Source organism: Lactuca saligna, chromosome 6 (assembly GCF_052625555.1).
Source record: "Lactuca saligna cultivar CGN05327 chromosome 6, ASM5262555v1, whole genome shotgun sequence".
Classification (NCBI taxonomy): Eukaryota; Viridiplantae; Streptophyta; class Magnoliopsida; order Asterales; family Asteraceae; genus Lactuca; species Lactuca saligna.
This window is the reverse complement of record NC_136422.1, coordinates 70250415-70322503: the sequence shown is the minus strand read 5'-3', so window position 1 is coordinate 70322503 and position 72089 is coordinate 70250415. Positions and strand designations below refer to the sequence as shown.

Genomic DNA, 72089 nt, shown 5'->3' with positions numbered 1-72089 from the left:
CAGTGATAGGATGGGAGGTTCCAAAGTCTTCATCTGAGATCCAAATTTTCCTTGTTCTAGCAGTTTACTATCGAAGATTCATTCATGATTTTTTTAAGATAGTGGTTTATTTGACTCGGTTGATGAAGAAGACTACCACATTCCGTTGGGGGCCTGAGCAACATGCAACTTTTGAGACCTTGAGGCAGAAATTGTGTGAGGGGCCGATTTTGACCCTGCCTGAGGGTGTTGAGGATTTTATAGTTTGTTGTGGTGCATCGATCATACGTTTTGGTGCAGTTCTGATGCAGAGGGGTCGCATTATTGCTTACGCTTCGAGGCAGTTGGAGCCTCATGAGGCAAACTATCCTACACATTATTTGGAGTTAGGAACTGTGGTGTGTTCCCTTAAGATTTGGTGGTATTACTTCTATGTGGTTGTTTTTACTATTTACATAGATCACAAGAGCCTAAGGTATTTTGTGGATCAATTGAATCTGAACATGAGGTATCATAGGTGTTTTGATGTGGTGAAGGATTATAATTGTGAGATCCTTTATCACCCAAGGAAGGCCAATTTGGTGGCCGACGCCCTCAGCCGCAAGGTGTTCATGGCTCCGATCAGAGATATATGTTTGAGGATGACCATGGTTACTCAAGTTTTGGAGCGGATTCGTGAGGTTCAGGAAGAGGCTATGAAGGAAGAGCACCATAAGAGTGAGCGCATTGTGGGTTAGGTGGCTTCCTTTGATTATGACAACCCTCAATTATTGACTCTACATCAGCGAGTTTGGGTTCCTTATTGGGGCGGTGTGCGCCAGGTTCTTATCGAGGAGGCCCATAAGTTGAGGTTCTCCATTCATCTCGGGGCGACAAAGATGTATATGGATCTTCAACCTAATTATTGGTAGCCATGCATGAAGCAGGATGTGGCATGGTATGTTGAGTGATGCCTAACTTGCAGGAAATTCAAGGTCAAGCAACCACATCCTCATGAAAAGATGCAACTGTTGGAAATTCAAGCCGGTCGTAGCTCTAATTAGGGATGTGTGCTTGAGGATGACAATGATTACTCCACTCTTGGTGTAGATCCAAGAGGCTCAGATTGAGGCTATGAAGGAAGAACAACAAAAGACTGAGTGCATTGCGGGTCAGGTGGCTTCCTTCGATTATGATAGCCGGGAGTTATTGAACCTTCATCGGAGGGTGCAGGTTCCATATTGGGGTAGTGCGTGATAGGTTTTAATGCAAGATGCGCATTAATCGAGGTTCTCTATTTACCCCAGAGCGATAAAGATGTATAGAGATCTCTGTCCTAATTATTGGTGACCATGTATGAAGCGGGATGTAGCTTCGTATGTAGATAGATGCTTGACTTGCAGTTAGTGGTCTCACGACAAGATGAAATAGTTAGACATTTCTATTTGGAAATAGGAAGAAATTACCATGGATTTCATCACGAAGTTGCCTCGGACAACACACAAAGTGGAATCGATTTGGGTCATCATGGATCGATTAACCAAGAGCATACATTTATTCCTATTTAGAAGAGTATCTCTATAGAGAAGTTGGCCGACATATACATCAAGGAGATTGTGGCATGACCTCCTTTTGAGATGCCCCATGGGAGGAAGTGCAAGACCTTGATATGTTGGGATGATATTGGTTAGCAAGTCACGGGGAGTACTTAAGTGGTACTTAAGACCACCGAGTTGATTAAATAGTTTTGGAGTAGATTTAAGACATCACAGAGTTAGTAGAAGAGCGATGCGAACAAACGTCGATTAGATATAGATTTACAAGTTAGGGATATGGTTCTCCTGAAGGCGTCACCTTGGAAAGGTGTCATCCAATTTTGGAAGATGGGAAAGTTGGGTCCCAAGTACATCAGTTCTTTCTGGATTTTGTCCTAGGTGGGCCGAGTTTCTTATCGCTTGGATCTTCCTGAGGAACTTAGCCAGATCTATAGTATGTTTCATATCTCTCAGTTGCGGAAATGTTTGGTTGATGATTCTTCAAGGGGTTCTACTGGAGGATATTCAGGTGGATGATTGCCTGAATTTATCGAGAGACCGATGGTGATCCTTGATCAAAAGACGAAGACCTTGAGGAATAAGGTTGTTGAGTTGGTGAAAGTACAATGACAACACTGCAAGGTTTTAGAATGGATTTAGGATCCTGAGGACGAGATGAGGGAGCATTGCCTAGATTTATTTGCAGCAACGAAATTCAAGGACGAAGTTTGATTGAAGTGGGGGAGATTTATTACAATTTATTTATAGGTTTTCCCTTTAAGCCCTTGTTATATAAAAATCTTTTTAAAATTGGTCCTTAGCCGAGTACGTTGATGGTCACAGAGGCACCGACGTACACTAGGCGTACGTAGGGCATATGCTTGGTAGGGAAGCCCTAGTTTTCAGGGTTTGTACCCTATTTAAACACCTTAATTTTCCTTTAGGGTTTCTTATGACCAACCTCCATCTCTAAAAACCCTAAGGATGAACCCTATCCCTCATTGAGTGTTTGTGAGCCTTTGTTGTCATTTTTAGGTATTTTTGGATCCTTTTAAGGAAGTGAAGCTTGGTGGTGAAGCTTTGGTAGATTTGGAGCTTAAAGATCCAGAATCACCATCAACTTTGAAAGCTATTTGAGGATATATATATATATATATATATATATATATATATATATATATACTAAATTGATGGTTCCTTATGATAGATCTATCTTAGGGCTTGTATGTATGCTTTTTATGGTCCTTTAAGCCATGATTGAGATTATAAGCTACCCCAGAAGCTAGGACTAGTATATCTTGGCATTTTTGAGATCACTTGTTCATAAAAATGAAATATTGATGAGTTATCTTGGCCCAAGCATGAGTTAGAGTTAATCTTATGGTTCTTTTTGAGTTTTGGGCCACATTAAGTCATGATAAAGTGTAAAGTTGCCAACTTAATGTATTAAGACACCATTTGGGATCAGATATGAGAGTTTGGCTTAGTGGCTTAATCTATTAATTGATTAATGGATGGGGTTGGTTGTATATGGAGTACGCTGGGCATACCCAGCTCGTATGTTGCATGTATTGACCCCATAGGGAGTACGCTAGGCATAAGTCTGAGTACACCGGGCGTACTCAACAACTTGACTTTTATTGACTTTCCCATTTTGGGTTATATTTGAAGTTTTAGGTTTGGTCCTTGTTGGGCCCAAAGTCTTTTTACCTTTGGGCTATTATCAAGCTTTGGGTCTTCTTAGATTAGGCCCATAAAGGGCTTTGGGTGCCATTTAGGATTTTGGGCTATATTAGGTCTTTGGAGCTATTGAGTTAGGGGCTGTTTGGCAAGATCTGAATTCTTAAGATCTGAAAAATTAAGAGGTCTGAATTTCTAAGAGGGTCTGAATACTTATGATCTGAATTTTTAAAAGTTGTTTGGTTAGATCCTCTGAATTACAGATCTGAATGATAAAAATGACAATTTTACGCTTTTATATTATCTTTTTGTTGAATTCAATGTTTTTTATTTATAAAATAAATGAATGAACTTCTTGAAGAATAAAAATATATATAAACCATATAGAATTCAAATTAAACATAAATAAAAAATTAGCACATAACATCAAAAATTAACACATAACATCAAAAATCAGCACATAAACAACACAAATCATCACAAATTAGCACATAACAACACGTATCATCACATAAACATCACAAATCAACACAAATAAAAAATCAGCAACATATTTCAGCAAATAAACTAGAAATCAGCAACATATTTAAGCAAATGAACTAGAAATCAGCAACATATTTTAGCACATAACAACAAATCATCACAAAATCACATCATATTTTAGAAATCAACTAATATATTTCAGAAATCAACATAATTTTAGAATATTTGATTAAAATCCTTGCGTTTGTTTTGAACCTTAGCTCATAGTACTATAATCATGTTAAAATCTACTCAGATTTTATACAATTAAATCAATTCCTTGCTTTTAAAATCATCTAGAAGTACATCATTTTAGAAGGTTAAATAATTAGCCATTGAAATTTATTCATTCACATGAGGTAACATCCCAAACAAAACACCAATTGTTCTTCTTCTTTCTTGTCGAGTTAAAAATAGCTAGAGGCTGTTCGAACAACCCATGAACACCTATTCACGATGAACACATCAAAACCAAACATTCCATGCCCTCCTTTGATTTTTGTCAAAACAAACAAAAAAATGAAGCTAGTCGTTACTTACCTTGCCCAATCAAAGACTTCTTTTTGGCCTGCCTTCGTTTACCCTTCACGACTGGCCAAATACCGGAGACCCCCTTCCCTTCGTTTTCTTTCTCTGTTGATCATATTTTAGACAACAGGGAGCATCTTCTACACTTGAAGAATGTGATTTGAAACAACATCAGAAAAAAACGAGAAAAAAAATGATAAAAGAAAAGAAAAATGAACGAACTTGATGTCAATTTTGTTGGAGTCGGCAACGGTGAGGGTTGCGAGGACAGGATATGGCGCTTGGGAGGGCAACAACGACGATAGAGGACAAGGGAAGGAAGGTCTTCGGTGGCAAGAATATAAAAGAGAGGATGAAAGCGAGAGAAGCAAGTGAATAGAGAAAGGGTTAGGGCGCCTTTTTTTTCTTTTCAGATAGGCTTCCAAGTCTGATTCGGTAAGTGATAAAATTCAGATTAAGACCACAAAATAAGAGGTAAACAAATGGTCTGAATCCTATAGATTCAGATCTACCCCTTATTAAGTGGTATTAAGATGTAAACAAATGGGGCCTTAGGCTTTAGTTATTAGGCCAAGAGAGGAAAGAGTGAAATGGTCTTTATCTTGGGAGTTGGACAATTAAATGAGATTCATAGTTTTGGTTTATGAACCAATTTATTAATTGGGTTTATTTGATTGGTTAGCACATGGATTTTCCGAATTATCAGCCTGATGTTTTATCTGAGACATTTAGCAGCTTGAGGTGATTCTCCTCACTATGCTTGGCGGGCCGAAGGTACCAATGTCAGTCCATGATTTATTATGGTTAGGATGCTAGTTGTATGTGTGACCCTTGCATACGCTATATCTGATATGTATACCGAGTGGGGCTCGATGCCAAGCAGGGCCTGATGAGTGTATTGTATGTTATTTGTCTTAGTGATTATTGCATGTGTTTATGTGTCTATATGTATACCGGTCAGGGCTCGATGCTAGGCGGGTCCTGATGAATATGATGAGGTTAGGCCCATCTCATATTATTGACAGATCTATTCCGAGTGGGACCCAATGGTTTTTGGGAATGGCCCATTGTATATTTAATATGTATGGTATCAAGTGTTTTAGGGAACTCACTAAGCTTCATGCTTACAGTTTTCAGTTTATGTTTCAGGTACTTCCAGATCAAACGGGAAGAACTCGGGATGATCGCATCGCACACACCACATTTTTTCGCATTTTATTTGACTCTGATGCAAGTGGATGATTATTGATATAATGTGATTTCATAATGGTTTTTATGAAACATTTTAGATGACAATTTTATTATTATAAAAATGAAATTTTTGGTCTTAAATTTTGGAACGTTACAAACTCAGATGGTTAGTTAGTAAAAACTAACTACCACCAGCATCAAAGCTTCATTTGATTCTCTTGATCCATATTCTTTGCCCAAGGCCTATTCATACAACATATCAAGATCCTTAGAACATGTCTTAGCCTATTAAGAGTTTAATCACTATCTATATCAAATGATCATTCAGTTGATCATAATTTTAACATTTCTCTTTCTATCTCAAAATCTATTATACCCCATGAATTAAGCATCCCATTCTACCAAATTCATTATGCTCTAAACTCTATTGCATCAGTTCATCCATCTCATTAATTAGGGTTTAAAATCCTAACTATCCACATATGGACTTCACCATGGAAACCATATACAAAGATTGTTTAAAGCTTCTAAACACTCCCAATAACATACTTATTCAGTTAAAATTCTATTAAATCAAGTAATCTAACTAAACTAACAATTTCACCATTGAAACAAAAAGCTTCATTAAAAAGGAGAAATCGTTACCTTAATACAGAATGATGTAAATCCTTGCAATCCTCCATCTGTAGCTCATCTTATATCCTTCTTGGCCTCAAAATCGACAACTTGGAGCTCTCAATCGATTTGGGGAGAAATTAGTTTGAGAATTAACCCTTAAAATTTGTTAATCTATTTTATGATCTGTGAAACTGTGTCCTGATATGTCTATCGCTCTGTGATACGCCTTGTTAGGCTGTGGTCTCCCTTTAACCGATTCACTATGAATTTCTCTTATAGCATCCTAGTTTCGAAACCACGTCGTGGTAACCCATATTACCATGCCACGGTGCAAATTACATTTCCCTCTACTCATGATGAGAATTTCTTCAATTTTACCGCTTTGCCCATCGTGTCATGGTAAAGCCCTTACCGTGCTGTGGGGCCTATATTTCACAGCTCCTTAGTTGATTCCATTCTAGTTTTGGGACAATTTTTCATCGAACTTCAAAAACTCATAAATTCTTTGTTTTTAACTCATTTTTAGTGATCTTTATATATATTCAAAAGTTAGGATGAGTTCTACAAATCCATCAAGCTACTTCAGACTAAGAGCTTGTCGGTCTTAATCTATTAAGTCATAAACTTGGACTAAAAGCATAAAATTCCCATTTTACCCTTTATGGCCTAAATAGACAATCTCTTGTATTTATTCTCTTGAACCCACTTATCTAATCTTATAAAAGTTACTTAGACTTATATTGACTTATTTCATGAAGTTACTGATGGGTTTTGAGCATTCTAACACTTCCTAAGTGTACATGCAACCCTAATAACCTTGGATCTATGTTTGTCTAATTATCATGAAAAGTTGGATTCCAAGGTTATATTCCTATCTAGCATACACGGGGAACAATTTTTAACTTGAATGGAAGATAAAATAACTTACCTTGTTGTTGATTATGATCCTTGAAACCTTGTGAGCCTAGCACCCCAAGTGTGATGCCTCAAATGCTTCATACAACACCAAATGCAAAGGAGTAAACTTTGAAAGAATCTTACACTTGCAAAAATCGGCCTAGCCCTCACTTGTTCATGTGTAGCCGATTTTAGTGGAGAATCGGTTCCTTATATAGTGTTAACACATCTAGGGTTACACCATGTAAACCCTAATGTGTCATGACTCTTCATTTCCATGACCCATGGGTTTGTAACCCCTATGGAGCATCCATGAAGCATCCTATGGGTGGAAACTATCTTGATAATCCATGGAGCCTCTTAGCCCACTATACAAGTTATGTATGATTTACATTATCTTCTGATCACTTAATTAATTCTAAATTAATTCTTGATCAAACTAATTAAATAATATTATCAATATATTAGAACTTATAATATATTAATAATCCACAAGTGTTATTTCTCTCATTTAGTCTATCCAATTACATGGTGCCATGCAACCCAAATGGACCATGATGGGTCGGTTCAAGTACATACCAGAAATAGTTATGGACTTAGACACCTTATCCAACAGTCTCCTACTTGGATAAGTCTAATAACTATAACTGCAAGTATGACTGCAGGAACCGATCAATAATCGTAGCTCTTTCAAGGTTTCTCAGAACTGAGAAGATGATGATACGTCATTTAAGATAAGTGATCATATAATCCTCTGTTCGAGATATCAGCCAGACAAATACATGGAACAATGTCTTACTTATTGTCCAGCAGTTTGTTTCCCGATTTCCGATTTGTTTGACAAAGAAGTTAATTGAACACACAACTTAGTTCTGACCGGGCCCGGTACATAGGTCAAAACAAAATCATCTAGGGGCCCATATATCAACTTCTAATCCAAGAAGGAATAGATAAACTTCGACTCATATGTTTGTTCTACCACTCATTGAATTATACACAAGAGCACGTTTTATAACATCGAGTTACCAATGCGTTTTCATACAATCAATGCATAACCAACTCATAAGTAACAAATCACATCTCTAGGTTTGAAGACTTATATAATATTACTGTCTCATGATCACTTGAGATAAATTCCATGATGTGATTCTAGTGAGTGTGGGTTAAGTCCAATTGTCATACCTTATGAGCACTCATGATTGTTGTATCCATGTCCAACACCTTAGACCTCTACAACCAATCATGACAATCTTGATTCATACCTACTTCTGACATATGACCGACTGTGGAAGTTCGAATAATATGATATACCAAATATAATTATTCTGGAAGTCAAAACATGCAAAAGAAATATAGTAAACGATTGACAAGAGATAGCAACACTTTACTCATAAATAAAACACCTTTTATTCATCATCTAATGTCAATTACACTTTACAAATTTCAAGGTTATCTAACTACTAAATCTAATATCATCCTTCAGCCCTATGCTCCGAGCATGCTGGAGATGCTTAACCCGAGTCAGTCCCTTCGTGAGGGGATCTGTTGGATTCTCATCTGATGATACCCTCTTCGCCATGAGGAGTCCTTCTTCTATTCGATGTCTGATGATATGGTATTTTCTGTTGATGTGTCTGGATCTCCCGTGATCCCTTGGTTCCTTGGCTAAGGCAACAACACTTTCACTATCACATAAAATTTCCATTGGCTCCTTAATAGCTGGTACGACTCCAAGGTCTCCAATGAAGTTCTTCAGCCATATCGCCTCCTTTGCTGCCTCGCTAGCTGCTATATACTCTGATTCGCAAGTTGAATCAGCCATTGTCTCTTGCTTGGAACTCTTCCAAGAAATTACTCCTCCACTTAGGGTAAAGACCTAGCCTGACTGAGAGCGGAAATTATCCCTATCAGTCTGAAAGCTAGCATCACTATACCCTACAAATCTCAAGTCTCCACTCCCACCGAGGGTAAGGACCCAGTCCTTAGTCCTCCTTAGGTACTTGAGGATATTCTTTACCGTAATCCAGTGTGCCTTGCCTGCTAACCATGTTTAAGGCAAAGGCTACATCAGGTCGAGTACACGTCATAGCATACATGATCGATCCTACAACCGAAGCATAAGGTATTCGACTCATTTCTGCTATCTTAGCCTCAGTACTAGGGCTTTCTGTCCTACTCAATCTGGCATTACTCTGGATGGGTAACTCTCTTTTCTTGGAGTCCTGCATGCTGAATCTCTTCAGCACCTTATCCAAGTAGGTACTCTAACTAAGTCCAATTAGTCGTTTACTCCGGTCTCTCAATATCTTTATCCCTAGAATATAGGTAGCTTCTCCTAGGTTCGTCATAGAGAAACACTTTCCAAGCCAGGACTGAACTTCCTGTAGAGTTGGGATGTCATTTCCTATGAGTAGTATGTCATCCAAAACAATACAAAAAAGCTAACTATACCCCCACTAGCCTTGACATATACACAAGATTCATCTTCACTCCTAGAAAAGCCAAACTCTTTGAATTTCTCATCAAAGCAAAGATTCCATCTGCGTGGTGCTTGCTTTAATCCATAAATGGATTTCTCAAGCTTACACACTCTATTAGGGTACTCTATATTGACAAAACCCTCTGGCTGACTCATGTAAGCATCCTCAGCCAACTTTCCATTAAGGAAAGCAGTTTTGACATCCATTTTCCAAATTTCATAGTCATGAAATGCAGCTATGGCTAACAGAACCCTAATGGACTTAATCTTGGCCACTGGAGAAAAGGTCTCATCATAATCAACTCCCAGAGTTTGTGAGAAACCGTTTATAAGTATGTACATTACCATCCATGTCGATCTTCTTCTTGAAGATCCATTTGCACCCTACAGTCTTACGACTTGGTACATTCTCAACCTAGTTCCAAACTTGATTGTCATACATCGATTGTATCTCGCTGTCCATTGCCTCTTTCCATTTGGCTGACTCAGGGCCTGCCATGGCTTGCGCATAACTGTTAGGTTCATCCAGACCTATCAGTGTCTCATCACTGATAAGTGTATCACCTTCCGCAGTAATATGGAATCCATAGTAATGCTCAGGTGCATTCGTAACCCTTTTGGATTGCCTCAGAGGTACAGAGTTTTCAATTGGCTCAACAGGAGTTTCCTCCTCAAGTTGAGTGCTAGGGTTTGAAGTTCCTTCACCGCTTGACTCTTGAATTTCTTCAAGGTCAACTTGCCTCCTACTGTTTCCTTGGCTTATGAACTCTCTCTCTCTCTCTCTCTCTCAAGAACGCCCTCCTAGCTACAAAGACCACATTCTCACTAAGTCTGTAGAAGAGGTAACCAAAGGATTGCTGTGGGTAGCTAATGAAAATACCCCTCTCACTTCGAGGTTCGAGCTTATCATGAGTCTCGTGTCTCACGAAAGCCTCGTAACCCCAAATCTTGATGTGGTCTAGTTTGGGTACTTTACCAGTCCACATCTCATGAGGTGTTTTGGCAACTTTCTTTGTAGGGACCAGATTAAGGATATGGGTGGCAGTCTCTAAGGCATACCCCCAAAATGAGATTGGTAGCGAAGCTTGACTCATCATGGAACGAACCATGTCAAACAAGGTCCGATTACGTCTCTCAGCCACACCATTCAACTGCGGTGTCCTGGGAGGTGTCAATTGTGAGACAATCCCACATTCCCTAAGATAGTCGAAGAACTCTAAACTAAGATACTCACTACCTCAATCGGATCGAAGCATCTTAATGTTCCTGCCCAATTGATTCTCAACTTTCTGTTTAAACTCTTTAAACCTTTCGAAAGTCTCTGACTTATGCTTGATTAAGTAGACATATCCATATCTACTATAATCATCAGTAAAAGTCAAATAATAACAATTAGCATCCCTTGTGGCATGTTTGAAGGGCCCACACACATCCGTGTGTACAAGATCCAACAAACCTTCACCCCTCTCACAAGAACCTGTGAAGGGTGACTTTGTCATTTTTTAAAGTAAGCATGATTCGCAACTATCATCTGACTTTAGGTCAAATGACTCCAAGACTCCATCCTTTTGGAGTTGGCCTATGCGTTTCTTGCTTATATGTCCAAGACGACACTGCCATAATGATGCTTTATCCAAGTTATTATCATTAACAGAATCAATACACAAAACATTATTTCCTAAGTTATCAACCACATATATAGTTTCATACACACCATCACAGGGTAATGCTTTAAAATAAAGAACATTATTAAAGAAAGCATTAATCGAACCAACTTCATTATCAAATGAAAAGGTGAAACCTTGTTTATACAATGCATGAAAGGAAATAATATTTCTTGCCATTTCTGGAGAATAACAACATTTATTCAAATCTAAATTAAACCCACTACTTAGCGATAAAGTATAAACTCCAATCTTGGTGACATGTAAAGCTTTCCTATTCCCCATGATTAAGTTTATTCTTCCTTGCTCCACATTCTCACTTCTTCTTAGTCCCTGCAAATCAGAACAAATATGAATACCACAACCGGTATCAAGCACCCAAGAGTTAGAATGGGGTGAGTTATTAGACAAGATAGTGTAAATACCTGCATGGTTAGGTTTAACTTTCCCATCCTTCACATCTTACTGGTACTTTGGACAGTTCCGCTTCCAATGTGACTTTTCATGGTAATAGAAGCATTCAGCCTCTTTTGGGTCAGAAGAAGGAGTGATGAAACCTTTCTTGGTTCCACTTGAAGAGGAGTCATCAAGGGTCCTAGCCTTGGTACCCTTCAAAGAGCTCTTCCTTTTCTTCCCTCGACTGTTCCCGATTGCCAAAACTGGGACGGAGTTTGGAGTAGGAGTGTTAACAACCGACATCCCCTTAAGACCTGTTTCTATGGTCTTGAGAAGTCCCAGAAGTTTGCTGAGTGTGACCTCTTCCTTATTCATGTGATATGTCATGAATAATTGATCATAGCACGATGGTAAGGAGTGAAAAATGATATCTATTGCAAGCTCTTCAGGGAAGTTCACATTAAGCTTCAGCAACTGATCCACATACCTTTGCATTTTCTACATGTGGCTCGTGACGGACTCTCCGTCCTTCATCAAGGTTGTTATCATGGAGCAGATGATTTCATACCTCTCTTGTCGTGCACTTTGATGGTATCTTTCCATCAGATCTTGGTGCATTTCAAAAGGGTAAAATTCCTCATAGGAATTTTGGAGTTCAACTGTCATGGTGACCATCATGATGCATGCTACTTTGGTAGCATCCATTTCATGTGCCTGGAAGTCAGCGATCTCCTGAGGAGTTGCAGTGGTCTCATTAATCTCCTTAAGCTCCTTATCAAGGACATATTCTTTGTCCTCGTAGCGGGTAATCATCCTGATGTTTCTGATCCATTCATTGAAGTTGGATCCATTAAAAGTGACTTTCCCACACAAGTTCATAAGGGTAAAGGAGCTATTAAGATTAGATCTAGAAGCAGTGTTGTTTGAAGACATTTGAATGAAGAGAACAAGATTAGTTTATATATTAAGAGAGTCCTTAATAAAACACCCAAATGTAATATTAAGGGTAGGATCCAATCACTATATATTATAACTTAGAAGAGGTATGCCGTAATCCAAGCCATAACATATTTCAAAGGTAGGTGGATGACTATTCACCAATTTCCAGCATGAAAAACGAAATATTGATATTAGGTTTTTAATTGGTTATTAGAAATTCCTAGATTCTTTGAGATTCATTGAACTTTTCAATGGTATGTTTCAATCTCGAGTGTGCCCTCCAGGTTTTGTGACTGGGAAACCGAGGATCACAAAACGAGGTGTGAAGTAACCATGCAAATCACTTGGTACCCTTAAATTTTATCACTCAATCGATGTGCTGGTAAACCACACACGCTCCATCGATACTATGATAAACCTTAAGTCACCCTTTACCTACCTTGTTAAGTCCAAGTTAGTGTGCCGGTTAACCACACACGCTCCACCAACGACTTAAAAAGAGTGTAAAGTGTAATTTCATGGATTAGCACCTTATTCACATTTTTTCCTAAAGTAACTAAGATTGGGAATTTAATAAAACATTTAGTTACTTTATAGTATTCATCATACTTTTAATGAGAATTTATAAGTCCTTGTCTTACCCGTTCAGCTAACGACCCTCCACCAATCAAGGAAGCGGTAAGTGAGAGTGGACACCCATTAAGTTGCCATTTTATAGGCAACAACCTTATACCCCCCTTATAGACCGGCTTCGTGAATGAGGTGTACTAGCGGTAAGACGACTTGATCTTATACATACATATATATATATATATATATATATATATATATATATATATATATATATATTATTAACTTATAATATTATAAAGTATAAGGGTTGAATTTTAACTTCTAAAATTCTAAGGGTTGGAACTAAAGTTTTAATTAAGACTTTACTTGTTCCAAAACTTGAGGGCAAGTTTTGTAAACTTTTAAAACTTTTCATTTCTTATAACTTATGAATTAATTGAGTCATAAAAATGAAGACTCTTCATTTTTTATAACTCTTCTCTTCTTTTAATGGCTTTAATAAAAGTGTGACTTTTTGTTTTCCATAACTTGAGGACAAGTTATGGACTCCATTAAAACACATTATGATCATGAATTAAACTACCATGAAGGTTACAAGCAATTTCTATGATCATCTAATCTTCATAAGTTCAAGAACATGAATATGAACATTTCAAGAATCAAAAATTACACTTAAAAACTTGTAATTTTGATAATTGTCATTGCAAATGGATTAGCATAAACATTACACCATCTAAAACAAGTTTTCAAGTACCAAAACAGTTTAGGGTAATGTTTCTAGTCCATTTCCAGCAACAAAAGTCGAAAATATGCATTTTGAGGCTCCTACTCGTCAAGTGCACGAACCTACTCGGCGAGTAGAATGAACTTACACATGAACTCGTCAAGTCCCCCCATGGACTCGGCGAGTTCAGCAGGCAGATAACACAAGATCGACTTTTTTTTTTCAATAGTTTTGCACAAATAACAAACAAACAAGCGTAGGCTCTGATACCACTGATGGGTTTTGAGCATTCTAACACTTCCTAAGTGTACATGCAACCCTAATAACCTTGGATCTATGTTTGTCTAATTATCATGCAAAGTTGGATTCCAAGGTTATATTCCTATCTAGCATACACGGGGAACAATTTTTAACTTGAATGGAAGATAGAATAACTTACCTTGTTGTTGCTTATGATCCTTGAAACCTTGTGAGCCTAGCACCCCAAGTGTGATGCCTCAAATGCTTCACACAACACCAAATACAAAGGAGTAAACTTTGAAAGATTCTTACACTTGCAAAATTCGGTGTAGCCCTCACTTGTTCATGTGTAGCCGATTTTGGTGGAGAATAGGTTCCTTATATAGTGTTGACACATCTAGGGCTACACTATGTAAACCTTAATGTGTCATGACTCTTCATTTCCATGACCCATGGGTTTGTAACTCCCATGGAGCATCCATGGTGCATCCTATGGGTGGAACCCATCTTGATAATCCATGGAGCCTCTTAGCCCACTATACAAGTTATGGATGATTTACATAATCAACCCATATATTTAATTAGTTATGTTTTGATCACTTAATTAATTCTAAATTAATTCTTGATCAAACTAATTAAATAATATTATTAATATATTAGAACTTATAATATATTAATAATCCACAAGTGTTATTTCTCTCATTTAGTCTATCCAATTGCATGGTGCCATGCAACCCAAATGGACCATGCCGGGTCGAGTCAAGTACATACCAGAAATAGTTATGGACTTAGATACCTTATTTAATAGTTACCTCTTCTTAATTATTGAAATTCCTCTAAACAACCAAATTTCCATTTTGGTCACTTCTTCAGGCAAAGTCAAATCTTTCTAATTTTTGGGTTCTTGCAATCTCCCCACCTTAAAGAAATCTCATCCTCAAAATATTTCCATAACTTCTACATAAATTCTCTCACTCTACGGTTCTGTACTATGGATGCTTTCTTTTTTAATTCCTATTTCAGAAAATGGCAATCTACTTGCCATTTCTTGCATTCTCAGTGCACTTACTAAACCTTCAACTATTAATATTGGTTGAATTGAGACATCTATTACCATATCTACTCTTATGCAAACACATTTCTTAGATAACACTATCTTTCATATTTTGTTCCACTTCACACAACTATAAGCATGCACATATATTTTTCATTCCTTTTCATACAAGTGTAGTTACAGACCAACATAGTCTTGACCATCCATTCTTAGATAGGTTATAAACCTACTTGGCTTCCATTGTGCAACTCTGACTCCATAGGTGGCTACACTACCACTTTTCTAACTTATTTAAATTCTTTTGTGCAGTATCATATCTGTTCACTTCACATTCATTCTAATCTATCACATCTAACAATGACTCTTTTTCTCAGTAATCTCTTAGTGTCCATACACCAAACCTTCACATCTACACTTGTACCATTCATGAGACCCAAAGTCTCAATCCATACATGGAAAATTCTTCCTGAATACCATGCTAGCATTTCTCATCTCAACTACTCAATCCTTATGTATCATGTGCATGTAGTGATATATGCCCATAATACTGCATGTACACAATACTTATATAGTTTCAATATATCCACTCCATTCCCTGATTCACATGTTTTCTAATCTCTTTTATCACAACCAAATCCTTTGCATGATTTTTTTTTTGGAATTCTTTTCCATTGACTTTCAACTGCTTATCATCCAACTTCTATCACTTTCACACTTCTACTTAAAAATATATGATTGATACATCAAACTATATATTTTAACATACATACTTATCTTTCACATCGGGAAATCCATACACTCCTAATATTTCGAACTTCTTATTTCTCTACGACACTCAGTTGTCACGTTCTCTACTGGAGTTCTACTCCAGTTGTTGACTCTTATCACGATTTTACTAACTTTTGACCCTTCTATGCAACTTTACAATATTTCTTTAACTACCCCTTATTACACATAAGGTTCAATCTCTTATTTTTCTAATTGTTCCACATAGCGATCTGTCACCTTACATACACATATCTTAATAATCTCACGGGTCCAACATTTCTCACACTAGGAGTTACATCTCCAATTCTTTTTCTTTACACATGTTTAAATCTTTCTTTTATGGACACATTATTAATATATGTCCTCTCACTTTTTACGCATTACATCTTACTTCCATAGAAGTCTTGACTCATTTTCTCACTTCCCTACGTTCCCAAAAAGTAACATTGGAACATTCTCACTAAACTTTCTCTTCTTTTCTCTTTTTTTCTCTTTCCCTTTCTCTACTATTTTCTTTCTCTGTGCATACCAACTCTCTTAATCCCTTTACTCATTATGTTCCTTCCTTTCTACTCTTTCTATACTCTATATACTCTTTCTATTCTCTATTTTTACCCTTCTTTATCTCTATCTCCACATCTTTATCTCTATCTCTTTCTATATTTCGATCTCTTTTCATTCTCTTTACATTTATAACTCAATCCCCATATCTCTATCTCTATCTCACTTCATATCTCTATCTTTATGTCTCAATTTCTTTGTCTTTTTTTCTACGTCCACTCCTATTATCCCTTTATCTCTAGCTCTTCTCTTCCTCTATGTCTCTACCTTTTCACATCCATGTATCTTGATCTCTATCTCTATTATCTCTTTCTTTTAGGGACACATGCCCTAACTATGGTCCACTTACTAGGATGCATCATCTGTAATACATCTCTTTATCATGACAACCATGATATCAGTCTTTTTACACACAAAACATCTCTTTACATAGAGAGAGCCATTTGTTATGTCATTTCGAAAATGAATGGCCATTCATTCCTTCTTCTTGACATACTTGACCCAAACCCTCGTGGTTGGTCTGGCTACTAAATCAAACTCTTTGATTCTTTATCTACACATAAGTATAGATGTGTACCTAAAATCTCATAACATGGTTTATTAAGAACCAATTCATACTATATCTATTAGTCGTGTACAATAACACCGACTATAAACATAAAGGGCCTTGATATTCATCACTAATTGTGGTCATAAACACTCCAATTCTTCGAATTTCCCACAATAAAAGTCTATATCTGGAGATCCTGAACTAAATTCGCTCAAACTATGGCTATAATACCAAATGTAATATCCCGATTTTTCTCAACTAATATTATGGATGGTTTATCATATTTTTCTATAAAAATGCGGAATTCTAAATCTCAAATACATTTTACATCCCACGATATTATTGGGTTTACAATAACTCATAACCAGAATTTAAAGCAACAAAGAGAAACCAAACATAAAACTTACTTCTAGTCCAAGTTATTGGTGCTTCTATCTCCTCTCGTACAATGGCTACTACTTGAACCTGCAACACTTGAAAATGTACAACATCATACCACAAATCTGGTAAGTTATACTTTAATCTGTTCTCAGTTATTCAAACTCTAATACTATGTTCTCTTCTTCTCATACTCTACCATTCTTTTATTATCGTCTCATACTCTTTAACTCTAATGTTATATCTTATCATCTCATCTAATCTCTTCTCATCTCTTCTCGTCTCTTCCACTCTATTCTCAACTCTTCTTATATCATCTACTCTATTCACATCCATTCTCATCTCATCTAATTTATTCTTATCTCTTCTCATCTCATCTACCATATTCTCATCTCTTCTCGACTTATCTACTCAATTGTCATATCTTCTCTTCTCAGCTCATCTACTCTGCTCATCTCATATCTTTACCCTTTTCATACTCTTCCCATCCTCTATTCTTATCTCTTCCCACCTTCTACCTCTCCATTCTCATCCACTCATGCTTTTCCATTCTACTCTCATTTAGACCCAAACAGTCTAATCACAAATGATAACTTCAACTTCCATTTAGGGTGACAAAATACTTTGATCTTACCGGTGTACAATCATCTAGACTTAGTCACCTCACTTTGATCCCTTACGAATCCTTTGGGAGCTTTTCTTTTCATGCATCCCTCGTGGATTACAATAATCACATATGAATTCTCTATACATAATCCCTTGCAAATTGCATATCAAGGTTCTTTAAAGAAACCTCTTACTTTGTTCCACTCTTGGAAACCTTTCTGAATATTCCCTAACCACACATAATCTCATTCTTTAAAAAATCATAAACTTATTGACAATGAATCTTAATCATACCCCTGAAGAAATCATCATCTCATTCGATCTGTCTACATTCTCATAATCATTCATGTGAAAGCTATGATCTTCCCATAGTCTTACATAACAACGTCACATAACATTCTATCTCATCATTTCATCAATAAATCTTCGGGGGTGTTCCTTTTTAACCTAGTGTACTTAATATGGATAAAACTTAATATGTTAAGATATATATAGGTGTTTCTTTTTTACTTAATTGATAAATGAAGATTTAGAATGGAAAGTGGGGTTGGGGAGGGTCTATAGGTTTAAACATGACATTTTCCACAGTTGCTCTCATATTCTAGAAAATCAAATCACGTTACCAGGAAAATTAGATTTCACCTTCTCCTTTTTACTTTTCTTAAATCTTATGAAATCTCAGTTATTTCTCCAACTTTCACCCTTACACTTTTTCCCCAAAATCGGTGAGCGAATGAGTTAGATGTGCTTTGAATGTTTCAGATACGTATTCTTGATCTTCGCATGCATGGGTGTGTATAGTTGCATTTTTCTACAATTTCGACGACACGGAGGAGGGGGAATCAAAGTTGCTATTCACCAAAAGTGAAGACACAGAATCGGTCCAACAAGTTGATGTTTGGAAAAAGAAGAGATAAAAACTAATGAGTCTCTTCACATTTTTTGTTTGTTTCTTGTCGCTGATGAGAGAAGAAAGATACTTTGGCTATGCATGTTTCATCTTATGTACTATTTACATAGAAAACAAACCCAAGAACTATAACTTTTCGTTAACAACACACAAATTACATCTGACTTCTCTTTTCTTTTTCTTTAAGGGATTTTTCTATGTACCCTCAATGATTCCTCAATGTACCCCCTTTTTTGCCTTTTTTTCTTTTTATTTTTTGTGTTTTCTTTGTTTTTTTGTCTTTTTTTTTTGTTTTTTATATTTTTTGTTTTTTTGTCTTTTTTTTTTGTTGTTTTTACATACTATTAAACAAATAAAAATATTGTCTTTTTTGTCTTTTTCCTTTTAAATTGTTTTGATGATACTCCTTTTATCGAATTAAAAAATAAGTTTTTTAACGACATTAAATAAATGATTTTAATGGTACCTTTTTGTCAATTTAGGAGTTTCATCATATGGATCATGTCTATTAAAGATTAAATTTATTTTTTAATTAATAGAGAATTAGATATGATTACAAATACTAAAACAAAATTTATAATTTATAATTTTATCCTTTAAAAAAGGAGAATTTTCTAAAGATTGTCACCACAACATTATTATTAAACATACAATGTTATTATTAAACAAATTAATATTAAACATTGAATAAATTAAAATTTTACAGTCGATTGAGCGTGATACAACTTGAGCATACACCGTTATTATCAAACAATTTTTTTTACATTTTACTAATTATCTGATACCTTAACTCTTCCAGGACGATGATTATTGTATGGTCTATGTGGTGGAACGTAAACATTCAATCGAGCATGATACAATGTGTGCCATCCAGTAGAGCATGTTGATTTGTGCATATTCCATATCCAACAAATATTAGCCTTTGGATGACCCTTTTGTAAATCAACCTTAACATAATCAAATCGTTGAAGGGGGGGATATTTATAATTGGATGATTTGGGAAATCTTGTGGACCACACCAAAGTAGGAAAGACGTTGAAGATTTAAGTTTTCTTAAGAAATGAACAATATCACCATAGTTAATAGCAATTAGAATACCACTGTCAGGCATAATCATCTAATATTTTCGATTCGTGGGTGTTCCATAGAAATTCAATGCTTCACTAATGGTATTTATGTCATTTGCAAAAACCACTCTGTAATCATCAATGTGCATCAATAACTCTTTGTATAAGTCCGTCTAAATTTGATGCCTAAAGTCTTCACTATAACTAAGAGCAACAGCTACTTCCCGGAATCCACAATGTCCATCTCCTTCCCATTTTGTATGTTTGACATATATGCTTGAAATTCACTTGAAATATCATCCATAAGTGCATGGTCGAAGTATGATCCTTAATACATTGGTTCCTGGTTGAGCATTGAAGATTCTCCAAATGAATACGTATTGTGCCTCTCCAGTTCTGGTTGTTGGTTTAAATTAAACATATTAGACCCCAAATAATATGGTGCATACGTAGAAAAACTAGAGGATCTTGAGTTGGCGGAACCGGAGGTTTTGCTTGTGATGGTTTTGTACTCGCTCGTGGACATCCACATGTATTTGTACGAATAGCAGGCTTAAAAGCCATAGTAGGTGATGACTTCCATATATTCATCATTTTTTGAAGATAATTAGCCTTCACATCGTTTGACTTATTATTGTAGTTTTTCTTTAAACGGTCCACTTCACCATCAAAATCCGATTCATCGTATCGAGTGACCGACACAGATTTCTCTACTTCAAGTCTCCTCTAAAAAAAATCAATTGGTTCCATGGGTATTTGTCGTCCCGTATTTTAATAAACAAAAATTTTGTGGGCACAAGCCAACCCACAAGTACGATGTAGTTTACACCCACATTTGGCCTCAGTTATATTTTGAGATTTTGGTCGATCTAATTCTTGGAACATTTTTTGTAAAGCATGTTATGAAACGTTACATAATAAGCTTTTGAAAATGTCTATGGTGTGGAAATGCTTTACTTGGATTCTGCTTTTTTCAAGGCTTCGTTTTATGCTTGTGTATTGTGATTCAACTGTCTTGTAAATATACTCAAAAAAAAAAATCTATGCACCTTGAAGTGATTTGAATCTAAGTAGTTTTTAAATCTAGCATGTTGACTCTATACTCTATTATTCGTGTGGTGGCCGAAGTGTAAAACTTTGTGTTTCCATAATGATGCAAACATTACCTTCTATAATTGAAAGGAACTAAAAAATAAAAAAAATAATCAATGAGGAAATATGTAATAATTCATAATGATATAAACTCTAATTAATCATAATGATGTAAACTCTATTTGTCCATAATGATATAAACTATAATTATTCATAAAGTAAATAATTAATAATTCGTAAAGAAAATATGTAATAAAGTAATTCATAACGTAAATATTTAATAATTTGTGTCGTAAAGTAAATATCTAATAATCATAAAGAAAATGTGTAATAAAGTAACTCATAAAGTAAATATTTAATAATGTGTGTTGTAAAGTAAATGGAAATCTGCAAAAAAGTCCCAAAATTTTGGCCCACTTTATGATTTAGTCCTAAATTAAATTTCACTTATGAAAAAGGATAGATTACCGGCTATTACATTCAGTTTAGCCCTAAGAAACGGTAATCCTTAAAATAGTCGGTTATTCCAGCTGGCTCGTCCTTATCACCCTTCACTAACCTCCCCGTCATCTACTCCTCCTCTGTAAAAACCCTTTCTTACCCTCCATCGAGGCAAAACGTTACCTAAGAAGAATCAAAGGTAAGAAAATCCATGTGGTTCTCCAATATCTTGTTTCCCTTATAATATTTGATTGATTTTTGTTTTGTAGTGATAATGGAGACAGTAGATGACTTCGATACCATTGACGTGGAATTGGATGAGTTTTTCAAACACAAACAAAGAAGTCGATGCAAAGATGAGTTCCTAAATACTCTCACAGACGAAGCGCTTGACGAATGCACCATACCTGAGATAAACCTAAATGATTTTGAAGGAATGTCGGAAGATGAAGAACAGCAGGAGAACCAGAGTGATAATGAGGGTGACGATGAAGACAAATTGCAGTTTCAATACTCAACCCATGATCCGAAGGTGAAATGGAACAAAATGAAGCCAGTTCTTGGAGAGAGGTATGAATCACCACACAAACTGAATCATTTTTTGACAAATTACTCTATAAGTAAGGGTTATCTAATTAAGTTCAAGAAATGTGATAGTGTAAGGCTTGTGGCTGTATGTGCAAGTAACCCTCAGAAATTTCAATGTCCCTTTGTTGTAAGGGCCTCATGGATGAGCATTGAAAGATCATTCCAAATAAAAAAAAATGGTTGAGCAACATACCTGTGTTAGGAATTTCGGTAGTGCTAATCTTATAGATCCCACATGGATAGCTAGACAGTTTCTGAAGGAGATGATTAGGAAACCAAATCTGAAATGTAAGGAAATGCAAGCTATTATTTAAAGCAGGTTTCATGGTAAAAATGTTATAGAGCAAAGTGTAGTGCAATTTCTATAATAGATGGAAAGTTGAGTGATCACTATGCAAAAGTTTGGGATTATGGACATGAGCTGATAAGGTACAATCCAGGGAATACAATTCACATATTTGTCACTGTAAACCCTGATAACACTACTACTTTCCATAAAATGTATACATGTTTTAAGGCTATCAAAGAAGGATGGAAAGTTGGTTGTCGAAGAGTTATAGGGCTTGATGGGAGTTTTTTGAAAGTACAATGTAAAGGTGAGCTGCTAACTTCCATAGGGAGGGATGCAAATGGAAATTGAGAACAAGCCCAACTGGAAATGGTTCTTGGAACTATTACATGATGACCTGGAATTACAAGGAGGCTTGTATTTGTGTGTTATTTCTGATCAACACAAGGTAATGTTTTCAATTATCTCTTTTTTCATTTCATTTATACATGTATTAAGCAATTAGTAATGAAATTTTTTAATGTAACTGATAGGGTCTTTTGGAAGCTGTAAAGGTTATATTGCCACATGTGGAGCACGGACAATGTGCAAGACATGTGTATGGAAATTTCAGAAAGGTCTTCAGTGGTACAGAATTCAAGAATATGTTTTGGACAGTTGTCAAGTCAACTGTTGAAGGAGACTTCAAATTGAATATTGAGAAGATCAGAGAAGTCAATCCTGCTGCTTATGATCATTTGAGGCAAGGGAGCCTAAATCTTGGTGCAGGGCATTTTTTAAAGGTGGAATGGCATGTGAGGCTGCTGAAAATGGAATGACAGAGTGTTTTAATGCCATCATACTTAATGCCAGAAAGAAGCCTTTGTTGGTCATGCTTGAGGAGATTAGACTATATATGATGGAAAGGTTATTTAACTTGAAGCAAGAATCACGTAAATGGGTGAATAATGTGTGTCCAGGACCTATTAAGAAAATGGATGAGTTTGCATTTGATATCAAGTAAGTATTATAAAATTAAGACAATGTATGAGTTTAGTATTGAGACTCAATATGTATACTAATTAAAACTGTTAATGTGTTTGCAGGAGTTGGTATGTTCATCCTAGTGGTTTGAATGCATTTAAAGTGAGAAATGGCTTCCACTCATATGGAGTGAACTTAGAGGGGATGTACTGTACATACAAACTTTGGGAGTTGTTTGGGATCCCCTGTGTCCATGCCCAAGTAACCATAACTTACACACAACGGGATCCAGCTAGATTTATCAGCACATAGTTTGGTAAGGACAAGTTTTAGCAACTTATGAGTCTAACATCCTTCCTGTTAATGGCAGTAATATGTGGTAACCAACACCTTACACCGAACCACTACCACCTGTTGAAAGAAGGATGACAGGAAGGCCTTGTATGAAAAGGAAAAGGCATGTCTATGAGCATCAAGACAGGTTCTCCCAAGTATCCTCTAAGGGTAGAACTGTCTGTAACAACCCGAAGTTGTTCATCGCCAAAACCCGTTCTACCCGAAAAATTCGCCGTTATCAAATTCGTTCCGTGTTCACTTTGGGTTAAATTATTTAAACTTATATGTTTATTATAATTTAATGAGTGTCCAAACCCCTTTGGAATTCATGAAATTAACCCAAAAGTGTTTATTTCAAAAAGTTAGAAACGTTCCCGCCGGGTTACGGTAACTTAATCGGGTGCGACCTAAAGCCCCATTTAATGTCAGTATCTGGTAGAATTCCACCATGCCCAAGTTTTAGGACCTATATAAACGTGTTTAAACACCCATTTGAAGCTTTTTCTTCCTCTCTCTACTCTCTCTCTAACCTCTCTCCTAAATCCAAGTTTAAGGGTCCAAAACTCAAATTTAAGGCCTCAAATCTCTAAGGTACTTTCCCTAGCTTGTTATGTAACCTCCCTAGCCTTCAAATTTGAGTTCAAAGCATGGATTAAGACCACATTCATGAGTTTACGGCCATGGAACCATCTTGGGCTGTAAACTCATATAATATGGGTTTTGGAGCACAAAAACCCTTCCTAAACACAATTGGACTTTAGATATGGCTAGATGGCTTCATGGAATGGACTTATAACATTTAAAACATGGATTTTGAGACATTTGAAGGAGTTTACGGCCAAGGCACATGCTTGGGCCGTAAACTCATGTATAAGGGGTTTTCATGACCTTAAACCCTTCCAAAACCTCAACAAGACCTGGATATGACTTCTAGAATAATTGCTTTAGCCTTGGAACACTTTAAACATAATTTTTGGAGGACTTATATGAGTTTACGGCCAAGGCTTGTGCTTGGGCCGTAAACTCCTTAAAAATGGGTGTAAATTCAATTTCAAGGTGTTAGAAAGCCATCCAACACCACCAAAAGCCTTGGAATAAATCATAGGACCAACCAAAAATAGTTTAAGGACCTTAAACACATCAAAACCCCACATTTTAGAGTTAACGGCCATAGAACATGTGCCATGGCCGTAAACTCCTAAAAGAGTGTCAAATGGAGCCCAAAATTCATTTGTAGGCTTGTGGGAATTTTTAGAGTCACATGTGATTCGTTTGGAATCCAAAAACACAATTTTTCATGGGTATTTAGGAGTTTACGGCCAGGAGTCCATGCTAGGCTGTAAACTCCCATAAATAAGTCATTTTGATGTTAAAAAATCCATTCCAAGACTTTGAACCAAACCTAGAAAAATTCCCCTAAGTGTTTGAAGTCCAATTTGCACCATAAACCACCCCACCATGAGTTTACGGCCGTAAACTCATGGGGAATGGGTGTTTTGGCTGTAAACATCATTAGGGAGTTTACTCTTGGGGAGTAAACTCAAATCCCAAGTCCCTCGCATCATTACATGTCCTTAAACGTCACCCGGGTCCCTCCAAACACTTGTATCGGGGTGTTTTCGCGACTAGAAGCAATTGTCCCTATCAAATAATCAATCTAAGTCCTAATTAGATACAAATGTGTATCTTTACATTATACTTAGGAACCACGTGCTTTTGCAAGCCCTGGACCAACGTTTAACATCCGAAATCGTCACATTCTCGTCCGGTGAGTTCATACCCCTACGCCCTTTTCCGTGTTTTTCAATGTTTTCAGGGGGGGGGGGGGGAGAATACAAGCAAACTATAACTGTTTTCAAATCATAACATTGATGTGTTTCAAATAATATCTGGCAAACTTATAAACAATTTTACTCCTTATGTATTATGCTGAGCATAAGGAATGATTTATCAACTACAACTAAATGAATTTTAGTTAAGGAAATAACCAAACTAATCAAATTATTATGGGAATAATTTGGGGTTCTTTACTGTTCGTTCTATCATATACTGATATCTATATAAACTTATTAGATAAACTATGTCTGATTCAGTTTATCTCCGTATCATTTGAATGTATTGTCAGATAGTTTCATTGTATGTATCTATATTCGCTGTACTACATTTCATAATCTTCTGTATGTTGATACCGTATGAGAACCCTTTGAATAGTTTATTACTAGTTTGTGAGATAGTTACTACCCTTTATGGATGATTAGTAAATCCTCCCCGGAAATGTAACCAGAGTCTCCTGGAGGGAGAGCGAGGAATTTGTGAATAGATCTATTCGGGACTGACAATCCCACACCTTAACTGCTAGCTACAGTTAGGCGGGCACGCCTGGGGTGACAAATTTCTGGATATCATTCGATGTCTGACAAGCGTCAAGGAGGTCTCGTTGTCGTATTAGTATGGTTACCCGACTCACAACATGTATTAATATAAGTTTATTCACAGCTTGGGTTTTAGAATCTATATTTCGTTCGGGATAATGATCCCATGGTTTTATCAAATAATCTTATGTCTGGTACGGGATAGTAATCCCATGGTTTTCAATTTATATTTCTTAGTATATCAAACTATATTGTAATTAGTTCGGGATGTTAGTCCCAAGGTTATCAAACTACTTTCTATCTACAGTTCGTGTATATTATGGTATTTCATATCTAATTCGGGATAATAATCCCATGGTTTTGAATCTATAACTATTACGGGATAGTAATCCCATGGTTTACACCTATATCTTGTCCGGGATAGTGATCCCATGGTTTTCAATCTATATTTATTTCGGGATAGTAATCCCATGATTCGATCTATATCAAGTACGGGATGATAACCCCATGGTTTAAATCTATATCTTGTCCGGGATAGTGATCCCATGGTTCCCAATCTATATTTTCATATATATCAAATTATTTTGTGTCTAGTCCAGGATGGTAGTCCCATGGTCTTAAATCTGTATTTTCATTAGTATCGAACTATCTTATATCTCGTTCGGGATAGTGATCCCATGATTTTCAATATATAGTTTTGTGTATTAAACTATACTCTGTGTTATTAAATCTTGTATTTAGGAATATATGGGATTTTCCTGGGGTAAAATACATCACATAATCGAATTAGTAACAAATGATAACTAAACTAACTTTACATAATAAAATATGGGATTTTCTTGGATAACAAACCTTTTCGGAAAACTAAAGGAAACCGATACATTTTCATAAAACAAAACCGCTTTTGAACTCACCAGCTTTATGCTGATTTTCAAACCGCTTGTATTCTCAGGTCCAAGTTAGACAGGTACCCGACGATATCTTTTGGTGAAGACGGAGTGCTCAGAAGACTCGTCTCAACTTTTGTTAATATGATGCATATGTATATCTTGTATAACTTTACTTTTGAAACAAATGTAAACTTTCATATATATGTAATGTATTGGTTGTTTACTGTGATTACTATGTACATTAGATTTGATACACAACCTGGAGTCCACCCCGGAAATGTTTCCGCCTTTGATTTTCAGGGTGTGACAGATTGGTATCAGAGCCCTTGTTTATAGTGAACGGAGTATACCAAACCTTACATGGTATAAAACTATAAACACTAAAGGGCCTCAGTGCTCTGAATGAAAAGTATCTTCAAAACTATAAGTATTTTCAAAAGTATACAAGTATACCGAACCGTCGAAATCCGTAACTACAAGTAGAACAAAAAATAAGTAAATGGGTGTTGTACACTGCGGTTAAACCTGGGCAGTTATGTAGTCGTGTCTACGATCAATATAGCCTGGCCAACTACATTCATTCGAGACACGGCCAACATGTGCTTGGGAGTGACTGTGGTACGCAGCATGCCTAAAACTTACCTAATATCCCAAACAACGAATCGTCGCTGCAGCGAACCATGAAATACTATGGGAGTATTTCTCGATTCAATCCTTGGTAGAAAGTCCTCGTATACGCATTGTTCCTTGACCATTCCTCTAGCGATAAAATGTTCTGTCTTGATAACTCTTTCCTGCTTTATCGCTTAGTATAATGCTATATCTGTCTTGATGAGATATTCCTTGTTCCATATCTTTTGATTCAATTCAAAGGACTTATGATCCTCTCTTTCCTGATCCTTTTAGATCAAGATGCCCCCAAGAAAGAGACCCAACTCGAAGAACAACGACAATCCTCCTCCGCCACCATCTTCTCCTCAATTTGATCTCGCATCACTTCAGACAGTTCTGACTGCTGCAATGGTGGCAGCCATGTCACAAATGAATCCCGGTGGCTCCGGAGGTGGTCCCTAACCCCAAAATCCAGAAGAAAGCCAGGAACACCGAAGAGGGAGTTCCTATAAAGACTTCATGAACGCGAAGCCCACAACCTTCGATGGCACTGGAGGTGTCATTTCCCTGACCCGATGGTTCGAGAAAATCGAATTAATCTTCGAAATATGTGCCTGTTCGGAGTCTGACAAAGTAAATTTCGCCGCCTGCACCTTCCTTGATAAAGCCCTGACTTGGTGGAACGGTCGAGTCAAATCTTTAACTTTATCTGTAGCAAATGCTATGGGTTGGGAAGCTATGAAGGAGATTCTGCTTGCAGGGTATTGCCCTCGGGGCGAAATACAGAAGCTAGAACACGAACTCTAGTACCTTAAGATGAAGGATTCCAACATAGCCGCTTATACCTCAAGATTCGATGACCTGGCATTACTCTGTCCGGGAATGGTTACCCCGGAGAGTAAAAAGATCGAGAGATTCATCTGGGGATTGACCCAGCCAACCAAAGGGAATGTCTTGGCTGCGAAGCCAGACACCTACGACAGCGCTAAATGTCTTGTGAAAATCTTGATCGATCACGAAGACAACTCTGATGAGAAAGCTACTACCCCCGAGCCAGTCTCCAGTGGAGACGGAAACAAAAAGAAATCTTGGAACAAGCGGAAGGCCCCGAGTACGCAAGGGTCTTCTAAGAAACAACAAACAGTAGCAGTCCATGCTGCTACTGCCCCTGTTGCTGTTTCAGCTGTCGGTTCCATAGCCCAAACTCCCACCAGTGGATACACTGGTACCCTCCCTTGGTGTAGTAAGTGCAACTACCATCACCGTACCCCTGGTCCATGTCGCGAAAGGATCTGTGACAACTGTAGCAAAAAGGGCCATCTTGCTCGAACCTGCAAAAAACCAGCCAAATCAACGAACCAATCATCCGGAGCGGGAATCAGTCCATCCTGCTACAATTGTGGTGAATCAGGGCACTTCAAAAGAAATTGTCCCAAAGCAGCTACAACCACTGATCCCTCTGTTGCCGCAGGTATACTTCTCTTTGATAATTCTTATACCTGCAACTCTTTTCGATTCCAGTACAAAGAGGGAAACTTGTTATCTATCTATTCAAACATTTTCTAAGCTCAATCCTTCGTACGTAATCGAAATGTGTACCATCGAGACAACTAACCAGTGAGATAGAGAACACTAAACTTCGTACCTATAGATTAAATCCTCAGTCCAGAGGACTATTCTATTCCATTCGATTAAATGGGAAACTTTTCACGAAATGCTTTGATGCTATGTTTAACATGGAATGACTGAGCCTCATTCATGTTGTCATCTTGGTTTCGAAAGGGTCGCCTGTCTAGATCGTTTCCCCGACCCGACTCTCATGATCTTCGGCATCAAACCTTCGTATTGTTTCATGCTTTAAAACTCAAAAGTTTTTCCCGATATGAATTACCACACCTCCCTCGTTTCTGTGATCATTGAGAAATGGGAAGTTAGTAGCTCTTTCTTCTAAATATCTATCCCGAAGTATTCCCGAGAATTTCTTTCGAACGTCTAGTTTAGTCCCACCTCAGACCTTTTGAGATCTTCGTGGAAATCGATTCTACAATCTTCAGATTTCGGATGCCTTCAGAACCGGTAACATCTATCCAGTACATCATGTCTCGAATCCTTAGAACCATCTACCCAACGAAACCCTAGTGATTCCTTTGAGGAAACCGAAGTCGTTCAGGGTTGGAACCTCCATGGGAGAATCAATTAAGATCATAGATTGAGAGAGAGTCAAGGTACGAAACAAAGACACATTCCGATAAGTGAGAATTCACTAGAACGCCCAGCAGAGACCTGATTCCACTTGAGAAAGTGAAGATCTGAGGCAACAAACCCATTCGTGACTCATTCCAATTCATGATTTATATCTTATTCTTTGAATTTCGGGACAAAATTCCCTCTAACGGGGGGATAATGTAACAACCCGAAGTTGTTCATCGCCAAAACCCGTTCTACCTGAAAAATTCGTCGTTATCCAATTCGTTCCGTGTTCACTTTGGGTTAAATTATTTAAACTTATATGTTTATTATAATTTAATGAGTGTCCAAACCCCTTTGGAATTCATGAAATTAACCCAAAAGTGTTTATTTCAAAAAGTTAGAAATGTTCCCGCCGGGTTACGGTAACTTAATCGGGTGCGACCTAAAGCCCCATTTAATGTCGGTATCTGGCAGGGTGCCTAAGTCCTTGTTACCAGGGATACAAAGCTCTCGTTTAAAAGATCGTCAGAAAGAAGAACGTGAGCTGTTGGTGATGTAAATATGATAACATCTGATGAGGGAATCAATCAAGTTAAACTATGTCCTTTTTTGTAATTTTACCTATAATTAACATCATATTGATAATAATGAGAAATATATATATATTTTTTGAATTACAGATATTTTACAATCTTGTGATGAATTCAAGAATGATGTTGCATTGCCAAATTCAGAATTTAATTCTCCACTTCAAGTAACTCCATTGTTTAGATCAATGGATGCAGGGATTCCAAGCCCACAATATTCAGAAAGTGTAAGTCCATTAACCATTTTATGTTTTTTCCCTTGTCATACGTTAATCTTCCACTTAAATTACTTCCTGTCACATCAATAAAAGGGTAAGTTATATTAAAAAAAACATTATATTTTTAGCAGTTTTAAATTTTAACCAACTAATACTTTATTTTTCGAATCAAACAATAAAAGTTGAAAGACATTTTGATTTATTATATAAGGTTAAAGTGGTTAATTTGAAAAAAAAATGTGTGGAACTTTTATGGTTTGATTGGAAAAAACAAAGCATAAGTGATTAAACTACAAAATTGCCAAAAAAAAAAAGAATAGTTTTTCTTTACTTTTCCTGTAATTAAACAAGCTAAAAACCAAAAAGATTAAAGAAAGTTTATTTATTTATTTATTTTATTTTTTGGGTTTTTCAGGAAAGACATTTTCTACTAAAAACACTTGGAATGGAATTGACACCTCCGAATTCAAGCATAAGAACTTCACAACATCCAACCTGCAAACGGGCCCTTCTTCATTGTCTTTAAATTTTAAAAAAGAAAAAAAAATCAGGAAAAAGATTTGACCAAGATTTGGTTTATGCCTTGAAAGCAAGAATGTTGGGGTACATTCTTGAGTAGAGGGGTAAAAGTGTCTATTTTTTGTGCGTGTGATAATGATTTTGGAGGGTATCGAGTTTTAGGTGTTCGATATTGACTTCATAACTATTTGGCCTCAAAACATGCCAAATTATGTACAGAAGATAATTTTACTTAGTCTTGGAGAGTGTAATTACAAATATACCCCCCATTTATACCGTTAAAAGAGGGGGGAAGGTAGTAAAAGCATAAAAGATAGTGAAGGAGGATCCACCACCGAATTGGCCCTGTCAGAAAGAAAACAAACTGTTAACCTGTATTCTTAATAGATATTCCTCTTATTATGCAGTCGTATGGAACATGAGTAATGGGTATTTAAGACCTAGAATATTCTATTTAGAGCATGCAAGCAAAGTTGAAGAGCTGTTGGACTTCATAGGTGGAGCATCTACCAAAAGTATCTTGTTGATATTGCTGTATGGTGATATTGTTGTTACAGGATATGAGCCTCCAAACACATGCATAGTTCTTGAAAAAGATGAGCCTTTTAAAGCTACTGTTCGTTTTCAACTTGTCGAGAAAATAAAGAAACATAAAGGAGCTGAAAGTATATCTTTGTGGCTGCCTCAGGCTCCCCCTGGATATTTATAAATGGTTTAGTGTTATCCTCCACATTGATAACTAGGATCTGAATTATTTTATATGTTTGGAATTGCAGATGAAACCATTATCTAACATATCATTGAGCAATATTGGATTTAGTCTCCATAGCAGGCCTGATTACCTCAATGCCACTGTTTGCTTCTCATTGGCCGCCATATCATATAATGATAAACATGAAGCTTGGGAGCCTCTTGTTGAACCTGTTGATGGTGTCTTAAGGTAGGTTATCTCTTTCTCTAGAATTTTTCAAATATGTTTTAGTGATAAATTTCTGAAGGGGTCTCTTTTCTCTTTCTTTCTACTTGTTTAATGTCTTCTTGTTTGGTTTCAATGTACATGTACTAAAATGATGTCAATGCTCCAAGTGTTGCATCTCAATTACGGCTGACCACTACAACGGATCTCAACATAAATATAATAGTGTCTAATGCTAATATGCATATTCAAGCTTATGAGAGAATATATCCCTGAAATTATGCCAAGAATTGTTGAAGCTTTATTGGATGGAGCTGCTGCTACTAAACGTGAGGTTGTTGTTGCAACTCTTGGTCAGGTTGTACAGAGCACAGGGTATGTATTCATCTTTACCAATATTACAAGTGACACTGCAATGTAGTTTACCCTTTTTACAAAAATCGATTGGTTTTTGTTTGTAGTTATGTGATAGCTCCATATAATGAGTACCCACAGTTGGGCTTACTTTTAAAATTGTTGAATAGTGAGCTGGCATGGTCTACAAGGAGTGAAGTTCTTATGGTATGTTTTTGACCCTTTTATGGTTTCTATGATGTTATGTACATAGATTCATGCTGGAAAAAATCTTTGTTAACAATGAATGATCAGGTTCTTGGAATAATGGGTGCTTTGGATCCTCATGTTCATAAGCGTAATCAACAAAGCTTGCAAGGGCCTCTGGGTGATGGGACCCATGCAACCAATGATACAGGCCCACATATCCAGTCTAGTGATGAGTTGCCAATGGATTTTTGGCCATCATTTGCAACATCAGAAGATTATTTCTCCACTGTAAAGTTTTTTTTTATCAAAAAGTAAAAATAAAAAAGAAGTCTTACCTTTACTCCTTTAGTCTAATTTGCATTTACTACACTTGCAGGTTGCTATCAGTTCTTTAATTCGGATACTTAGAGACCCTTATCTTTCTAGTTATCATCAAAAAGTCGTTGGCTCTCTCATGTTTATTTTCAAGGTTCGTTGACTTAAAGAACACATAATATACATATTTATTATATAATTGCAGATTGTAGATTCTTTTTTCCTCTTCTTTGATTTTTCTAATATCGTTTTTTAGTCAATGGGTCTTGGCTGTGTGCCTTACTTGCCAAAGGTTTTACTAGACTTCTTTCACACTATCTGTACGTGTGAAGATACTCTCAAGGAGTTCATAACTTGGAAGCTTGGAACTCTTGTTTCAATTGTGCGCCAGGTAGGATTGTATTTAACTTTGTACAATTACAAAAAAACTAACTCCTTAAACGCCACGTCATCATTAACCATTCTTGGTTGCTATTTCCGCACATTCGCAAGTATCTACCCGAGCTGCTTTCTTTAATATCAGAATTATGGTCATCATTCAGTCTCCCAATAGCCAATCGTTATGTTCATGGACCCCCGGTAAAGTGTGCTTTTACTATCTGTTTTTGTACAATGCACATGTGTCAAAGGGAAATAATGTAATTTGACTTTCTGATCAGATCCTGCACCTAGTTGAACAAATTTGTATAGCCCTGAAAGATGAATTCAGGAGATATGTTCCTATAATTCTTTGTACAATGCACATGTGTCAAAGGGAAATAATGTAATTTGACTCTCCCAACATGAATTCCTTTTCACTTTTAATTTTATTTTCTTTTAAAACATTTTTCATGCATGTAGAAAAAACGATGAGCTAAGAAAGGATGTTGTTGATGCACTCTGTTGTTTGGCACATGCACTTGGGGAGGACTTTACCATTTTCATCCCATTAATTCACAAACTTCTTATAAAGCATCGCTTGCGGGTTTGTATTTTGTAACCATTACTTAATTTCTTACAAAAAATCACGTGTTGCATTCTATAAATGTATACATGTTTTACATTAATTTCACTTTCAGCACAAGGAATTTGATGAGATTGAGGGGCGATTACAAAGGCGTAGACCTTTAATTGTTGCAAGTGTAGCAGCACCAAAGTCAATCTGACAGCCTCCTGTGGAGGTTATTAGTGATCCTTTGAGTGATATGGAGAATGATCCTTATGAAGATGTTCACAAACAACCCAAAGTTCATCAGGCATTAAATATATATATATATATATATATATATATATATATATATATATATATATATATATATATATATATATATATTATTTAAACACGAAATTTTATAACTTAATCATGGTTTTACTTTTTCCAACAGGTTAATGATACTAAATCGGTTTTTGTTTAGTTATTTCCAACAAAAATGTTTCCATGATGAATCTTTTGGTAGAGACAATGTATAAGAATTACTTCATTGAGCTAATTATGATGTGATCCTTTGTTTATTTGTTCAGAGGTCAAGTATTGCTATCAACCAATTAAAATTTCTTTCACCAATGGCGTAGTTAAGGTATCAATATCATCACTCTTATTTGTCTATATCATTTTCATGAAAATGTTTATGTTGCAAGAAACACTCATATATAGCTTACTGGATTAAGGGCTTGTTTCTTTCTACTTAGTATTTCTTAGTGGTTGTGAACAAGCCTCTCAACTCACATTTGAGTTTATAGGAATCAACAATCACTGTGAAACTTCTAGTGTTTAGATTTCTTACTAGTTGTGAACATTTGTTTCTTCCCTTTCTACCCTTCACTTGTAGGTTGATGATTTGTCAAGAATGTTCAGACTATTTTCCAAAAATACCCCATGGATTGGATCCTGTCTCTAGTATGTTTAAACAGGTTTGTGATTTAGGAGTTGGATTCTATTTTGTTTTTTAAAGTAGAATGCAGTTATTTGCATTTGTTGTCATCTGTTTTTATCTTTTTGACGCAATGCAGCATGTTGCTACTGAAGGCACAATCTTGGTCAAACAGGTAGAAGATGCTTGCAAGTAATAAGAAGGTAGAAAAGAGATTGCAGGTTGATCCTGCTACATGGCCAATAATGATCTTTAGGGTCTGCTAGAAGGATTGGAGATTGCAGTTAAGCTTCTATCTAAGACTTCACGCCAAGGACTTGATGAATTTAAGATATCATATTTTGGCATGGCTAGAAGTTTTGGAGGAAACGAGACTCAAGCAAAAAGTAAACACAGAGAGTTGTTGGCACATAGTAAGCTAGATAATGCAATTGTATATAAATGAGTTCATTTTTTTTATAACATTTACTCACTATTGGAATAATTATTTGTATTTGACATATTAGTGAAATGAATTATCTTTGTTATTTATGGTATTTTATTTTGTATTATGAGATTTTTAATGTATTATTTAATTTGAGAATTAGTAAATCTATAAATAATATATTTTTTTAAACATTTAAAATTATGATACGCAAAAATGTGTGTCATCTTCATTTATGACATGGCCTTTCTTGACAGGGGCTTTCTTGATACGCATTCCGTGTCATTAACACGCGCGTCGTAAGGTTACGACATGTGAATGCGTGTCATCTTCCTTTATGACAGGGCCTTCCTTGATACGCATTGCGTGTCGTAAATGCGCGTCGTAATTGTGCGTCGTAAATGAGCGTCGTAAATGCGCGTCGTCTCTCTTTATGACAAGGCCTTCCTTGACGCGCATTTGCGCGTCATCTGAGCCTTTTACGACGCGCAATGAGCGTCGTAAAAGGCTGTTTTTCTAGTAGTGTTTCTCTCTCTAGAAAACTCTCTCTACCTTCTCTCTACTTTTTCTCTCCAAACACCACACCATTCTCTCTTCCTCCCTCTAAGAACCAAGAAATTTTCCAGAAAACAAACCCAAGAACACTCCTCAAACTCGAAATCTTCATCATCTTGTGGTATTCTTGAAGGTAAAATCGATTTCTACTTCACTTTTCCTTCAAATTTTGCTTTTTTTTTCCACTTTGTCCTTCTTCATCTTCTTCAAACTTGTTTTCTTTGTGTTAAAATGGTTTTTTTAGAACATCATGGATGTGTTTTAACACCATGCATGTATGATAAACAAGGTTGCATGTTCATGATCTTAGTGCAAAAAGCGATTTTAAGGATTAAAACATCAAACTCAAGTTAAGAGTTTTTTAGAAACAAATTTTTGTTCATAAATGAATGTATACATTTTGATAAGTTTTAATCTTTTTATCTCTGGAAACATAACTAGAATATAAGTTTATCATGATATCTTTTAAAATATTTCAAAAGATTTACTCAAGGAAATGATGAAAACTCACTTTTCTAACCAATCATCATGCATGCAATCTGCCAGATTTCTTTACTTGACTTTAAACTGTCATATCTCACTAATTTCTTAACAAAATTTCGTGAATCATTTTCTGAAATATAATATTTTGAGTTAACTTTCAAAAACAACTGGTCTAACTGTAAAATATTAAATATCCGATTTTTGGCAATTTTTACAAAATGGTTGCGCAAACAGCTCTTTTTCTGTGATCACCATTTTTACCTTGCATGATCAATGGCCCTAAACCCAACCATAAATCTGAGGAAAAATAATTTAGAAACTTAACATATCTAGTGAATGATGGCTGAAATTTCGTGGCTTAAAACCTCACTGAATAGACTACACAAATTCATGAACTTTAGCCACATTTACATCTCATGCACCGTTGCATGCAACATTTCTTAACTTGTTCGGATACATTACCCCCATTTCCCTTCTGAATAAATTTTGAATATTTTTCCTTTTGAAAGCCCTAACATGCATGTGATAATCTGGAAAATTTCAAGAGCTTTTATTATTTCTTTAATTTATTAAAATTATTGCTAAAACCATGGGCATAAATCACAAAAAAATACTTCCAGAGGTCAATAAATCCGGACTAAATTCATGGATGATCATTATGGTGAATAATGACCCCTCACCAAATTTCATCAATTTTTGTTGCTGTTTGATATGATTTCCGATTTTTCTTTTGTTAGGGTATAATAAATCATAAAACCACTTTAAAGAGTGTGAAAATTGTATCTAACAATTTTTGCATACCTTATCTGTGATGGGTAACTCAAGAAAATAATTTCAAGATTTTTCATCATGTCTTACTATTTTTCCCATTTTTTGGTAATTATAATGGTCTAAAAATAGGAAAAATAGTTCTGATTATCCAAAATTCATGAAAATTTACCAGAACATCATATTGTACAGTAGGAGGTTACATAAAAATTTTGAGGATTTTTCTCCACTGTAAACTATTTTTTTCTTATTTTCTAAAGTTAATTACACTTAAATACACTTAAATACACATAAATACCCAAAACCATATTATACATTATGAAAACCACTTTTGATATTTTTCACAGGTTATCTATACTGTAAATGATGTTACAAAATTTTTTGGTAATTTATTTTAACTGTTTAATATTATTTCTTCAATTAATGATTAATTAAAGAAATAAAACAAGGAAAAATAGAAATACCCACTGAAAAATATCTTTTATATTTTTCCAGCCTAGTTATGTATAATAACAGTTAAATAAAAAGTTTGGGTAATTTTGGAAACTATTTTCTATTTATTTCAATTTTTATTGGAATAAATGCTCAAAAATCATAAAATATAATTAAACAGCTTGGAAATCCATTTTTATATTTTTTCCAGCTTAGTAATATTTAATAACAGTAATATAAAAAGTTTGGGGAATTTTCTTAACTCATTGCTATTTTTCATGAATTTATGGTTATTCAAGAAACTAAAATGGTGAAAAATAGTTAGACAAATCAAAAATTCAAGAAAATTTATCTTGAGGTCTTTGACTTCAATTAAAACTGAAATGCAAAGTTTGGGATATTTTAGAATTAAATTGATTTAGTTTTGAATATTTAATCATTGGAACACCTCTGAAATGTTAAATATTAACATTTCAATAATGGAAATTTTCCACTTAAATTGTTATATAACAATTGATTCTTTGAAACTTAATTTCCACAGAAAAATGTTTGTAACTTATCGATATTAAATTTTGACACAATATTGGCATAATTCTATTGTAGTACCATGTATACTAGTGTTAGATTTCGATTAGAGACTCACTAGCGAATACCATTATTGTAGGAATCGATAGTGATACGAGTGGAGCATAGTCAAGGCACCATTTGCATCATCTCAATGCACATTGTGAGTATTCACCAATCCCCTATTTACGATTTTTAAATGTTTTGGGGTGGAAAAGCATGTCCTAAACTATTTATGTTCGTTATATTTAATTGACTCACATAAACTTGATTACTATATTTTGCATATTGTGAGTATTCACCAATCCCCTATTTTATGTTTTTAAATGTTTTGGAGTGGAAAAGCATGTCCTAAACTATTTTTATGTTTGTTGCATTTATTTTGACTTGTATGAAACTTGGTTGCTATATTTTGTATGTATGCGTATGTTACTTTAATTCATGAGGATTGTATCGCGGTTAAGTCCCTGGAATCTCTAGACACAACTCATTAACTCTTTTGAGCCTATGGTTATTATGGATAATGCTATCAGGAGGTAGACAACTCCTCACTCGCACGATTCGCTTGAGTGCATTTTACCATTTTATACACTATGTTTGCGATACACATAGTAGTCAATAGGGCACGATTCGGTCATTAGGCTTGGGTTGTGAACTCATGAATGGAAACTTGATGCACGTACTATTCTTTATACACATACGAAACTTGTATTCCCATGTTAGCAATGACACTTGTATACTTATTTTAGCAATGAAACTTGAATACTTATTTTAGCAACGAAACTTGTTTCTCATTATAGCAATAAACTTTGTTTTTTCATTATAGCAATGAACTTTGCTTCTCATTATAGCAATGGACTCTATTTCTCATTACAACAACGAACTTTTACTACTGGAAACTTATATATATGTTTTAGCAATGAAATTGTTTGCTCCTTGTAGCAACGAAATTGGCAGCTCATTTTAGCAATGAAACTTGTTTACTCGTTTGAGTAACGAACTTTATCTTCCATGAAAATATGAATGTTGCATCTTATTCGGGCAATATACTTTATTTCTCATGATAACAACGAACTGTGTTTACAAACTTATTTACTCCTAGCAATATACTTTTATTATTGGAAACTTTTATCAAAACTTTGATTTCAACTCATGAACCAATATTATTTTGTTAAACTTGTGAGTACTCACCAACTATTTTTATAGTTGATGCTCGTTTTACATGCTTTTTCAGGAATCATCGAGTAAGTGGCACTTAGGGACACCTCAATTTTAGGAGCACTCGCATGTGTTGTATTTCTATTTTCATTGTAATTTCTTTTAAAAGTTGTTCAAACCCGTTTTAAATTTGTAATGGTTTTTAATACTATGGTTGCTGTTGTCTTTAAACTTTTGCTATGAAACCCTTTGTATTGCCACGCCTCGTGTTTCCGCTTTAGCGGGGTGTGACAGGTATTTAGGAGTTTACGGCCAGGAGTCCATGCTAGGCCGTAAACTCCCATAAATAAGTCATTTTGATGTTAAAAATCCATTCCAAGACTTTGAACCAAACCTAGAAAAATTCCCCTAAGTGTTTGAAGTCCAATTTGCACCATAAACCACCCCACCATGAGTTTACGGCCGTAAACTCATGGGGAATGGGTGTTTAGGCCGTAAACATCATTAGGGAGTTTACTCTTGGGGAGTAAACTCAAATCCCAAGTCCCTCGCATCACTACATGTCCTTAAACGTCACCCCCTCCCTCCAAACACTTGTATCGGGGTGTTTTCGCGACTAGAAGCAATTGTCCCTATCAAATAATCAATCTAAGTCCTAATTAGATACAAATGTGAATCTTTACATTATACTTAGGAACTGCGTGCGTTTGCAAGCCCCAGACCAACGTTTAACATCCGAAATCGTCACATTCTCGTCCGGTGAATTCATACCCCTACGCCCTTTTCTGTGTTTTTCAATGTTTTCAGGGGGGAATACAAGCAAACTATAACTGTTTTCAAATCATAACATTGATGTGTTTCAAATAATATCTGGCAAACTTATAAACACTTTTACTCCTTATGTATTATGCTGAGCATAAAGAATGATTTATCAACTACAACTAAATGAATTTTAGTTAAGGAAATAACCAAACTAATCAAATTATTATGGGAATAATTTAGGGTTCTTTACTGTTCGTTCTATCATATACTGATATCTATATAAACTTATTAGATAAACTATGTCTGATTCAGTTTATCTCCGTATCATTTGAATGTATTGTCAGATAGTTTCATTGTATGTATCTATATTCGATGTACTACGTTTCATAATCTTCTGTATGTTGATACCGTATGAGAACCCTGTGAATAGTTTAGTACTAGTTTGTGAGATAGTCACTACCCTTTATGGATGATTAGTAAATCCTCCCCGGAAGTGTAACCAGAGTCTCCTGGAGGAAGAGCGAGGAATTTGTGAATAGATATATTCGGGACTGACAATCCCACACCTTAACTGCTAGCTACAGTTAGGCGGGCACGCCTGGGGTGACAAATTTCTGGATATCATTCGACGTCTGACAAGCGTCAAGGAGGTCTCGTTGTCGTATTAGTATGGTTACCCGACTCACAACATGTATTAATATAAGTTTATTCACAGCTTGGGTTTTAAAATCTATATTTCGTTCGGGATAGTGATCCCATGGTTTTATCAAATAATCTTATGTCTGGTACGGGATAGTAATCCCATGGTTTTCAATTTATATTTCTTAGTATATCAAACTATATTGTAATTAGTTCGGGATGTTAGTCCCAAGGTTATCAAACTACTTTCTATCTACAGTTCGTGTATATTATGGTATTTCATATCTAATTCGGGATAGTAATCCCATGGTTTTGAATCTATAACTATTACGGGATAGTAATCCCATGGTTTACACCTATATCTTGTATGGGATAGTGATCCCATGGTTTTCAATCTATATTTATTTCGGGATAGTAACCCCATGATTCGATCTGTATCAAGTACGGGATGATAACCCCATGGTTTAAATCTATATCTTGTCCGGGATAGTGATCCCATGGTTCCCAATCTATATTTTCATATATATCAAATTATTTTGTGTCTAGTCCGGGATGGTAGTCCCATGGTCTTAAATCTGTATTTTCATTAGTATCGAACTATCTTATATCTCGTTCGGGATAGTGATCCCATGATTTTCAATATATAGTTTTGTGTATTAAACTATACTCTATGTTATTAAATCTTGTATTTAGGAAAATATGGGATTTTCCTGGGGTAAAATACATCACATAATCGAATTGGTAACAAATGATAACTAAACTAACTTTACATAAGAAAATATGGGATTTTCTTGGATAACAAACCTTTTCGGAAAACTAAAGGAAACCGATACATTTTCATAAAACAAAACCGCTTATGAACTCATCAGCTTTATGCTGATTTTCAAACCGCTTGTATTCTCAGGTCCAAGTTAGACAGGTACCCGACGATATCTTTTGGTGAAGACGGAGTGTTCAGAAGACTCGTCTCAACTTTTGTTAATAGGATGCATATGTATATCTTGTATAACTTTACTTTTGAAACAAATGTAAACTTTCATATATATATATATATATATATATATATATATATATATGTAATGTATTGGTTGTTTACTGTGATTACTATTTACATTGGATTTGATACACAACGTGGAGTCCACCCCGGAAATGTTTCCGCCTTTGATTTTCGGGGTGTGACACTGTCCAATGTCATAATTGTATGCTAATGGGGCACAATAAAGTGTCTTGCAATAATCCCTCAGTCAAACCAACACAGCCTAAGAAGAAAATAGGAAGGCCAAGGTTGAATCCAGAATTGACCAATTGCAAGAGACTTGGGAAAGGTGGTGGAAGAGGTGGTGGGAGAGGTGGAAGAGGTAGTAGAAGAGGGGGTAGAAGTAGTGGAAGAGGGTCTACCAATGTTTATAAAGAAGGTGAAAGTTCTGGGAAAAAAGAACCTAGGATTGAGATTCAATTTGTCACCCAAACAACACCTAATGTTGAGAGTCAATTTGTCACCCAAACAACACCTACTGTTGACAGTGAACATGTACCAGAAACATAGGAAGCAGATGTTAAGATTGATGATGAAGATGATGGTCTTGATATGGTTGATCTGGATCAAATACTGCATGATTTGAGTTACCTTAGAGAGTTAAAATACAGTGAAGCAGAGATCCTTTTGTTTCTTAATATCATCCAATCACAACATAAAGGATTTGATGTTTTTCTTCACCAATCCAAACAAGCTGCAAAGGTATTTTTGAGAATGTTGAGAGTGAATTTTGCTTTTCAATAACATAACTAACTTGTTTTTTTTCCATGCCAGGATGTGCCTTTTGTGAGTGAACATGTACCAGAAACACAGGAGGACAATGATGAAAACAAGGAGGAGAGTGACTATGAAGATGGAGTTAAAGAATCATAGGTAGAAATTGATGAAGATGGATCTGAGGATGATGAAGAGGGAGTTGATGATACTCAAGTTAGGATTTGAACTCAATTCAGGGTTAGAACAAGAAAACCTTCGGAAAGGATCACTGAAAACATGTTGAAGAAAATTGTGGTTGACAAGAAAGGAATAGGAATGGCTCCAGAAAAACCTATTAGTTTGGATTAGATTGGTTAGGATTTAAGCAGTTATATGGGCTATTTGGGAACATATGTTAGGAAGCCCTTTTTGGTAAATTTGTTAATATGCCCTTTCTTTTGTAAACAATATACAATATGGCTGCATTGTTAACACTATGGTTGATTTTGGTATGTTTTGTTGATGTATAAGTTACATCCATTTTGGTCATTATGTTATATTGAAAAACATCATTCATTTGCTCACATCATACACGTACTATTGTACATTGCTCAAACAGTTGGTATCCATAAACCAATTTTTCATTCAACAACATACAACTTACATCCAATTGTCATTTAAAATTTTTACAACAACTTAAAGCTACTTCAACATAATCTACACAATCACCAACAAACACAAAAGAAAAACCCAATCTTCTATTTTTCACCTTCACCTTGTACAGGAACCTCTTGAATGCTATTTTTGTGAAAATCCACAGCGTCTTCCACGAATTCATTGTCTACTTGAATGCCATTATTTTGAAAATTCATCAACATGTTTCTATACCAGTTATTTGGTAATGGGGGATTGACCCAAGAAAAATACTTGCAATCTTTTTCCTCATCCTGTTATATAGGAAATAAAACCTAATTGGAAGAGATTTGAGATGTAATTAAAGAGGATTAATGGATACTTACCCAAAAATTAGGGCAACCGATGAACCTCCTGCCAGGGCTTATTGGCCTACATGATGTCCACTTACTAATGGGGTCTTCACAAAAGCATGTTGCCCTTAATTCTTTCCATCGTGATCGGATATTGCTCCTGCTTCCCACTAAGCTTGAAGATGCCATTTTAGAGTTTTGCTTCGATGGAGGGTAAAAAAGGGTTTTTATAGAGGAGGAGTGGGTGACAGGGAGGTTAATGGAGGGTGATAAGGACGAGCCAGCTGGGGTAACCGACTATTATAAGGATTACCGGTTCCTAGGGCTAAACTGAGTGTAATAGCTGGTAATCTGGCCTTTTTCATAAGTGAAATTTTAGTTTAGGACTAAATCATAAACTGGGCCAAAATTTTGGGACTTTTTCGCAGATTTCCATAAAGTAAATATCTAATAATTTGTGTTGTAAAATAAATATTTAATAATTCATAAAGTAAATATGTAATAAAGTAATTCTATTTGTCCATATGTAATTGTTCATAAAGTAAACATCCAATGGTTCAAGGAGCAGACACAAGTACATAAACATGTAATAAAGTAATTCATAAAGTAAATATCTAATAATTCATAAGTAAACATCTAATAATTCATAAAGTAAATATGTAATAAAGTAATTGCAACCTTATAAATGCATGTGTATGTACTTGTGACCGCTCCTTACTCATTGGATGAAACTAGAAGTCCACACTTCTCTTTTTCTTCTCCTTTTAATGATTATTTCAAAATTTTGGAAATATTAAATCAAAGTAATTAAATTTTATGTTTTTTCAATATTATAATACAAAATTTTAATTTATAATGTTTACTGCTTTGCTCATCGCACCATGGTAAATCCCTTACCGTGTCGTGGTGCCTGCATGTCAGCAACTCCTTCGTGATTTCATTCCAGTTTGGGGAAATTTTTATTCTAATTTCAAAGACTCATAACTTCTTTGTTCTAAACCGATTTTCAATTATCTATCTATCCATGTGAAGGTGGGGATGAGTTTTACAATTCCATCAAGTCACTTTAGACTATCTTTTTATAGTTCTTAAATCTGTTAAGTCACAAACTTGGCCCAAAAAGCATAAAATTCCCATTTTACCCTTTATGACCTAAATGCACCATCTCTTGCATTTCTTCTCTTGAACTCCCTTATCTCAACTTATTAAAGTGGCTTAGACTTATCTTGACTCATTTCATGAAGTTACCTCTTCTCAATTAATGAAATTCCTCTAAATGACCAAATTTCCCTTTTGGTAAATTATTCACCCAAAGTCAAAATAATTTTTGGGTTCTTACAACTATCATTCCTTCGGTTGTGAGCCTATAAAAATCCTCGTCGGACTTTCTGAAACGGATGACAACATATATTCAATGTTTATATAGGCTTGTTAGGGATACATGTTGTGCTCCATCATTGGAAGTGTCACGTCTAAGTGTTTCACCCAAATCATGCCACATGTCATGTCTACACACTTGTCGACATACACATCCATGTATCCCATAGGCACGTTGTGCGTACCTGGAAGATGCTCCACGTCTTTGCTTCGTCACTCTTCCAAGAATTGCCACATCTTTTACCCTTGCAACACGTGTTCATTACCCGAACACGTTCACACGTCGCACCTATCATTTAGACGTGCCATGTTTTATCATCGACTTCCGTTGAATTTGACTTTGACCAAGTGTGTCACACCCTAACCATTACGCAACACATTCTTCATTTTCTTCAAAGGTAATGAATTTCGGAAAGCGTCGTGTAAAGTATAATCAATACTTAGATTTTTCGGTCTTTAAAATACTTGCTCTCTCTCTCTCTCTCTCTCCCCCCCCTCCCCTTAAGAAGAGTTTGTCCTAGGAATCTCTTGGTTGTTTTCTTAATCATATCACAAGTTTTCTAGTATAGTGTTGGTACTAAGGCTGTAAACGAACCTAACATTCAGCGAATCATTCGTTTACTGTTCGACAGGAAGTTTGTTTATGTTCATTTATTTCATAAATGAATGAACATGAACACAAATTCTCATTCGTTTAGTTAGATGAACGAACATAAACAATGGTCTGATTTGTTCATTTATGTTTGTGAACATTCATTTATGTTGTTTGTTTTGCGTGTTTAAGTTTATATATGTTTAATTGTTTTTATTATGTTACTATATTATATGTTCATTTAAGTTCATGTATGTTCATTTATGTTTGCTCACCTTTGTTTGTTTATGTTTGTTTAGCATGTTCACTAATATAAATGAACAAACATGAACAAAGTAATTTGTTAAATGAACGAACATGAACAAGAAAACTCATTTGTTTGTTCGGCTAACTTAAACGAACGAACATGAACAAGCCTGTGTTCATGTTCATGTTCGTTTGGTTCGTTTACAACTCTCGGTACTAACAATATGTGCTTAAGTGTTATGCATTATAGTTTTCAAGTATTATGTGATCAAATTATGCTTATTTCTTTGGTCGAAAAATGACTTAGAAAATATCAATCGAATTGTATGAGAGGCTGTGGTGTTATAATCAATGTGAATGTGAAAATGAAAGGAACATGAGTGATCTTACAAGGAAATCCCTTGATCCTTGCTTGGATCTCTAACATAAAACCTTGGGAGGTGATAATGATCACCTGCCTTGTTTAATCTTATTAATTGAAATGTAAATTATAGAAATGTGTTTGAGAATACATGTATAAGTCGTTCAATTGCTATAGATGTGTGTTCTATGATTTCTACATAAGTATTTATGGCCTAGGTTGACTAACAAGATGTTCGATATTCTTGGGTTACTTTTGAACATGACCTTGCGTGTTGCCTTGACTAAGTGACTCGATATTTTAAGCAAGTGACTTGATATTTTAAGCTTTGACTGGAGCAATTCTTTAGTGTAGACGCACCTTGTGTTTACCATTTCTACACATTTAACTAATAAACAAGAAATATATCCATTGATCTTGTTAGGAAATAATATCAATAATAATTAGGATCCTGACTTGTTACAATATATGAATCAAGATCCTGATTCTATTTAAGATCTGGGATCCTAGACATATTTTAAGATCTTGACCCCTAACACTTATCATTGATATATTGTGTGATTCATGTGTATGCTCACTAAGTGTTTTCGCTTACTAGGTGTCTATTAACATTTTTTCACGAATTAAGTGATTCGGCCTGACTACATCGCTCTAGACAAGAGTACCCCAGACTCTTATGACTATTCAAGGCTTTTGATTTTATGTTTTTAAATGATGTTTGAAAATATATAATATTATGATTTAATACTATGATTATTTAAGAAAAATATTTCCATTGGATTGTTATTTGAGTTATTCAAGTTTTTATAAATGAAAGAATTGTGTTTTATGAGTTTTACAAAGAAATTGTTAATTAAATTATGAAGAGTTTTAGTTAAAGGGTTTTCACTTAACATTTTTATATTTCCACTTAAAAAGTAAGTGTTTAGACCTTTGTACAAATAAATTAAGTAAAATATAGATTTGAAGGGGGTCACAACATGAAGGAAGCACCCTCACTTCGTGACATGATCGTGTTATGTGGACTGAACCATTGAAGTGTCACGTTGTGACACCTAATTAAATGGAAACCCTAATTTTTAGACTTTGGACCCTATTTAAAGGAAGTGAGGGGTTAGGGTTTCTTCCACTCTGAGGCTCCATCACTTCCAAACCAGAAAAAGGAAACCTAATCCCTCTCCTCTATTTTTAGTTTATTTTGGTACTCGTGCATGCTTTTGAAGGAAGAAAGAGCCATTTGAAGAGTAATGAACGCATTGGACAATTTTGAGCAATTTTGGACCTTTATAAGTGTCCAATAACTAATATTTCTTGTGCTAGGTTGCTAGATCTATAGTTTTATCCAATTTCCTTCATGTAAGAGTTAGCTAGAATGATGGGATTCCATAAAGTTGTCAACTTTATGGATCCTCGAGGTCATATGTTTATCATATTGTGTAGATTTGGAAATGGAATGTGTTTTGGACCCTTGCATGTGAGTTTTGGTGATTTTCTTCATTTTGACCCAAAATAAGATCTAGAGATGCATGTCCATAAAGCATCGATTTTTAGGTTTATTTTAGATTTATAAGACCCTCTAGCAAGTTGGATTGCATAAGCTAAAGGATGAGAACTGAATGCATTAAGATGCGCATTTTGTGTGGGTCACGACGTGACCATTTCGTGGTCACAACGTGGTGAATTGATTTTCCCTGACTGTTTTGGGCTGGCTCTTTCATGATGTGAGGCTATGGCCATCATGATGTGACGATGGCTAAAACCGTTTATGAATGGAGTTGAGTTGAGTTGAATCATAACTAAGTGGGGACTAGGTGGGATCTGATTTCATGACGTGGCCATGAGGTGGTCACAACGTGAGGGTTAGCTAATCTAAGTGTTGATTGTGGACTTTGACTATGACCATTGACTTGTTGACCTTGTTTGACTTTTAATCAAAATGTCTAGTTGTGGAAGTTAGACTAAGGTGAGACCTTGCTTGATTTGATAGGTGTGTTGTAGTGTTGTTTGCATGGCAGTGAGCTATTTTAGTTGATCTCATGAGACAGATGAGTTTTCTCACTAGACTGTGTAGGATGCTAGTTGTCTTTTTTACTGTTGCATGTGTGTGTTGGGTTGGACCCATGTATTATATGTTACGTTGGGCCCATTTATTTGTATGTTGGGAGGCCCATTTGTATCTTAGGTTGGGCCTATTTATTATGCGTTGGACTCGGCCCATTTATATGAATGTTGGGTTGGGCTCATTGGCATGATTGGGTTGGGCCCATTTGTTTGGTATGTGGTATTTTAGGGAATTCACTAAGCTTTGTACTTACGGTTTATGGTTTAAATATTTTTCAGGTACTTTCAGTTCCAAAGGGAAGGGTCCGACATGACTGCACATAATCCCCTTATGATTTCCGTATCGATGAATATTTACTCTGATGATTTTGATACATTGTATTATGATTGATTTTGAGACACATGATGTATGGGTTTGATGATTTAAAAAATGAAAACTTTTATTAGTATTTTAGGACGTTACACAAGATCTCCACATGAGGTGTAAAGGAAAGAACAAATTGAAAACTTACCATGTATTCAAAGATGATCATTGATTAAGAACCAACAAATCTTTCTCTCAATGAAAAAACAATGGTGAACAGTAGTGATGAAGCAACGAAAATGCATCATGGAAGAAACATCGGGTGATTCTCTTGAAACCGTATAGTCAATGATATTTCTCCACTCTCCAAATTTAAACTAAGAGGTAAAAAGGTCTAAACACTTATTTTTTAAGTGGATGGATAAAGTTATCAAGTGAAAATATCATGACCCTAATATATGCTTTTTATTCAATAATTATTTAACTATAACTAAACTTTTATTATACTTCAAATGATTACAAAACAAGCAAACAACAAGACCGAGAAAAATGTTTCAAAAAAGAAGTTGAAAATTATATGGCATGGGAACTTAAAATGAAATGTTACATTTATGGGGTGTGCAAGTTTAAGATCTTGCAAAGAAATGTCAACTCAACCTCATTCATCAAGTCTTGGAAAGAGAAATTAACGGGCCATCTAATTTTGATTGGTTTTAGTATTTAAATATGATTGTGTGATTAAAGTAATAACATAAAATCACTTGTAAGTCTTACGGATATAAAAAGACCCAATGTGGCACAAGCCACAAAGTCTTTTCTTAGTGGCATTGCAAACTCTTTTTGAAACACCCAATGTGGATGGTCTTAGTAGTTTCACTACTATAAGCTAAAAATATTTGAATAAAAATAAATTATAATAGTTACAAACAGCTAATAAAATCATTTTTTTCACAAGTTAACTCACTTTAAGGTATTAACTTATAAGCTAATAAATTGTAAGATTTTTTTTTTCAAACACCCCCTTAATCTATGTTGGGTTGGAATCACTTTGGCAATTCCTACTCTTTCCCTATATACTCTCATTTTCTCAAATCCCTGTTGGGTTTCTCTCAACTTAATTAGGATTTAGGATAATGATTTTCGGGGAGAAGACATGGATTCTTTCTCGCTATGATTGTAATTATTTCCCACCATATGTTGTGTTTCTTGTTGGTGTTTTCTCTTCTTTCTTCGGTTATTGTGTTCTCTAGCTTCCTATCACCCGGCCGGCTTTCTTGAATTGTCTTAGTGGGCTGTAATTTGTTCACGAAGTTTCAGTTGTTAATTCCTTGGGAAGTGAATCTTTCTTTTATTTATAAACTGATTCAACTAGTAAAACCTCCAGGATTTCTTTCTGTTACTTTTCTGTTTTGTTTAATTATAGGATTTATTTTAGGTTTTGACTGGATTGTTTTGAATTTTTAAGGTTTGCACGATGAATATATAATGAGAGACAAAGAATATATGTTCTAAACAATCATTTTAATGAATTTATCGCATGAGCTGTTAATAAAAACGGCTTTTGCATTAAAAACATGACACTAATACTTTTTAGAGATAACAAATGCTAGCGCTAAAGACATGGAGGGAATAATGTGGGTACACATGGAGGGAATAAGCCGGATCCTTGGGGAGATAATTTGTGGCGAGAGTTGACATTATATCAATCTATTCATATTTTTTACATGCTCACCCCTGGCAATGGCATACCCAAAATTCGTTTGTTGCTTCCCACTCTCTATTCCCTCGAAAAGAAAAAAAACAAAAACAAAAACACCTCTGTCTCTCTTCTCAAAGTGAAACAGATTATAGGAGAGATAGAGATAGAGATTATAGATGCACTAAACGTACATATACACACACCATCTTGTTTTTATGCTATTTTCCGTTGTTGATGTATAAAGGTTACGAAAGTTAACCTCTTTTTCAAAACCTTTAAAAAAACGGTGTGAATCATATATTACACATTGTAATCTCTCTCACTTTCTGCACTGAATTTGGCTATTTGATATTTTCTCCATTTTTAATGGAGAAAATATCATATGATAACGTTCGTGGACTTATTCTAGCTCTGGCATCAAGTATATTTATTGGGTCTAGCTTTATTATCAAGAAAAAGGGTCTCATTAAGGCTGGTGCTTCTGGAACCCGGGCAGGTTCAAATCCTAGCTAGTTCTTTATTTCTTTTTTGTTTTTTCTTTGTTTTAGATACTATGTGTATATAAAGGGACTTTATGCCACATTGGTTATGTTGCTAAACTTGATCATGAATCATTGTGAATCCAAAAGCCTAGTTTAATCTTCGTGTAGGTCAATATTCAATCCTAATACCATATATGTTAAAAGCTGAGGTGACACAAAAACTATATTGTTAAAATAATATTGCAAAACAATTTAAATCGTGATCATTTGTACATAAACTTTAGAAGCAGCAATTTTTATGTCATATAAAAACTTATTGCTATGAGGAATTGTTTCAGGTTCAGGAGGCCACTCATACTTGAAGCAACCTATGTGGTGGGTTGGGATGATTAGTAGTAAGTACCAATTGCATCCCTATTAGCTTTTATTTGTCTATAAACAAAAAGGCTTTTTAGTTTTTATATAACTACGTCTCTTTACCATTGTGAGGTTTTATGAAATTGCAGTGATATTCGGCGAAATAGCAAATTTTGCAGCGTATGCATTTGCTCCGGCTATTCTTGTTACCCCTTTGGGAGCTTTAAGTATAATTGTCAGGTAAAATTGCTATATTTGGTATCATTTTCGTTCCAATAATTGTTATGATTTAGCAATTTGAAAAAGCTTATAATTAATAAGGTGAGATTTTTCATTTTTATGCTTGTTTATATATTATAATATGTGCAGCGCAGTTTTGGCACATTATTTTTTGGGGGAACGGATGCATATATTTGGTATGGTAGGGTGTGTGCTTTGCTTGGTGGGTTCAACCACAATTGTGTTGCATGCTCCACACGAGACGCAAGTTAGTTCAGTCAAACAAGTGTGGAACTACGCAACCGAGCCAGGTATCCTTAAAGGCATCCACAATGCATTGAACTCTATAGGGTTCAATGGATTGTCACATCATTTTTTCTACAATCCATACAATTCTATCATCTTTAACTCTACAAAGTTCAATAGGATGTTACAAAATATAATTTATAATATATATTTAAGAATTAAAAAGTTTCATTTTTCCCATTGAAAAGTTCAATAATCACTGAACTCCAAATCCATCGAATATCAAAGTTGCATCTCACAATAGTAGAGTTTCATTTATTGAATGATCCCTAGACTTACCACTTAATTTAATTATCTCATTGAACTCACCAATATTGATGCTCTAATTATTCATGTGATGCTTGGCGTGCTAATGAGTAATATATATGATATGTTTTTCACTAACCTTTATTTAAGAAAAACATAGTATCACAAACTTTCTCCAATGCATAATCTTTCCAAAAACTTTTTCTTAAAATTAAATAAGTGATCCTCATATATTTGTTTGCCAATTTTTAAGCATGCATCATATGTCTAAAAAGGAGTTACTTACGTTAACATTTAAAAATTTGATAATATTTATCAAGTATAAGTATGTAGTTATAAAAGTAAAATACGGGGGATATATATTGGGGGTAAATGAAATATTATTGAAGGAATAGGGGAATATTGTAAAGACAAATTGATAAAAACTTAGATAAAAATGAGTGGTTAGAGTATATTACAAATATTTGATATATTCTAATGGCACTAAGTTTTTGTAAAACTATTTCGAATAACAAACTACAAAGTTACGATTACAATTGCTCTAAGAAACCACTTTTGGCCATGTTTCTCTGTTTTGCATCCAAAATATCTAAAAATGACGTCGCATTTGGGGATATAAAAGAAAAAAGTAAATGTAGACAAACATGTATAGTGTTAGGACTTAATAGAAAACCTCTTTTCTCTGAGTTTAGTTCTTTCTGCATTAAGCGGAAAAGAAACATTCATACCAGATTAAGTCATGTCGATATTATCATATTAAGTAAACAAGAAACAACATTTTGTTACTAGATTATAATGGATAATTGTATGGTGTTAACAGGCTTTATAGTCTACGCGTCATTTGTATTTGTTCTTGTTGGCATACTCATTTACCATTACCAGCCACTTTATGGGCGAACTCATCTAATCATTTATGTTGGAATCTGCTCTCTTACCGGATCATTGACGGTTTGTCTTCTGTTTATATTTTATTTTCTTTTCATTCTTCATTAATATTTATCACTCTCCTAATGTTCTAAAAAATGTAGGTCATGTGTGTGAAAGCTGTCGGAATTGCCATTAAGCTATCTTTTTCAGGACATAATCAGTTTATACACTTCGAAACATGGATTTTTACCGTGCTTCTTCTTGGTTTTTGTCTTATGCAACTAAACTATTTGAACAAGGTATGTTACTGCAACAAAACAAACCTTCACCCATAGCCTAATCCGTGGGTAATCGGTGGGTAATAGGCTTTATCCATGGATTTTCCACACACACAAATTTGTAGGTAATATTTTCTCACAGATTACCCATGGAAACTACCCACTGATTACCCACAGATTTACCACAAAAAATGTACCCACAAATTTATCCACGGATTATCCACATAAAAGTTACCCACGACTTTACCATAAACATGTTACCCACGGATTTACCACAGATATATTACCCATAGATATACCCACATTTTACCACAAATTGTTACCCACACTTTAACCACAGACAGATACCCATTGCTTATCCACGGTGTTTTTTTTTTTTTTTTTTTTATTATTCCGTGGATAATCTGTGGGTAACATGACATATTTATATAAAAAAATATATATTTAAAATTTACAAGAAATCCAATAACTAATACCAAAAGATCTAATATAATAAACAAAGAGTAATTTTGTAACATCAATCTAAAAAGTTTTAAATACAATAACTACAACCATAAAATATTGTTTTTGCTCATGTGTTTGTATTGATTTCTTCCATAGTTCTTGCACATGTTTTAGCGTAGGTGCTTGACGCACTGCAGGCTCCACAATGGAGCTACGATTAATGCTTCCACTATGAGACCTCCTACTCCAAGCAACACTATATTCCATCTATGTTTAATAAAAAAAATATACAAGTTCTTATCTATGATAAAAAATAAGTCAATAAATATAATAAAATAAAAGAAAATGTCTTAACCTCACTTACATTGCACAACTCGTAACCTAGCTCTCAAAGGATCCATTGCACAACATTTAATGGTCGAAAATAGAAAATTTGGTTCTGATATGTGGGTAGTCCGTGGATACCCATAGATTACCCACGCAACAAAACCATTTTTCATTTTTTTGACCTTTAAACGTTTTTTTTTCATTCCATCTTTACTTCAACTTAATCAATTAATTTATTTGTTCAACTTATTTCATAAATACACTTAAACATACATATATATACTTCCACACACATACATACATAATAAATCAATACTTTTTTGTTTCATGAATGTATTATTTATATTTATGCATTTGTATTTGTATGTTTATAATAAGTTGAGGAAAGATAGAAATGCAATGATTTATTTAAATTATGCTAAAGGTATAACGTAAAAAAAAACATCGTTTATAGTTACAATAATGAAAAAACAACTTTGTTATGTGAGTAATCCGTGGAAAATCACCCACAAATTTCCCACAATCCAATAGAGTTTTTCATTTTTTGACCTTTAAACGTTGTTTTTCCCGTTCCATATTTAAATCATCTAAATCATTTAATGTATTAACTTGTTTGTTCAATTTATTTCATAAATATACTTAAATATACATACATATAGTTATAAATGCATATATATATATATATATATATATATATATATATATATATATATATATATATATATATATATATATACTCATTTAACCAATATATTCATTTGTTTCATCAACTTATTATACACATACATGTGTTTGTGTATGTTTATAATAAGTTAAAACATAGCAATACAATGATTTATTGAATTATAATAAATATGGAAAGAAAAAAACAACATTTATAGGCCGAAAATTGAAAAAACGATTCTAGTATGTGGGTAATCCGTGGAAAATCACCCACTGATTTTCCACCATCTAGAAGAGTTTTTCTATTTTCTGAATTTTGTGGATAAGCGGTGGGTAAGGGACATTTTTTTCCCACGAACTTTCCACTGATTTCAATGTGTGGGTATTCCGTGTGTAATCCGTGACAGTTGATTTATAAATTAGGGTTTTTTCAGTAGTGGGGAATCTGTGGCAAATTTGTGGATAATTACCCACAGATTTTGTATGTGGATAATTTTTGTGGGTGAAAGTCATTTGTGTAGTAGTGAGTACATGACCTTGTTATAACTATAGTGTAAAAAATGTAAGAAAATGTTATTGTAGTGTAGCCCTAGCCCAAAATCTTTGATTAGTATCATAAAATCTTGATGGTATTAAATCGAATGGTTGTTTTCACTTTTCAGGCACTAGACACGTTCAATACAAATGTAATTTCTCCAGTGTACTATGTCATGTTTACTACCCTCACCATCCTCGCTAGCATAATCATGTTCAAGGTGATTCTCAATGCCCCATTTGTTATACAAGACATAACAAAAGACGTTGTATTGTGTATTAGAGTAGGATTGGGATAGACGAATGTCTATAGGACAAATTGCAACTTTTTGTCACATCTAAAAAGGTGTGGCATGGACTTTTCTCTATGTCTTTTGAATATGCAAAAGACATGAATGCCATCACCATTATCATCATAAATAGACTTATAAAGCTTTCCAGTGGAATCTACTTCAGTCTAGACTAGTCTGGTCTAGTCTAGTCCAGTCATGTTATATGTAACAAACTATCCACTTTAGTCTGGTCTACTTATGTTTTGCCATGTGTAACAAACACAACCCAAATGAACAAATAAAACACAGTTACACTTCCATTTATTATGGGACTTTATGATTAAATTTGTGATCAATGACATATGGCAGGACTGGAATGATCAGAGTGGAACACAGATTGCTATGGAATTTTGTGGTTTTGTGACAATTTTATGTGGGACTTTCCTTCTTCACAAAACTAAGGATACGGTGGGTTCACGTGTGGGTCCAAATCTATTGGACATGAGTACAGACGCGATTGCAAGGAACTCCAGACAGTTGGAACTCTGACATGACTAAGTATGATTGTAGTAGAAGTCACATAGCTAGAGGTATTGTTAATAGTAACGCGATAGAACACTCATAAAAGGTGGCCGAATGTTACAAATGGGTTAAATTATCTTCAGGAAGCGAAAATTCTTTGCTTATGTTATATACTAAAATTTGTAAATGCAATTTTTCTCGTTTCTTTAAACTTTGTTTATGTTTACAAAATTCATGCAATAAAAATCAATCTCAAAACTGAAATATTAACATTTCATCCTTTTTGGTTCATATCATTAAGGATATCTTGCAAAAAGATTGTTACTCCATACCACAATCTAAGAATTGATTCGTTGCCAATTCTTAAAAGAGGGTTTGAAGGTTGACGTTGCAAAGTATTTAAGATTTATATAAGCAAATTTAGGTACTTGATCAAGTACTGTTTATTTCATTTGATAACTCTTAGGGTTGCAATGAGTGGAAATTTTATCGAGCTATTTTGGTGTGAACTTGAATACGTGAACATAATTTGTTTGAGTTCAAATACAAAAAGGTGCTTGAATACTAAAAAGAGTCAAGCTTGAACTTACAGGGGCTCGATTCTAGCTTTTATTAAGGTGTTATTTGTTTTTTCAAAGCCAAAACATCTGCAGTCTGCGGATGATATCTGCAATCCTTTGCAGCAGAAAATGTGGACCAAACGTCTGCAATCTGTAATATGAAGTTTGTTTGATATAATAATTCGTATATTATTTGATATAATATATTGATTATCTTGAATTATATGATAATATATAAATCTATTATAACGTCATAATCTTAATCATTTGAATGACTTCTACTTGCGAGTTACACATCAATAAAATTAAATATTATATATGGGTTAATATTATTTATAGTTGTTATTTTTAACTAATTTTTTATATTTTATTTGCTTAATGTTTTAATTTCTATCATTATAATTATTTAAAACATCAAACACTATTTTTTGATTTTAAAGGTAACAATATAATCATTTATATAGAGTTCTTTTTAACTATTGTTATTATAAGTTATTTTAAGCTACTTATTTAAAAAATTTTAACGATTATATAAATATATCTAGGAAATATTTTAGTTAAACTGATATTACAATTTAGTTTTTGCATTTATCACTATAATTTATTACTTTTAACTATTTACAAAATATTATTTGGTTTTTTTAGTGAAACTAAAACTTATATTTAAGTTGACACTGTAATGTTATATTTAAATTAACAATTTAAGTATTTTGTCAAACTGTTCAAAAATTGTAGCTTTAAACTTATAATGGTTTACATGCAACAACATTTTAAATCTAATAAATAAGTATAATATGTTAAAATTAAAGACATAACTTTATATATAGAAGTAAATATATTATTTTAAAATTGAAATTTAGTCGATTTATGATTACACTTTATGTTTGATATTTATTTAACCTTATTAACCAACTTACAATTATTATTAGAAAGACACTACAATTTATCACTTTTAACTATTTATAAAATAATCTTTGGGTTGTTTAAGTTAAATAAAATTTATATTTAAGTTGAACCTATAATGTTATATTTTAATTGATAATTAAAGTATTTTATACAAATTATTCAAAAATTATACCTTTAAAATTATAATGGTTTACATCCAACAATATATTAAATCTAATAAATTAAGTATAATATGTTAAAAGTTAAAATATATATATATATATATATATATATATATATATATATATATATATATATATATATATATATATATATATATATAAATAAAATAAAAAAACATAATTTTATAAGTAGAATTAAAGATATTATTTTAATATTGAAATTTAGTTTATATATGAATACACTTTAGATTTGATATTTATTTAACCTAATTACCAAATTATAATTATTATTATAAGGAAATTGAAAAGTCATGGGAGTTTCAAATTAATGTGGTGAAAAGAAAAAAGAATAGGGGTTTCAAATGCATGAGATTCAAGAAAAAATGTTAGCTTTATAAGTATGTATGATTAAAGACATTTGATATATTCATTGAAAAATCACATATTTTAATTAATTAATATTGTTAAGTGATTTAAATGTTATAATTTATATCTAAGTAGATGTTTTATTTTATTTATTTATTTATTTCATATATTTAACATTAATTAACCAGTTTTTATAATAGTTATTATAAAGAAATTAAAAAATCATAGAAGTTTTAAATGTAATGAAAGGAAAAATGTTAATATAATATACATGTAGATACTTTCTTGTGAAACTGGTGTAATCAACATAATTTCTCATGTTGAGTATACCGGTTCGACTAGAAATATCTATTGACAGGATTATTAAAGAATATTTAAAAAAAACATTTTTCCTTTACACAAACCAAGTAAATTATTAAAGAATATAACATGCTAACATCAAAAGAAGAGAAAATTAAATATTATTGACGGAAAACATTGTACAAGAAACCGATAAAGATTCAGAGTATATTACAAAATATGATATATTCTAATGGCACTAGCTTTTGTAAGACAAATTCAAATAGTAAACTGCAAACCAATGATTAAGAGTTACTCTAAGAAACCACTTTTGGTCATGTTTCTTTATTTTGACTTTAATAAATTTTATTTATTTATTCTTCATCTCTTATCATCTTGTGAGTGCACAACCAACTTACGACCCTAAGGGGTGGTGTTCACGTGTGAGTTGGCTTTTGCCACCTCTAACTACGAAAGCTATTACGGGACCATTATGGATAACATTATGTTTAAAGATTATCATCTTATAAAAAGTTAGAGTAAATTACATAAATCGTTCACTGTACAGGTGCAAAGAGCACATCCAACCTCTACTTTCAAAAATTAAATCGAACCGTCTCTCGTTTAGGTTAAACTTGCACATATCATAATACACTTCTATTTTTATTTTATTTTTAATTAATTTGAGGTTTTTATTAAAATTTTCAATTTTTTTTTTTAAAAAAAAAACCCTTCCCCTCTACTTTTCCTACCTCATCCACCCCCTTCACTTCCAAACCCTTACGTCTAGTGTTACTGATCGGAGAGAACATAGAAAAAACATACACATATGTATGTGTATGTTTGTTGATTAGATACCAAGAGAGTGGTAAAAGAGACTGATAGATAACAAGATACAAAGAAAGAAAGATGCTTGGGAGACAGATTCGATGTGAGGGAAAGAGGAGACCAATTTTTAGGCACTGGACATATCCCCACTTAACCCCATGATGATTATAGTATAAAGAGATGGAGGAACACTTGGGATTGACCTAAACAATAATGAAGGTTGTGGGGTAGAGACAACATAAATCGATTGATTTGGGATTTTCTACAACTTAAAAGGTTGAGGTAAGAAAGGGGTTATAGGTTAGATGTTGGACGCCTTTAGTGGGGTCATGGGTTGGATGTTGGACACCTTCGATGGTGGGTTGCCACTGTGGTAGAAAGTATAATGATCAATTTCCTTATGTTTCGGATGATTTATTTCTTTGGTTTGTTTTTAATCGATTTTTAGATCTCTTTACTTGTAAAGTCTTGGGATTGGACGAAAGCTTTAAAAACTTTTAGGTCTACAATATTTGTTGATGGTGGGGTTGGATTTTCGGTATTGTTTTTTACGGATATGGCTAGTGGTGTTAAAGCTCTGAGAGGATTGTTTCAAGATATATGTGTGTGTTTGTGTATGTGTGTGTGTGTGTATATATATATATATATATATATATATATAGACACACACATACACATACACACACAGAGGGAGAGAGAGAGAGAGAGAGAGAGAGAGAGAGAGAGAGAGAAAGAGAGAAAGAGAGAGAGAGAAAGAAAGTGAGGGGTAGTGGGGGAAGAAGAAGAATGAGAGATAAAAGAAGGTGGGACCCACAAAAATTTAATGTAACAACACGTATTTTTCATAAACATTTAACATTTGAATATTGGGAACATTATCGAAGTTTACATAAGTGATAAAAAAAATAAAATTAAAAAAAATTAAGAAAAAAAAAAACCAGAGTTTCAAAAACTTTAAAAAGTATATTACCAGCCAAAACATGCACGAGTGTTACCAAATTCATATGACAACCATAACTAAGTAAACAAGGATAAATGTAAAACAAAATTCTATTCCATAATCCTTGATGCTTCTAAATGCTCTCGTTCTAATGCTTGCTACCAGAACCTATTAAACACATGCAAACAATATTTGTCAGACTATAAGTCTAGTGAGTTATAACATAAAAATAAAACTCTTGGATTATGTGTCTAAGCCAATAACTGAATTAGTATAATCTAGAAGTATTAGCAAAGTCATTTTGGGTTGCCCTCAAACCTAGTAATTGAATAATATTATTTTTAGAGAGATAGAGACTAATTTATTAATTTCTTATGAAATTAATAAATTAATTAGAAATCAAAATAAATGAATTTATTAATATGTTATGAAAATAATATATTAATTAGAAATCATATTATTTAATTAATAATTCATTAGAAATTAATTAGAATTAATTTTGGGATTAACTGGATTAATTAAAAGTGCAGAGATTGTTTGGTTATTTGTTGAAAGTTGAAGTTAGAAGTCTCTAGAACTTCATGGAATGAGGCGGATGACAATTAGCTAGAGATCACCTAGAATTTTTGTCCAAGGGTGATTGGATAGGTAGACAAGGCAATTTGATTATTATACTGATTAATCTAGGTCTTATCCCCAAAACCATAGTTTTGGCCCCAAGTTTCCTTCAACTATATAAGCAATCCCTAGCCTTCAATTTTCGGCTACCACTTCATTGTGAAGAGCCTAGGCTGAAAATTACATATCTCCTATCCTCTCTCTTTAAGTATCCTGCTACTAAGGTTGGGTGTGAACCATCAGAGGCACGACACTTGTGGTGCTCGCTTCCAAAAGCTTTGAAGAAAGGATTCTTGATTATTTACTACAACAATCAACAAGGTATGCCATCTTCCTAATGAATTCAATTTTCATTAGAAAAATTTGTAGCTTGATAGTTCATAGTATATTGTCTTTATGTGAAAGACATGGATCTTTCTTAGGTTGCATGTACCCTAATCATTTAACTGTTAAATGTTATTCTGCTTAGAGCATAGTTTTGTAATCTATATCTTTCATGTAATTGAACATTAGTGAATCGATCGAACAAAGTTTTTTCAATTTTTGCATCTCATGACGTGAGCATTGATGCTCACAACGTGAGATCTGAACCGATCGAATTTTTTGTGTTTTTCTGCCTAATCTATTTTGGATGCTTTTATTTGGTAATTATCTACTTTAAATATTTGCCAAATCCAAATTTACTGAATATTTGATGGTAAAATAAAAGCCAATAAGTTATGAGATAAACCTTTGACTTGATTAGTTATTTTAATTTCTTAATATTATTAATTTTTAAGTTTGTAAATAATTAATTTTGATATTGATTGATTCTAATAACTAATGTCAAATATTAATTGGTTTATTTAAATAAATTAATTCTTTAATTTAAAATTTTGTATAAACCTAGTATTTTAGAAAAGTTTTTAAAAAATACAACTTATATATATATATATATATATATATATATATATATATATATATATATATATATATATATATATATATATATATAACATTAAAAGTTAATTGCTATATGTATAATACTAAGTTAGTTGGATCGCTAGTATGTCTCGTTCACGAAGCCAGACTATAACGGGGGTATAAGGAAACTACCTACAAAATGGTAGTTAAATGGGTGTCCATTCTCACTCACGGATTCCTTGTTTGGTGGAGGGTCGTTAGCAGAACGGATCTGATAGGACGTGAACTTCATTAAAATTATAATGTTATTAAGTAACTAAAATATTTTATAAAAATCTCACTCTTAGTTACTTTAGGAAAAATGTGAAAAGTATGTTAATCCATAAAATAGTACATTATACTTTATAGTGGTTGGTGGAGCGTGTGGTTAACTAACACACTGATAGTGACTATAAAGAGTAATAACGAGCATCTCAAAAATAATAATTGATTAATGGAGTGTGTGTAGTTAACCGAAACTTCAAAATGAGATGATAAATGACATCGAGATTGTCAAGAATATTTGTATGGTTATTCACATCTTGTTTGTGATCCTGAGTATCTCAGTCATAAATAGAAGAGCATAATCTGATATTAAACATACCATTGATAGATTCAATGAATCTTAGAAGGTCTAAGAATTTCAAAGTTTGAAATTGGTAAATAGCTTTATGTACCTTCATAAATTCACAATAAGATTACAGCATCCCTCATCTTAGTTGTGAACTGTTATTTTGATCCTAGCCTTTATTGTTTTATTATGGGTTAAATATTAAGGAAATTGTCATCTAACTAAAACTATTCTTTTTCTCAATAGATCTTTACTCTTGTTGATACTTTTGCTCCATTGTCTTCTACCCACCACTCGGATTTCTCCCTACTCTCCATCGTCTCCAAAGTGACCTATGATGGCTCCAACTACAATGATCGGATATGCAACATCAGAATGGCTCTTTAATTCGAGAACAAAGAATATGCCCTTAAAGAAAAGCTTGTTGAAGTCAATGAAGCCACTACTACTCCTGAACAGCTAGCCTCCTATAGAAAACACTATGATGATGCAACAATTTTGATTGCATCATGGTCGCCACAATGACTCCTCAGTTGTAGAGGTTCTATGAGGACTATTGTAACACTTGGATTTTGGTATGTTCCTTTTAGCCCCTTTGTATTGATTTATTGCATATTGGCCCTTGGAGTAGTATACGAGGCGTACCACATGGTACGCTTAGCATGCTAGCTGAGAAGCTAGTACGCGGTGCGTACCACATGGTACACTTAGCATACTAAGGTGGAGCTGGATCTCACATCTAAGGCCTCATACGTTGGGCGTACGAGGGTTACGCTTAGCGGACTCGGAGGTTACTGAAACCCTAATTATAGGGTGTTGCACCTTATATACACTACTAGAAAAACAGCCTTTTACGACGCACAATGCATGTCGTAAAATGCTCAGACGAAGCGCAAATGCGTATCAAGGAAGGCCCTGTTATAACGAGAGACGACACACTATTGCGCGTCGTCTATAGACGATGCGCAGTTACGACACGCGATTTACGACACGCAATGCGTATCAAGGAAGGCCCTATCGTAAAGGAAGACGACACGCATTTGCGTGTCGTAACCTTACGACACGCATTTATGACTCGCATTGCGTATCACTAAAAGCCCTGTCAAGAAATGCCATGTCATAAATGAAGATGACACACATTTTTGTGTATCGTAAATTTATATGTTTAAAAAAATTATTTATAGATTTACTAATTTTCAAATTAAATTTGCATTTAATATCTCATAATAAATAAAATATCATATACAAAAATACAATCCATTGCATAAAATTTAATGTCATACAAATAATCATTCCATGGAAAGATAAAACAAATCAATAAAAGTTGTAATGGAAATTTACAAACTAATTAGATACAAGAAATATGAAAAACTTGAAATCCCTAAGATTAATAGTTCTAACAGAAGCTTCACGTGAAATACATACAGTTGGAACAGTAAGCAAGGATGTTCCTGAATCCACAATAGCAGCACAAGAACACGTACATGATATCTTCTGCAAGAATGTGCCAGTCCAAAACTACTGTTGAAGGTTGCCATGATAGCTGTTAAGATTGAAGCATAACAAGAAACCAATCAGTGACTATAATGAGCTAGAAAACAAGAAACTAATAAACAAAATAAGCAACTAATTAAGTAAAACTATGACTATGTATTGTTCATACAAGAAAAATAAGAAAAAAATGTTGATTTATTGTTGTTCATACAACACTCTCCAGACAACACTTAATTGAAGAAAATAATAAGGCTAAACTTACAAGAAAAATAAGGAAAAAAATAGTTTTGAGTGTAAATTTCAAGATAAAGTCACCTGCACCCCAGTATAAATTTCAATAAACAACTTTTGAATGACATAGAGCAGGTACCTCTTGATTAGCACGTGCATGGTCTCACATTAGAAATAATAACAAATTCACTGCTCCACCCATAAACATCAGCTTGAATAAGTATATTGTATAAAACCCTATCTCTTACTCGCTCATTCAAATTACCTGTATAAAAAATAAAAATAAAAATAAAAACATCAATTATAACTAAATAATGACATGATTAGGGAGCTTTAACCAACCAACAATCATCTTTCAACCAAAAGTATAAAGAGTTATCGAAAAAGGGAACCAGATCATGTCATAGAACAAGAATTCAGGAAGAAGACAAGTTTGAAAGCATACAGAATAACATTTAGCCAAGCAAGTGTAATCTACCTGTAAACTTGAAAACACAAAACTCTGATTCTCATTCATACATTTCAGAATTTTACATGGTCCGAAGATTTTTAAGAAATTGAATTTCCGGTCCAAAAATCAATCAACCAAAATTAATTGTAATACAAACAATTACGCTAATAATCCCGATTGTTGGGACTGGTATTTAGAATCCCACACACAATGCAATCAAATGACTCGACTAATGGTCGAAAATTAGCAACTTTATTAAGGTAGATTTGAAAGTTACCAATATAAACAATGCTTTTTGTTATCTAATCATGCTTATTCTTTACCACCTCTACACTCAATCTCCAGCTCTGCCTTTATCATAGCTGGTGCTAGCTTATTCTTTACCACCTCGACACATATACCAAGACCAGTAACCTGAAAATAGATAAATTTCCTTTTATTATTATCATTATCATTATAATAAAACAATTATTATTATAAACATTTTCCTGAGTCTTGAGCAATCCTTTTCTAGCAATTCTCAATGTCTATCCCTACCAACTATGCACGATTAATCAATGTCCTTTGGATGTAATAAGAAAAGAAAGAAAATGAACTAAACTTTGCTAGACCACCAACTTCCTGTGTACAGACTCCATTCCGTTTTTCTTGATGGCTTATCCTGCTACCACTTTGTTCTCCATTAAGAAGGCTTAGAACCTGAATTTCCAAGTAACAAGGATTTAAATATAACAAAAAACAATCAATTAACATGAAATATAAAGTTGTTTTGTGTACTAAATGGCTAAATGCATCATGTTTTGCTACCACTTGTGGGGTTAATAATTCAGTTCATAACAATCCACAAAAGACAGCGTTTACTTTTAGTTTGTTTTTTTTTTACTTTAACTTAGCCCACAATTTCAAATAAGAAAGTTGCATGAGTTTGATACATGAAAAAACTTGTAAACTAAACCACTCATTGCATACCTTATTTGGATTTTCCCTTAAAGAGGCTTGAGGAGACTCAGAGCATTTTACCACGACGTCTATATTTTCAGTAAAGTAAGAGCTGACAATGGAAAAAGGTTCATCATTTTTCTTCCTCAATATCGCCTTAAGCACACATATGGCTTTCACACGGACCTAAAAGTACAATGAATCAAGATATGAAAGGATTTCAATGTGACAAACATAGGAAACTAAATCTTGTATAGGATAAAAAAACACACCAATAAAATACCTGCCACATATGAGATTGGAGTTAGGCTTCTAGAGCATGACTTAAAGCTACTGCATTCAATTTTGAGGCCTCCATTAAGAACACATGAATGGCATCACGAGTAGGTTGAAGGCGAACACCACCATATGTTACAATGGTCTCTAATAACCTCTCTTCACGACTCTTTTCATTCAAATAACTTGAGCTTGCATTCCCATTTTCAGTATCTATTTGACTTGTTTTTAGATCTTGACCCCAAGATCCAGATGTATTTGTTGATGACCTAGAAGAAAGTTCAATCTGACTAGAAAGTTCTTTGCTATCAAAGTAACTCGATTCATTAGTCAGTTATCTTCTCAGATTAGGGCCCCTGTAAGTTCCTGTGTCATTTTTATTATGAGTTTGAGCTTATAATAAGCTATTTAACCCTCGCTTGATTGTTTCACTTCCAATGCCAACCATATCACTAAGAAACGACTTCTTATCATCAGATGGAACGTCAAAGTTTGTGTTTCCAAAACCTTGTATACGTTGTGTAAGACCTTCTTGTGGTGGTGGTTTACTGTTGTCTTCTCCAGCAAATATAGTTGATAAATCTTCTTGAGCAGTTTCTCTTACAGACTTATTAAAGGCATCATCCTTCAATGGATCCGGTTGTCCGTTGTAGTAAATTAGCTGACGAACAGCTACCGAGATCCTTTGCATTTATTTATGTAGTGAGAAAAAACCTACTCTGATTCTAGCCATAGCCTTTAGACCATGTTGCAGGTTTGAGGTACATCAAAGCCTGAAACTGTGAGATTGGATCATTATAGGAGTTTACTCATTTTGCAAGGATTTAAAGTTCTTCTACTTGGCTTAATACATCATTAGCCTTCACAGGAACACCAAAAAAATCCAATAATGGCCCCTGATTTGATTAAACATCAAAACAAATCATTTTTAAAGTTAACCTCAATCCCATTTCTATTCATGTAATTGATAAGAAACTCTAATGGAATAGAATAGAGCAATTTAAGAAAGTAAGTTAACCTTAGGGTCCATAATTCCTCCTTTAACTACTTCTCTGCAACCATCTAATAAAACATCAAAAAGCTCAACCTGTGCATCTACTGGAGCAGCTTCAGTATACCTACGAACCTCTGCAGCTATCAACCTCATTTGGATATCGTTTCCAAACTTTTTCACCTATGATATATTAATTACTCATCCTTATTCACTTCAAAGGCATTAAATTAAATTAAATATGTTAATTATAGAGAGAGAGAGAGAGAGACTAACTGCACACAAAAAAACATGTAGCATCTCTCTTTGGTAAGGTCCCATATGACCAGTTGCTCAAGATCATAAGTAAACTGCAATAGAAAATTAAAGAGTGGGATAACAATAAGGGAGGTATTGGATCTGAGCAAAGATTATTCGAGAATAAGTTGGTTCTGAAACCTGGATGAGGCTGGCAAATAACATATTTGAATAGCTTTAATTGCATACCATAAACTCTCTCTCTAGCTCCAACGTCGTTGGTGTAAAGGTGAAAGAACCCACGAAACCATCCTCTATTGTAGCATATTTGGCCGGTACTAATTTAATTTTATGTTGATGAGGGTAGCAACTTAATGAACGAACCTGCAAGAAAACACAATTTGGGTGAGAATCAAGAAAGCACTAGATATCATTATAGCACCTGGTTTCCGGTATGTGAATTTTATTTGAGTATTGCCCTATTTTAGCCTTGGACTCGGTGAGTCACTAGGTCCGACTCGCCGAGTAGGGACGAGACCCAGGACACGTTTAAGTTGGCGACTCGGTGAGTCCATATCCTGGACTCGGCGAGTCACCGCTGGTGGATGAAACCCTAAGTTTCAGGGGTTTGCACCCTATTTAAACCTCATATCTACCTCTTGCCAGCCCCCATTCACCCCCAGAGCTCCCAACCCTCGTCCTAACTCGTCCTAAGCTTGTTTCTTGTGAATTTGAGGCTCTTGTGTGGATTCTTGAAGGTTTTGAGGCAAGGAGGGGAAAGAGATCAAGAGGAAGGAGAGCCATCCAAGCATCATTGTGTTTTTCAGCAGGATTCATTGAGGTATATCTCGTTTTCCCCCTGTTTCTATGCTTAAGATTTCATTTAAGGCACTCTTGAGCCATTCCCCAAACTTTTTTGTGCTTAATGTTTCGTAATAAGTGGGTTGGCCTTTAGATCTAGGCAAGATTGAGCTCCAAGAGCTCAGATCTGTTAGCTTTATGGACCCATGTGGCTTGTTCATCCTAGATCTACCCTTTTTGAGGCATTTTGGACCCTAAAATCCATATTAGTGAAGATTCACACGTAAAGTTGGAAACTTTACGTATGATTCATGTCTTAGAAGTCCAGATCTATGAATGGCATGAACTGAAATCGAGTAAATCGGTGTATTTGGTGGATGCATGGCGACGACTCGGCGAGTCTGGTCGCGAGTCACCGAATTGGTCCCTTTTAGACGTATCGAGTTGAGCCGTGAGTCACAGGGGGTGACTCGGTGAGTTGAAAGCTGGACTCACTCATGATAGGACTCGGCGAGTTGTTCGTACAACTCGGCGAGTCTTAGCATATGTGTTCTTCGGATGAAGATGAACTCAACGAGTTGTTCATACAACTCGGCGAGTAGGATGAAGGAGTTGAATGACAGTTTAGAAGATGAACTCGTCGAGTCATAGCCCAACTCGACGAGTAGAATCAGGGACCCAGGACAATAGTTTGCTAGGGACTCGGCGAGTGGAGATCCACTCGGCGAGTCGGGTAAACTAAAAGTTGACTTCGATTTGACTTAGGGCTAGACCAGGGGTAAAATGGTCTTTTTACCCAAAGGACAGTTAGCAGTGTATGATTAAGTATATTGTGGGAATTACAGCCGGGGAGTTTCCGGAGTAGCAGCAGCAGTAGTAGGTGATTAATTCCCACATAGACCAGCAGCTATTTCGAGGTGAGTTTCCTTTCAGTAGTAATGGGTCTAAGGCACCAAGGTTGGCCCGTATAGATGAGACGTTAGTATTATAGTGTGGGCCGAGCCCGTATCTATTAGTCGAGTTGATTGTGATATATACCAGTATGATAGAACTGTTTATACTTGTTGTCTGCGTGATACTTGTATGATATGTGTTGACGGTTGGGTGTGGGCGAGGCCCGTATCCCTCCGATAATGGAGTGTGGGCTAGGCCCGTATCTCCCAGGTAGCAAAGTGTGGGCGGGGTCCGTATCTTCACGAGTGTGGGCGGGGCCCGTATCTCTCAGAAAGTGAGGTGTGGGCGGGGCCCGTATCCTCACGAGTGTGGGCAGGGCCCGTATCTCCTAATTGCATGTTATTCGTTATATGTTGTATGGTATGGGGTATTATGGGGGAGCTCACTAAGCTTTGTGCTTACGGTTTCGGTTTTGGTTTCAGGTACCTCCTCAGCTAGGGGAAAGGAGCCGACACGGTAGCAGCATGTCACACACACACTCTTCGGTTTCCGCATTTACGAGATTCACTGGGATTGTACTCTGATATTTGATGGGTTGTATGGTTTGATTATTAAAACATGGTTTGCGATGTGTTATGGCGTGATCAAACAACGTTTTTATTTATTAATGTTTTCTAAAAGTAATATTTTAAAATGAAATTTTTGGACATGAAAATTGGGTCGTTACAATCATTCTCAAAGTTCTTTTTCCGGCTGTTATTAATTTGAGAGAAGAAGCATGAAATAGACAATCCATGTTGAATAACTTACCTGAAGTGGATTTCAAGACACTTTCCATGCCAAGTTTTAAGATTACGTGTGACTTTTGCTACTGATTAATTGAATTGATCCCTAGGATTTTGTTCTGCCTGAAGGTAAAGTCTTTTGATATGAAATTGGAACCTACCTCCACCTCCGTATTGATTGAATCTTAGAAGAACTTGAAAACCGATTCATGATTCACTATGAGAATGTGGGTGAAGGCGAAGGCCCTAGGGCTTCTTGTTGGAGGCGTTGGATGTGGGTGAAGAGGTGGGTGAAGGCGGAGGCCCTAGGGCTTCTTGTTGCTAATTCAAAGATGAACATCGATGGTAGAAGGTGGAGGCATCAGTAGAGGGAACAAGGTAAAAAGAGAGGAGATTGAACCATTTAGTGTGAGGATCGAACCATTTAGTGTGAGGGTCGATGTGAAGCGATTGATCCATAATTTTCTTTGTCTACATCAATTCTTTGGGCTCACATAATCGGACGATGGTGGTAAATGAACCATTCTTTGAGAAGGAAGGTGTATCGCCATAATTTGAGGCTAGAAGAGGTAATGAGGATTGGAGGCATTGGATGTGAATGAGAGGTGGAGACGAGGGAGAAGAAGGTGGGGGTTTAAAAAATTTGGGGATTTCATTTTTCCTCAGAGACACGCGTTTCTTAAAAAAAATCTAAAACGACATTCACAGAGGAGCATAAGTGCCCTCCGGGTTTTTAATATTTTTACATGAGACACTAATTTAAGGGCACGCAATAATGCGTGACCTAAATCCTTAAATTTTTTGAAGAGATGACACTTTCTTAATGTCACTCTCTTTTGCGTAACATAAATCACTGAGGGACGTGGTTTGCACGTCGTAAAAGGGTCTTTTTCTTGTAGTGATAAAGACCATAAGTCCCTAGGGCTGGCTTGTTTACAAGCCCCCATATCTTCTAAACCCTAAAATCGGCCTTAAGCCTCCATTGTTGTATTTTTTAGCTCTTGAGAAGTAGTTGGTGTTGGTTTTGCTCATTTTGAAGAGATTGAAGAAGGTGGAAGGTTCATAGCCTGGTTGGAACTTGTAGATCCAAAATCATCACCCATTTTGCAAGCCTTTTGAGGTATCAAGTTCGTACCTTGGCTTTTGAATGCTTAGATCTCTTTATGTCTTGATTCTTATGCTTTAGGCCCCTTTATGGTTTGGTTGATGAGTTAATATGTTGTGGGGCTTGTCCTTTTAAATATGAGCATGTTATGAGGTTCTTAAGCATAAAGGTGCAAGCTTTATGGGGTTTTCGGTCACATACATGTATTAATTTATCTATTATGTCCTTTTAGCTTTAAGGGATTCATTAATCCATGGATGCATGTAATGTTAGCAACTTTACATGATAAATCAGCTCAAGGAAGTCAAATCTAGGTCTTGGAGTAAAGTCTTTATGGATTAAGATCTGGAAATGAGTTTTGGCTGAATGGGGGAGTACGTCGGGCGTACAAAGAGGTACGCTTAGCGTACAAGTGCTAAAGCAAGTACACCCCACATACTCAGTTAGTTGGGGTTCACATATTGGATCTTCGGTTGGGCCATTACTTTGGGCTTTAATGATTAGGGATTGTTGGCCCATCTGAATTCTTGTTGTTTTGGGCTGGGTATATGTTGGAGATTGGACTAGTGCCCATCGAAGGGATTTAGGCAAACTTTGGAAAATTAGGCCATGTTTGGGCCTTGTATAATTATTTTGCTCATTGGGCGTTTTGGATTGTGAGTTTTGGCCTTAGTCATTGACCAAACTAGTTAATGGGTAAAATGGTCTTTATACCCTAATTATGGACTGATTGTTATGGATTGGAATCCAATTATTAATGGGATGATTATTTGATATTGATAGCTCGAGAATTTGTGTGACATCCCCAATTTCACGGCCAGAAAAGACTGATTTGTTTATGCTTTGTTTTATAAATCAGAGTGATCGTTTAAAGAAAACGGTTGCGGAATTAGTTCCCAAAACAAAATATGATAAAATTTATCAAAACGTTTCTCAAAGAGAATGTATTTTCATTAAATAATAAAACCTCAAGATGTCATGTTCCGATACAGACCGTAAGCATAAACAATATAAAATAGACCTTACAACAGTTATCTATAACTACTGATCTATAATCCAAAATCTCTCGTCAAGTCCACCAACTTATACTCTTGTGCCATTACCTGTAATGCAAAGAAAACTGAGTGGGTCAGGCTTGGGAGACTGGTGAGCATATAGGGTTTTCAACCAACAATAATACATTTATTATATTCAATTATCAAACAATCAACCTAATTACCCATCCCCATTATCTTCTTTATTTCTTAAGGTTTTACCCTAAGAATCAACTATCCTTTATTCATTCGTTCCTAAGGATTTACCTAAGGAATCGGCACGCAGTCCATTGCTGCCAAAGTTTATCTATCATGTACTAAGTCCATAGTTATTAGGCGCTAACTCCATAGTCACCAAGGTTCACTTAACAGTAGGCGCTAACTCCATAGTCACCAAGGTTTCTATAATAGGCATGAAGTCACATCGTCACCAAGGTTTACTCGATAGGCACTAAGTCGCATAGTCTCCAGGGTTTACTTAATAGGCACGAAGTCACATCGTCACCAAGGTTTACTCGATAGGCACTACGTCGCATAGTCGCCAGGGTTTACTTAATAGGCACGAAGTCACATCGTCACCAACGTTTACTTGATAGGCACTAAGTCCATAGTCACCAAGGTTTATCTAACGGTAGGCGCTAACTCCATAGTCACCAACTATCCCATCTACCCTTGTTCTACCCAACATTTTTGTAGATATAAATACTTACACAGTTTAAATCATTTAACACTTGTATAAAACATCAATTTCATGCCCATTTCAAATAGACAAATAATATATAACACATAGCACGTATTTCATAGCTAATACTTTATATTTATGTGTTAGAAGAAAGTAGATATACACTCACACGTATAAACAACAATATATATACACATAGCACGTATTTTATAAAATACTTCATATCTATGTGTAAGATGAAAGTGACTATACACTCACTTGATTAGACGATGCTCGAACAACACTACGACTCTTCAAGTATAACTCTTCGGTGAAACTGGGATATCTTCACACACCGGGTTTCTCACGGATAGGGCTTCGGCTCGGAAACTCTTTTCTTCTCTGGATCTTCGGGCTTCAGGACTTGCTTCGGGTCTCGGGGTTGATACCGAGGATTCATGGGGTTAGAATAGGGCTTAAAGGGTGTATCGGGAGTGGGAGAGAAGGGATGGAGCAACCATAGTCGGCTGGCCCTTCAAATCTATTTATAGGGAAAATTTGGCCCTTACCACGTCGTGGCACCCTTTTTCCACGTCGTGGGCTTGGTCGTCACTACATACGTCATTGTATGTTGCATGTGAGGGACTCCCGGAGGTGTCAGGAGACTTGCCACGTTGTGGCACTGCTTGCCACATCGTGGTCTCTGACACAGCTATGGGGTCCGCGCCCCAAACTTCAGAAATTCATAACTTTCGCATACGAACTCCGTTTTCGACGTTCTTTATATCGACGCGAAGGTG

General features: G+C 34.9%; 2 protein-coding genes, 2 long non-coding RNA genes and 1 pseudogene across 4 annotated transcripts; 4 read left to right on the top strand and 1 right to left on the bottom strand.

Moving 5' to 3' along the window:
* The first annotated feature begins 31937 nt into the window (after nt 1-31937).
* Nucleotides 31938-32965, top strand: LOC145002704 (serine/threonine-protein kinase TOR-like). The gene is made up of 5 exons (XM_078961919.1): nt 31938-32226; nt 32313-32412; nt 32500-32682; nt 32771-32863; nt 32915-32965. The coding sequence occupies exons 1-5, from the start codon at nt 32084-32086 to the stop codon at nt 32963-32965; spliced, it is 570 nt and encodes a 189-aa protein (XP_078818045.1). The 5' UTR covers nt 31938-32083.
* Nucleotides 32966-33100: 135 nt separating this feature from the next.
* On the top strand, nt 33101-33667 carry LOC145000054 (uncharacterized). Its single transcript, XR_013661103.1, has 3 exons — nt 33101-33288; nt 33369-33472; nt 33550-33667. It is a non-coding gene; the product is annotated as an uncharacterized LOC145000054 (long non-coding RNA).
* Nucleotides 33668-34204: 537 nt separating this feature from the next.
* Nucleotides 34205-35033, top strand: LOC144999736 (uncharacterized). The gene is made up of 3 exons (XR_013660986.1): nt 34205-34265; nt 34518-34599; nt 34699-35033. It is a non-coding gene; the product is annotated as an uncharacterized LOC144999736 (long non-coding RNA).
* A 14716-nt stretch (nt 35034-49749) lies between these two features.
* On the top strand, nt 49750-55496 carry LOC145000850 (putative magnesium transporter NIPA1). Its single transcript, XM_078960136.1, has 8 exons — nt 49750-50198; nt 50523-50579; nt 50691-50781; nt 50911-51071; nt 52133-52260; nt 52341-52478; nt 54554-54646; nt 55067-55496. Exons 1-8 carry the CDS (start codon nt 50069-50071, stop codon nt 55244-55246), a joined length of 978 nt encoding a protein of 325 aa, XP_078816262.1. The 5' UTR covers nt 49750-50068; the 3' UTR covers nt 55247-55496.
* A 7688-nt stretch (nt 55497-63184) lies between these two features.
* LOC145002703 (protein MODIFIED TRANSPORT TO THE VACUOLE 1-like) lies at nt 63185-65472 on the bottom strand (annotated as a pseudogene).
* Nucleotides 65473-72089: the final 6617 nt, after the last annotated feature.

Excerpts from the sequence above, each read along its gene's own strand:
- LOC145002704 (XM_078961919.1), top strand. The coding sequence starts at position 32,084 with ATGCTAATATGCATATTCAAGCTTATGAGAGAATATATCCCTGAAATT. Across the intron at positions 32,413-32,499 it reads CAAGGAGTGAAGTTCTTATG|GTTCTTGGAATAATGGGTGC; the intron begins GTATGTTTTTGA and ends ATGAATGATCAG. Across the intron at positions 32,683-32,770 it reads CAGAAGATTATTTCTCCACT|GTTGCTATCAGTTCTTTAAT; the intron begins GTAAAGTTTTTT and ends CTACACTTGCAG.
- LOC145000850 (XM_078960136.1), top strand. The coding sequence starts at position 50,069 with ATGGAGAAAATATCATATGATAACGTTCGTGGACTTATTCTAGCTCTG. Across the intron at positions 50,580-50,690 it reads GTGGGTTGGGATGATTAGTA|TGATATTCGGCGAAATAGCA; the intron begins GTAAGTACCAAT and ends ATGAAATTGCAG. Across the intron at positions 52,479-54,553 it reads AACTAAACTATTTGAACAAG|GCACTAGACACGTTCAATAC; the intron begins GTATGTTACTGC and ends TTCACTTTTCAG.